The sequence below is a fragment of the Pelecanus crispus genome, chromosome 6 (assembly GCF_030463565.1).
Source record: "Pelecanus crispus isolate bPelCri1 chromosome 6, bPelCri1.pri, whole genome shotgun sequence".
NCBI classification, from domain to species: Eukaryota; Metazoa; Chordata; class Aves; order Pelecaniformes; family Pelecanidae; genus Pelecanus; species Pelecanus crispus.
Window position 1 is genome coordinate 47,831,948 of NC_134648.1, and position 67,475 is coordinate 47,899,422.

At 52.5% G+C, this 67,475-nt stretch overlaps 2 protein-coding genes across 2 annotated transcripts; both read left to right on the top strand.

Moving 5' to 3' along the window:
* Positions 1–31,030: 31,030 nt before the first annotated feature.
* JDP2 (Jun dimerization protein 2) lies at positions 31,031–37,410 on the top strand. The gene is made up of 3 exons (XM_009487471.2): positions 31,031–31,246; positions 36,063–36,167; positions 37,225–37,410. Exons 1-3 carry the CDS (start codon positions 31,046–31,048, stop codon positions 37,408–37,410), a joined length of 492 nt encoding a protein of 163 aa, XP_009485746.2. The 5' UTR covers positions 31,031–31,045.
* Positions 37,411–55,347: 17,937 nt separating this feature from the next.
* BATF (basic leucine zipper ATF-like transcription factor) lies at positions 55,348–60,316 on the top strand. The gene is made up of 3 exons (XM_075713074.1): positions 55,348–55,413; positions 57,243–57,347; positions 60,110–60,316. The coding sequence occupies exons 1-3, from the start codon at positions 55,348–55,350 to the stop codon at positions 60,314–60,316; spliced, it is 378 nt and encodes a 125-aa protein (XP_075569189.1).
* Positions 60,317–67,475: the final 7,159 nt, after the last annotated feature.

Genomic DNA, 67,475 nt, shown 5'->3' on the forward strand with positions numbered 1-67,475 from the left:
TAGGTGCAGCCCACCAGCTCTTGGCAAGTTTCCAAGGTGGCATGGCTTCTTTTCTTGGGACGTTCTCACTGCCTGGTCTATATATGCTGTCCCTTTGCCTCGGGTGTGTGGGACAACAAGGACTAGGGGGGGTGCTACATGGCAGGTGAAGTTTTCCTTGGGTACTGCCTATGCAGAAAGTTCATGGGCCCACAGCTTTACGGGCTTTTTTTGGCATAAACAACCTGATACCCAAACAGGAACCATAGTTTTTGCCTTATGGAGTATCTTACCACAGTACTTTGGAAGGGCTGTAGCTCCGTTTTGCAAGGTGATCTCTGGTTGTACAACTGATGCCAGTGGATCCTCGTGATTAACTGCACACCTTGGGGGTTCGTCTTTCATTTGTGCCGCACTGCAGTGCTTCTCATCTGGGCTGATTTGCTGGGTTGTCTGTGTGCTCTGTGGCTTTGGGGCCACCTTGACCAGCCACCCTCCTCTCTGAATCGGGAGCACATGGCCTCTTGTCTGTGGCTTGAGGGTGCAGCCAGCCCACTATGGTCACCATGCCCCCTGCTTCTGCAAGGTTATACAAGGAAAGCTGAGACTTTCTTGCCAGAGGCGGGGGAACAAATTCAGTCTCCAGCAGACCTGGAACAACGAACAGCTCGGAGAAGGTGTGCTTCCAGGACACGTGCCAGCACTGAACCAGCACCAAGAAACTGCGGCAGGTTTACAGAAATGCCACAGGCAAAACGAGAGCTTTGGTAATTCACAGGCTCCCCAGGTTTGACAGGCAATCATCCAGCCTCACCTCTTGTATAAGACTGGCCCCTTCATTTTATGTAGTTACCCCTGTCCCACACCCAATAATATGCGCTTGCCAGCAGTGCTTTTGGGAAGTTAACCAGCCCTGGTGCAGATTCGAATGGAGACAGGGAATCTACCATGTCCATGGGTTGATCAGCCACACTCTACAAAACAGTGTTTTCTTTCTAATCAGAAATTGTCTGATTATGGCATCCGGCTGTGGTTCCCATTCTTCCTTTCTTTAGGAGATTAAAGACTTCTTGAGTGCTACATGTTTACTCCCTGGGATTACAGTGGGATAAAGGCACTTTCTTTTCAAGAGGGTAAACAGGCTGAGCTTACTATGGGGCAAATAGTGCAGCTGTCAGCCATCGGAGTCTCTCTTCCCCCTCCATCCCCCAGTGGTTAACATCCTTTTAAAGCAGGGAAGTAATGCTTTCGCCGATGCTGTACACTGGTATCAACTACCTTCCTTTACCCCTACCCACCATATCCTTCTCTGAGTGTCCACTGTAAGGACTCAGGCTGGATTTTAACCTGTGTTCCCAAAGGGAAGTGCTTGGAGCCACTTTATGTGATGCAAGGTGCATGTTGAATCAGAGACAGACAAAATCAGCGGTAACAGAAAATCTTTTCTGACTTGTAAGTGCTTTAAAGGGCCAAAAATAATTAATCACTTCAGGGAAATGGGCTCTCTCATCTACACAGAGGGTGGGAGAGAGAGAAAAGAAAGTGCTTTAGAAGGGAGAAAGGAAAGAAAGGTCCTTGCAGTGTCCCTGTCAGTACCAAAATAAATCTCTGAAGAGAGAGAAGGGAAACAATAGCAGCAGAAAGCTGCCAGAGCAATGGCAGAGCAGAGCCTTAGGAGCAGACCTCTTCCTGACTAAAGGCTGCCAGCTCTGGACCTTTGTGATTAGTTTGCTTTGGTGAACCCAGTAACCGCTGGCATGTACTTGTCTTTCTCATCCGTGGACTGCTTGCTAAACAGGCCGAGTGGTGATACAGAGGGCAATATCCTGGCAGGAATGCAGCTGAGCCATTGGATCAAATACCGGATTTGAACCAAACCAGTCCTGTTTTGGAGCAACTAAACTGTCCGGTGGGCTGGAAAAAGCTCTGGGGAACCTTGACCAAGGTTGCTAGAGAGCAAAGTAGCAGAGAATTTCCATCCAAAAAGGATCCAGGCAACATCTCCTTACAGTAAACAGAAGAAAGCCTTGCAGTTCTGTGATCCTTAAGCATAAGCGGGAGTGGATGAGGCTGCCGGGAGCAGGCTGACAGCCCTGGGAGGTTTATACTGACAGAGAACATCTGTAGAGGAGAACTGCCAGGCTGTCATGCAAACCCACTGGGGGACCATCTCACACTTCGAGCACATGCTGTCTGCATCTCCAGGGGCTCCTCACACCTTCCTGGACATGACTCAGGCGGGGAAGCAGGTCAAATCATCGGCATTATGAACAGCAAATCTGACATCTGGGCTGGCCAGTGGAACAGTCCCGGCATTTGCTTTGTTTATTTTTCTTCTGCCTTTGGCACTTTTGCTCTTTACAGAAGAAGGCCTGAGTGCGTTGCTAACACACTGCTCGGGGTAAGCACTAAACGAAACTCCCACTATTTTGAGGAACCCAGCTCAGGCATTTTTTAAATAACTGCTGCTTTTTTGTGATTCTTGGACAAACTGAAACTAAAACCTCTTCCCTGACACACTGTTTTTGTCTGTTGTGGTGGTAGACTGCTCTGTGGTTGCAAATCTCCAACATATCGACGTACCCTGAATTCTGCTCTCACTTGGCCTAACTTGACACTCTGGAGTAATTTCATTAATGTCAGTGGAGACATTTCCTCTTTACGCTGGCGCAGAGCTTGGATGTGAGCCTCCGCCATACACAGAGGATTGCTGCAACTCTCTCCTGCTGCAGCTAGCAAGATCTGTGCAACAGAGGTGAACTTGCTGGAATGCAGAACGTGAGCACGTAACTGCTGGGGACTAGGGAGAGCAGCTCTACTTCCTCCAGCTTTCAAGTGGCTTTGCCAAGAGCACGTTTTCAACTGGGGGCTGTTGATTTCCCCTGTACGTGCTTGACAGCTCAAGAGAAACAGACCTTTGCATTGACCATGGCCTATTTGGAGATGTTCTTCAGAGGTACCCGCTCTCCTCCTTTTTCTCTCCACTTCCAAACCCACCCATCAGCATCTTGGTACCTGGTATCATGAGCTGCTTGCTCTCATGACAACGGGGCTCGGAGTATTAGACTCTTTGGAACAATTAGGGTCTATTTTTAGCTGAGCTGCTTTCAAGAGCAGTTGAGTAGGTGTAGGTACAGTGTCCGGGGATGAGTTCTTGGGGGCTTGTGATTGCTGAGATGCTGAGCAGAGCTCTGGTGAGTCCAGCAGTGGGAGGTTCACTGATCCCTTTGGGGGTGTTGCAGGGAGGGGGCTGGAGTGGGTGTAGCTGGTGGTATGTATAGGCAGCCAAAACCTGGTGTTGTAATGTCTGAGACGGTCTGAGTTTGGAAAAGGCCCCGATGATATCACCCTGCAGAACTGTTAACGGCAGAGTGCAGGAAAGGAAATGTTCACAAGTCCTTTCCAAATCTGTAAAGGAGAGGAATTAATGCTCCCTCTTCCCATCCCCACCGCTCCGCTTGGAAATGGCTTTCATTCACCACCAGGCATCAAAACAGACGGTTCTTTCTCTTTTTTCTTCTCCTTGCTGTTGCCATCTCTCTACCACATGTAGCAAAGAAGAGGGCAGAGAGTGTGAAAGCAGTGGCTCTTCTGCACGAGCTCACTGTGAGGACACTGAACTCTGCATACCATCCTGCAGTTTTGCTTAATCCACTTCGAGAAGAGATAAACAAGCAGTGGTGCTTTCAGTGCTGCCACAGAGCATGCAAAAAAGAGATTAAGTTCTGCAGGAGCTCTCCCATGCTACTTCTCCTTTGTGGCTGCTTGCTCTCTGCAGCTCTCTGTACCCCCCGGCTGCCCTGTGTGACTGCCAGCCCCCATCTGAGCCCCTTCCAAGTCCTGCACTGGAGGCCTGCTTGACTGCAAGACCTTGCCTGTTCATCGTGTCCGTGGCCAGCACAGCGCAGCCCCCCTGCTTAAGAAAGCATCTCTTTTCTGGAGGTGGGGAGCAAGACCATGCAGAGATTGCTTAGTTGCTCTCAGCTCTGCTTTTTTAACGTGATCCACCCACTGTCACAGGATCCTTGGGAGGGTGGGAAGGAGAAGCCTGAAGCTGGAGCCAGTTAATGTGAATTAAGTGAGCAATACCCCACACAGCACAAGGAGTGTGAAGAATGATGTCAACCAGTGACTGCTTGAACTAGGCAATTATCTTTGTGATTTTTCTCAAACCAAAATGTGGAGAACGTATGTGAAATATTTCCCCCTAGAGCTTCATGCAGCAAGACCTGCAGACTGGCAGAGCTGGTGTGTCACACTGAGAACAAATGAGAGTACAGCCTGTTAAGCTGCTTTGAAAGGGGGAGCTTTCTCTTTTAGGCAGTTGCCCATTGCTGATGCACAGTCTTGCTCTCCCCCATCCCCAGCGCTCAGGAGCATGGGCTGGTCTTCCTTCTGCCATCTGTGATGGATGAGATCAGCATGGAGCTCCCACCCTCCTGCTCGCAAAAGAGCCAATGTCATGGGCAATTTGAGGAAGGGGCAAGCCAGTTAACAACCCTTCCTTACAGCTTTCATAAAATCTCATGTCCTGACGTCACCTATTCCAGCATAGACACTTGTCTCCAGATCGGCTGAAAAAGGACTGTGCTAGTTTGTTTATGCTTGTGAGCATCAGCTTGGTAGAAAGCATGGTCCTACCCTTATGGAAACAGACAGATAAGAGATGGAACTGACTTTCCAGTAACTTTCACTGATTTTTGGAGTGCAGCCCAAAGGACAACAGTGGGGAGCAAGTCAGGCAGGGGGTCTGTGTTGCGTTACGGCTGCAGGAAAGGTCAGTGTGATTTTCCTCTCTGAGGAGGGGAGTGAGAGTCTTTCTCTGAACAGTTCTCCAAATATTGTGATCTGAATTGGGGATATTGGAACTGTTGACAGACTGGGGAGATAGATTGAGCATAGTGCTAACCAGTTTAGCCAAAAGATGACTAAGGTGGGGGAAGCATTGTTGTCTCCAAACATCTGTGAAGAGATGGGGATTACATTAACAAAAGAGAAAATTTAGACCGAGCATCAGGAAAGTACTTCCTAGAAGTGAACTGTGTCTCCCCAGGGAGGGGGTGGGAGTCCCATATCTGGTGAGATGGGAACAGCAATAAGTAATAACAAGTCTGATTACTTGCCATGTAATGATAACAAATAATGTAAAAATGAGTCTTGATAAAGAGCTAGAGTTCTCTGATAACAACCAAATGCACAAGCCAGGGGATGAGCAGGGTGGGACTTGGGGGGGTTCTGATGCTGGCAGGGTGCGCCTGGGAGTTCTGCTGACTTTCTTGAGCCATAAAGCCTGTATTTAGGCTTTTGTTCACTCTATACTTTGGAGCAGAGGTAAGTTCAATTCCTGCACCCCTTCTCTGAGGTTTTTCATTTGAAGGCAACCGAGTCTGGCACAGCAATGATCAGTTTGTGCTTTATTTGCTAGCAGTGAGACTCCAGAGACAGCTTTATTTCACTCCCATGCTGCTTGGAGTGGAAGGATCTCCCAGCAAAGAATGCAGAAAGGCAAATGTATGTTTTGCTTGGGGGCTGTTCTGTGATATGAGCCAAGGGCTGGAGTGGGATCTTAAATGAGATGTGGCCAAGACCCTAGATACCCTGGCCAAAGGGAGTCCTGCCTACAGAGCAGGCAGAGCTGTAGATGAGAGGAGCAACTGGGCCTATGGGCCCAAGTGAGCCCCGGACACCCAAATTACAGGGCCAAGCCCCCAGGCTCCTCCGCAGCTAGTTTCTGGGAAGGAGACTAGTAACAATCTCGTATTTATACACCACTCAGAAAGACGGGGTTAAGGCCAGGGCTCTTTAGTGTTTTGGGGCTTTTGATTTTGGTGAATGATGAGTCCTTGATTTGCTTTGGTAACTCTGGAGCAAGATGGCAGCATTTTGTCTTCTTTGCATACTTGAAGCCTTGGTTTTGTTTAGCATGGGCTGTAATGCCAGTCCTGGAGGGTTAAAATGTGAAAGGGGAGCACCTTTTGCTTGCGTCCTTGCCCACTTGGTCTGCCGATGATTTTCTCCTCAATAATTGTCATAAGATAAGAGGGAAAATATGACTGAGAAGGTGCTGGGAGAACTGCGCCAGTCCTGTGCATCACCTGCCCCACCAGTGGAAGAGGAAATGGGTGACTCAGGGCCTGGGAGCACAGCAGGGGCAGGAGGGAGGTGGCAGCTGCCTTAGAGGGTCCTGGCTGACAGTGGCTGAATGCTGTCCATGGGGGCCAGCCTCTGTCCCCCAACAAGCTTTGTGAGGGCTGAAGGAGAGGAGTTTCCAGCCCTGCCTTACAGCAGCCCCACCTCACAAAAATGTCAGACCAGAGGCACTTGACTGCGTGAATGCGAGACATGGACAAATGTGGGAAAGAAAGACAAGAAAGGGGGCAGGTGGTTGAAGTCACTTTTTATCCTGGAGCAGGTTTGTTGGAGTACATCACAGCTGCAGAAGGAGTCCTCTCACAGTCTATAGGAGAGCAAGCACAAAGGGAAAATAAACTATAAGAATCAGGCACACCAACAGCCAGATCAGTAAGACATTGTCCGCAGTTATCCCAAAACAGGCTGCATCATTTCAGAGACACTTCCTCTCCCTGAGTCCGGCTGCCTTCCCCCAGCATGCTCCTGCCAGGCACTTGTTAAACTCCCTTGCAGAGCTTTGGGGAGCTGAGTGCAGAGCAGAAAGGGTGAAGAGTGGGTGCTGGCTTGGATGGGGTGGCCAGCCTGGGCAGGAGGAGCACAGCATGCTTGCTTGGAGATGCAGCTGGAAGCTCATGGAGGCTCCCTGCTCCCCCAGGCTTGTATGGGATGGCTGCAAACTGTGTGTTGCTTAAAGCGGCTTCCAAGGATGCTTCCAACTTGCCCTGATATGCAAACCATACCTCCTCTTCCTCCATAGCCCTTACTCAGCTGAAGGCTCTCTTCCTCTTCTTTGTGCTGTGAAGGGTTCAGCTCCCCGTGTCCTTGAGGCTGAAAGGACAGAAGTAATACCCAGTGTCCTTGGGTCTGTTTTCCATTGTAAGAACCCGCATGGCTCACCCAGAGCCAAGTCAGTACATGGAAATGGATCGAGAAGAGTGTCCCAACGTGGGACAGAGCCAATGGCAACTTACCTCCAGTGGAAAACTGGTGGTCAGCTTGTCTCCCAGGTGCTACAGATAGGTGAAGGGAGCCCCAACCAGCAGCATGCACGCCACACGCAGTATGAAAGGAACCTCAGAGTCATGTGAAACCCATTAGCAATGTCACCTGTCACTTTTGTCTGGCTTGTGGATGGCCTGGCTGAGCACTGACCAGCTGTCCCATTCCCACCAGCCCCACCTCTCTTTTGTGACAGGGGTACCTAAATCAAGCAAGCATGGGTAGCCCTGAGCTCACCTGTACTGAAACGGCTCCCACATCTGGCTGCTGAGCTGGTGTGACACTGCTCAGAAATGTCCCGCAGTAGGAGGCCAAACTGATCTTGCCATAGGAAGAAGAACCACCACAGCCAGCATGGCCCTGCACACCCTGACCCTTCCTACAGAACCAGCCAGCCTAGCTTTGCAGACCACTGATGGGGGCAAGCACTGGGGGACTGATCATTGCTCCACCCTCCCCCAGCTCTGTTGCTAGAGCCTGGCCTAGTTTGGAGGCCTGGTACTAAAATGTCTAAAGAATGAATGGAGAGTCCCATGAGGCCAATGCTGGGGATGATCTGGAGTGCAAATTTCCCCCTGTCACTCCCTAAAGCAGACCTGCCCTGGGCGCCATGAGGGCCATGGAGAAGTTAACTCTGCAGCTGGGGAGACATCTGCGATTTGGCGAGGATAGGTTCTTTCCACAGAGGCTGCTAATTCTGCATGACCTAATCTGGGTTTGCTGCTTCTCTGCGCTGTGAGTCACAGTGCGCACGGTCCTTTGGTCACTGTGGCAGGCTGCAGGACTTCACAGTGGCCTTTTGCTCTTCCTAGAGAGGACGACTCTCTGTGACTTGGCTGCCATGTGCTGTTTGACACTTTCCATTTATGTGTAATAAGATCACCACAATCTGCAGCAACAGCAGGTTGTCATCCTAAGATCTTCTCAGCAACAAGCAATACATTAGCTGGCCAGGAGTCGCACTGGTCCAGAATGACGCCTGCATGAAAAATTTCCCCAAAAAAGCCATTGACAGCCCTTAGGAATTGAAGACGTCGGAGAGATACAGCCATTAGTGTGGGGCAGCCTGTTTTGTCTAAAGGTAAAGCTTTACAGAGTGTGGTGGAAGGGAAAAAAAAACCTGGTATAAAGCAGAAGCTGATCATTCATTGTAAGGCAAGTGCTGCCTTCCTCATCAGCCTGCCCAGCACCCATGGAAAAGCTGTTGCCATCAGTACACCCAGCCCCTTGACCGGAGGACTCTCTACCCTACCCCGCACCTAATGGGGCAGCTGAGCCCTGAGACTCTGCAGATTCCCAAGCTGCAAGCACTGGGCCATGGGTACCAGATTAGCTCTTTTTATTTCCTTTCATTTAGCAGGATCCTGCAGAGCTGGGCAGCTGCCAGTCAGTCTGTCAAGACGCGAACTATTTTGGGAATTTTTATGATGGAACAATATTTTTTCGGTAAACAAACGGAAAGCTGTTAAACAGGGACCTTCACCTCGCAGCTCCCGGTTCAGCTCCCTCACTGCTGCGATGCCACAGTGACTGTACTGTCCGCTCTGCAGAGCTCCCTTCATGGCTCCAGCAGGGGCAAAACAAATAGCAGCTTTTTTCCCCTTTTCATGAACTCCTCAACAAAAAAAAAAAAAAAAGGGGAGAAGAAAAAGAGTAATTTTGGTTTAAGCAGCAGAAGCGTTTTCTTGGTGGACTTAACTCCTCACACGCCTGAGGGCAAGCTGTATATTGGCTCTGTGTGCTGTGTTATCCAACCGTGCAGCATCCAGCCACACCCCAGGCTGGATTTCCTCAGGACTGCTGGAACATGGATCCAACCAGCAGTGACACAGGGCTGACTATGCACAAAAGGAAGACTTCTTTTTCGCAGTGTCTGTTAATAGGAAGCCCTGATGGAGTCATAGAGTGCAGGGAGGAAGATGTTTGTTCAGAAGAATTGAGCAGGGAAAGGACGAGCAGAAACCTTTCCTGCTCTAAAAAGGATCTACTGCATTTCTCAGGGGAAAAACTCATAAGGGGCCAGTGAGTCCTTGTTGCTGCCGTGGGCTAAAATTGGTTTCATGATTCCTATGTATTGGTGGCAGTGGAGAATCCAGTCTCACATGGGATGTATCTGTCCCAGCCTTTGGGGGAACTGATCAATGGCAATCAGTTGGAATGAGCCAAGACGTCTGTCCACTCCACACACACTTCGTCCACATCGTGAAGGCGGTTTGTGGTTTTCCTCAGTTCCTGGAAAGTCCAGTCCGGCTTGTACAACAGTGCTGGCTCACGCAGGCCCTACTGGCAGCCTGTTAACTCCAGAGCATGGAGATCGCTGAAGCGTCTCGAGGGATGGTGTTCTGCTTCTCTCCTCTGCCCCTTGTTCCACTGTCAAACTCATCAAGGAGTTGTAGTTTGCCCCGCTGAAAACTCGCACGATAGGATCTTTTGCTTGCCCCTTCCTGACTCTGCCTTGGGATCTTTCCTGTAATTCATTAACTGTTCTCACTCTGAGACTCTGCTACTAGTGACTTTTTCAGAGGAGCCTTCAGTAAAGTTGCCTGTGAGCAACTGCACCTTCTCCATGGCCTGCTGTCTTCTCTTCTCCGTGGGCAGTTGCAAGCCCCACACTTTTCTCTCTCATCCTCCAGTTTCTTGGGTTTCTTCTGTTTGCTTTTGCAGCCTCAGCTTGTCAGCTCTGGCACCTCTGTCCCTTACCCTTCTCTATTTCACTCTGACACTTCCTGGGATTCCTCCCATGTCCATTTGTATGTGTGACCCTCTTCTCACCTACAGGTCTTCAGCACCTTTCCAGGGCAGCTTCCCCACCCTGCTGTTACTTTTCTTCCTGCCCTCTGCACAGAGTGGGTTTCCTCTGCTCTGTGGTCTGCTCCCTGCTGTGCAGGAGTGGAACTTACTTGGCCCCACCATGGGAGTGCCTGTGCTGTATGTTAGGGATGAGAGTCCCAGGAGTGCTGGGAGGACACGAGATGAGCATCTCAGGAACTGCAGCAGTGGTGCCGTGGGAGAGATGCACACCAGTCCTCTAGCTGGCATTTAAGACACCCCCATTCTGCAGCTGGATGTACGGAGACTGATTTACTCAGGTCTTTTGGATCCAAAGTCTGCATTTTAAACAGACTCTTAAGCTGTCAAAATCCCTGCAGCTCATATCTCCTGTGATTACAGCTTCTGCTGTCTGTTATTGGAGTCCAACTCCTATTTCCTCTTCTTGGCTTGGCTTCCCTCTCTTCACCCACTACCTTCCCCTCTCTCCAGTGCACCCCACATTTTAGCCCCATGAATTGAACTTACATGTGCGTAGCTGGTCCGTCTGCCCCACAGAGAACATACTCCATCCCCAGTAAATAGCCCAGCTCTCCTCCTTTTTATCTTTTTCTCATGAACTGGCTGTGCTCTTCTGCAGGGCGTTATCTCTTTAGCACTCAGTGGCTTACCCAAATCAGTGTCACTTATGCCTATCACTCCTGTTCCTCCTGCTCAGCCTCATTCCTCCCCTAAAGAAGGCTTCTCTTTCTGCTGCAGTTTTATTCCTCCAGCTTTTATCCACCTCAGTCTCCCCCCCAGGTCCAGCTGCACTTTGTCTTCTATGCCAGCCCAGGAGCTATGCTCCAGAAGGGTCACCACACTGGAGGGGGGACAATCCGACAGCAAGTCATGCCAATATAACGTGTTCTCCTTATGTTTACCTTATACCTCTCTGGGCCTTAGCCTATAGTTGTCCAGCTCTGTCTTCTTCATGTCAGGTGGCCAGAGGCAGCTTTATGATCCCCTGCTTGGGTCTGAGCACTTGTCAAACAGAGGTGCAGCAGAATACATGGGTTTTATCCCAGCAACTTCTCTGCTGTGAATTGGCCACAACTGCTTGTAGCTCTAGGCACTGGGCAGCAAAAGGACCCTTTGCATCTATTTTTTTTATGGCTGTTCCTTCAGTCAGGTTGTAGATAAATACACCCGCAAGGCTGGAAGGCAACTTAGCCCCACTGTGGCTGTGACAACACCCAGCTGGACGACGGGGTCACTGGTGGGGGCCCTCCCACAAGGGTGCCTTGTACTTGGGAGGAGCAGGGAAGAGGTCTCAAGCAGTGACTCTGGCAAAACCAGCGCCCTGGGCAAGAGCTCAGACTCCTGCTTCATCTTCACTTGGTCCGCCTGTGCCTTTGCGAAGGACATTCTTTCTCTCAGCTTCCAACCTGCAGGCATCTCCTGGTCCTCCATTGTTTATGACACTGCAATTTGTTGCCTTGGAAATAAGTGCTGTTTTATCCCAAACAGAGCCTACAGTTTCAAAGTGCAATCAAGCGAGAGGAGCAGATGGTTTCCTCCATCCCATTATCCTCATCCACAGTTAGATGACAGGAATCTATGATTCAGTGCAAGTATCTGTGGCCCGGCTGTATCTACCCATGTAAGCTGGGGAGCCATGTTTCTGCTGGGATATGACATGCCTTTGTGTCTAGCATCACCATTTTGGCTTCTTACAAACGGAACTTGACCAAAAGCCTAAAATAAACAACTTCTTGCTGACTTCAGTGGTGTCTATGAGCGGCGGGCAGAAGGAAGGTTCAACACCTGCAGTTTCTGTTTCCCAGGGCTTCGTAGTATCTCTCCTTAAGCTTTCAGCCCTCTGCAAGCTCATTTTACTGTTTTCTATGTTGAACAATGTTGACAATATATGCCTTGTACTCTGCAGACACTGGTATTCTTCTTTCCTGCAGCTCTCCTGGGCTGAAGCTCAGCTGCAGTTTGGCAGCAGCTGTGCTAGGTAGGACTCGGGGAACTGGGTGGGGGCTAGGTCTTCATGCAAATGTCTTTTCCTGGAAGCGGTTTTCAGAAGAGCTGTTGGTACAGGGGCACAGTGGGGTCATGGCTCTAATACGCACTTGGGGAATCAAAGAGGTGTGGGGACTCTATAGGGCTGAGGAGCCTTGGGGATCTGAAATGTCTGGGGGAATCAGCACTTCCAAGCCCGAGATTAAGTGCTTTGCAAACAGTTCTGTTTTCATTCCTCTGCGTCATTCTTTGTGATTCAATCTGATTTGTTTGAATTCTGTTCTGAGGCTTATGTCCTACCCAGCACTTTGCTGCTTGGGTGCTGTCTTTCATTGCCAGAGCAAATGGGAATGAGTAAATTTAGGCTGGAAATTAACAGAATTTTTCTTCCTTTCATAGCAGTAGGATCCTTGAGCAGCTTTCTAGTGGGAACAGGGAGAGCAAAACCCTGATTGGTTTCAAGATTGAGCCTGGTTAGTCTATGAAGGGATTATATAAGTGATCCTGTTAGAGCTTGTGGCTGGATTTAGTGATCCAGTGTCTCTTCCAGTTCTACTTTTAGCTTTTGAGCCAGCTATGTTTAAAATTCATTTGAAGAAGGGAAAATTATCCTCAACATTCAAATGTTCTGAATTAAAAATGGAAAATGGAGCAGAGGCGATTGAAAACTTTGGTTCTTGGTTATCCTTGCTAGCAGCAGGCAGGCTGCATAGCCAGGGCAAGTGAGGAGGTTGCCTTGTGGAAAGAAACAAAATTCCTGTAGTTCCGTGTGGAGATGTGGCTTGGGGAGGGCAAGGCAGAGCCCTGGGGAGGGCGATCATGAGTGACGGGGCCAGGAAGGAGGGCCAAGTGTAGTACTGGGGTAGGGGGTGCAGGCCCATGAGTTATGGGAGGAGGAGAAAGGAAGAGAGTTGCCTTTCCTGTACATACCGTATCTGGCTCTTTTGCTTATCACTGAATTTATCCTTTCTGCAATGAGTAACTGACTAAGGCTCCTTGTGCTGCACCATTAGTCTGTGGCTTTCCATTAACAGGCAGGTGCTTGTACCCGGGGGACCACCATGCTGACTGCCAGAGATTCCTGGCACCGGGTACTACGGAGTTAAGCAGCCAGGCTGGAGTGTGCAAACAAACAGTGAGACCTGTACTAACAGCCCTGCTTTGTGTTAGTGGGAAGCACAGGCTCCAACTTCTTCCGATTTCTCACCTGTCCAGACTGGTACAGAGAGAAAATGCCTCTTGGAGTTGCAGAGAAAACCACACCTATTTACAGTGGATTCCCCAGGGCCCTCCTGTGGGGTATTAACCCTTCAGCCCCGGGCCCACAGTCTCCCTTTGGCATGGAGAATTCCCCACCACCCCTGGAGAAATCAGCCCTTCTCCCTCTGCTGCAGGGGTATCTCCTGTTTGTGGCCCAGAGCATTGGCCCACCCACTCCCTAGAGTAAGTCACTGCTTTCTCTTTCCTCTCCATCTGTACGTTACCTCCGTCCTTTGCACAACTGTGCGCTGGGGCTCTTTCTGTGGGAGCTGGGCTTCCTGACCCAGCTCCTTCCCCCAGAAAGCAGAACTTGCTCTGCTGTGTTTGGGTTGGACCTGTGATCGTGTCTCTGTGTTTGTCTCAGACCCCACCAAGTTTCCCTGAGATACCAGCTCATCCCTCCCCCTCGAAATATCCTTGCTCTCTTCAGACTTCTTCCTGGTCTCACTGTTTGCTTTCCCTCTTTTCCCTGGTTTCTGCGTTTTCTCGGAAGGAATCCCGTGCTCTGGCCTCCTCAGGCTGGAGTGTTGTGTTGTTGTTTTTCCTTTCGTCGCTATGGGCAGGGATTTCGAATACTGAGCCAAGGAGAGGGAGGGAAGAAGGGAGGCAGTGAAAGAAGGAGGGAGTACAAGGGGAGGGATGAAGAAAGTCAGGAAAGTGAGAAAGCAAAGTGTGCAGGGGAGCGGGGTAAGGAAGAGACGGCGGAGAAATGAAATGGGGAAGGAGGATAGAGGGCATTGTGGAGAGCAAGAGTTTCGGATAAATATCAAGGAGAGCTTTTTCATTGGTTCTTTTATTAATAACACTACTGCAGCAGACAGCAATAACCAGAGGAAGGCAAGGAACCCCCCCTCATCTGCCTAGGACCCAAGGCATGAGAGGTTATTCAAGGCAAAGAGATCCTTCAGAAAATGAACATCCAAGCCTAGAGCAGTCAGTAAGAGCACAGGCTGCAGCAGGGAAAATGTTAGATGGGAATTTGACGGTAAGGAGAGAATGTGAAGCACAAAGACCCAGAAAAAAATGTAGGACCTTCTTTCAGTCTGTTGGAAGTAGGAAGCCTGAGAGGAGGGCTGCGAGGTTTTCTGGGAACAGGAAAGTAGAGCAACTAAGGAAGCTTAGGGCACGGTAGAGAAGCTAAGTAATTCCTATAACAAAAAGAAAAAAAAGATAACCCCCACTGACAGTGCAGCTCAGCGGCTACAGACAAGGCACCCTCACGCAGTGCGAACTTCTCAAAGGAAAGGCTGGTGTCTTAGAAAACAACTTAGAAAAACGACTGGGCACAGCACCTGAGGAGCAGAGTGCTAGACACCACCAGCTGTGTGCAGAAATAGGGGAGGGCAGAGAGACCCAAGGAACTGCAGCCACAGGTCTTATTTCGATCCCAGGTAAATTGCTGGGATGCTCATGAAGGATCGGCAGGTCCCCTCCGCACACCCACCTGATCCGCTACATTGCAGTGAGAAATCTGCAACTCGCTTTCCTCTGCAAAGGAAAATCATGCTCCTGGAGCTGGTAGAAGTTATGGAGTGTTTCCTGTTGTAGGAAATAACAGCAGGACGTGGATTTTCAAAAAGCTGGGAACAGTGTCTTTCACAGGAACTTCTCAACGAGGCTAAGCGGCCATGAGGTGATTTGTGCTGGCACTGCTGAAATACTGCAAAGAAGTAGAAACCAATGGCCTTGAAGGCTCAGAGCAGTTCATCTCTGGGAGCCATGCAGGGGTGGCTTTATAGTAGGATGGAAACTAATCCAGAAAATATTGCAATGCCACTGAGTAAGTCTGGGATAGACCTTCAGCTGGAATGCTCTGAGTGCTTCTCATCACCCTTGCTGGGGAAAATAGGGGAGATACAGGCAGATAAAGAACGTTACTACAAAGATGAAGCCCCTTCCACATGAGCAGGGATTGCAAGGAATGCAACATGTCAGTTTACAAAGAATGGGGAAGGGATATGAATTAGATAGGACTATAACTTTTTTAGGAAAGACTACATTTTTCAAAGTCTAAGCCAATGCCTAGCTGACAAAGATAAGAAGGAAATTCCTCTCCGGAGAGGTTATTCCACAACTGTCCAACATAAAGATTATTTAACTTAAGGATGCAGCACTGTCAGAGACAAGCTCTTGCACAGCATTTGCCAGCCCTGGTATCTAATCGGTCCCATTTTTATAAACAAGCAGCCTGGGGATCCATCAGCCTGTGTCCATTTGGGCACTGTCTGATCGCTGTGGCGGTGACTGCTCTGGCCTCAGCGCTGCCCCCCGCCCGGACCCAGCTGCTTTCCCCCAGTGACTTGGGGGCAATTTACCATCCTCTCACTCCTACTGCTTGTCTGATTTGTCTCTTCGCTCGCCAGCGCAATTCTGCAAAATGACTGGAAGTAACTTTTTTAAAAGAAAAATCAGACTAGAAAAGAGGTGGGGTTACATGAAGGGAACAGCTAAATCAGAACTGAGTTGTGGCTGGTGGGGATGGTGTGACGTGCAGTCAGAGGTGGCCAAAGTGCAGCTACATCTCGACTTGCATCACCGCCACCCTTCCCTGCAGGCTGAAGCTCTTTCTTGCTGCAGATAGGTACTGTACTCTGACTTACAGGAGTTTGAACGTGTAAGTCCTAGGTTGCGTCCTTCAGTGGAAGGTTTTCAGTACTGACCATCAGGATTGCAGATAATCCTAATATTAAAGGCAAAGATCAGGGGAAAAGGAAGCAGATTCATGAGGATTTGTGTGATTTCAGTGGATGGGTGACAGATGAAAAGCACTGTTTCATGTAGCAAATGTTAGATGGCAAGTGTGGGCGCAAGGAGCCGGTCTGAGGAATCCCAGTTAAGCAGAGCCGCAGCACAGCTCTCTGAGCCTCAGTGGGTGGGAGGGGAATCATGAATCCTGCCAGCCTGTACAGAGAGGCAATGCAGGAGGGAATTTTACATGTAGGAGGTCATGCAGGAGGCTTTATGTCTGCCAGGCATGTCCTACATGCATGTTGGTGTGCTAGTCAGCCCTGAAGAGGTTACAGAAAGGAGATGAACTGGAGTGGCTAACATCCTGATTAAACCTAGAATATTAATTAACATCAAGCACATAAAACTGTGCTTGGACATGCAAGAGAGATATTTAAGTCTAGTGTATCGTTGACTTTCTTGGCCAGGAATGTCCCAGAGAGGTTACTGTGAGCTCATCTCCACTCATGGTGGCATCAGGAGGGTGCAAAGGGCAAGTGAAGGACTACCATTGCTGGGGTCTTAGACATGCTTTCAGTGCGCTTGGAGGATATGGCACATTAAGTGTCAGGGACCCTCAGGAGCCTTGTCAGCGCTCTGGCTCTCATTGCTGTGCCACGCATGGGGCTGTAACATCAAGAGTGATGCTGAGAAACCTGGCAAGATGGAGCAGTACTGACTGTGCCTCCCCTGCTCACCTTCAGAGGGCACAGGCCTGCCCCAGGAAGCATCCACTCCTGCTGTGAGAGGGGCCACCAGACAATCCAAAAGAGAGGGGTAAGAAGGGCAAGGATGGCTGCAGTGCCATCACATGGCATCCTGGCCTAGGCCTGAATCCAGCTGATGAGGCACACAATTCATCCATGTGGGGAAGGCAGAGAAACACGTGCTGGCAGGCAAAAAGCAAAGACTTTTCCCAAGGACTGAGAGCAACTCCTTTGCTGGTGCAGCTCTGTTTTGCTCTGGAGTTCGCTCTGTTCCTGATAACTTTCTGGCCCTGTGTTGTGTTGCACGGGCTGTGTTTCCACATCCATGAGCCTTCACCTTCCACACACTTTATTTTGGCCAAAAATATGCAAATCATCCTTTTCGTCTGAGGAGAAAGCCATCTTCCAAGCGGCAAGGTACTGACAGCTTTTTCTATTCTGTGAGGTAGAACTTTTCCTTTTTTTTTACCGCTCCTGTCCCCATTGCAGATGCTGCCATTCCCACTTGGTTAATTTGCCTTTGTCAGCACATGTTTCCACAGCAGTGGCAAGACTGACCGGCCCTGCTAGGGCCAGCCGTGTTTACCCGATCACTCCGCATCCTTCAGCGAGCTGCCTGTTGTTGGTGACTTTTCTGTTCACTTTTACCTACTGAAGCCACAAATTCTCAATGAATTCTTATAGCCCGAATGAAACTATCTGAAAAGTAAACATGTTTGGTGTTTATATGAGGCAAGACCCAGCTTGGGAAAAGAACAGTTCAAGTGCAGACGGCTGCAGGAACGAGGAAAATTCCCCTGTGAGACAAGAGTTCCCAAGTCAAGAAAGAATGATGCAAGTTTGTCCCTTAAAACATGTGCGTAAGCACTGTCCCAAACAAGGATGCTTCCTTGGAACTAGCTCTTCAACAGTTAAGTTAAACAAGTCCCAGTTACGACTAACTTGGATTATCATCATAATAGAGGCCCAGCTGCCCCCAGGACCTGCAGAGGGGAAGCAGGGAAGGAAAGGCAGCATAGCCTGAAGGGCAGGATTCAGCTATACCCTCTCCTCCTTGATTCCCGACCTTCTTCAGCACAGTCTTGGGTACACAGCTTTGAAATCGGTGCACTGCAAACATGCTGTGAGTGCTGGTCATATATAGACTGGTAGGTGTGGGGTCCCTCCTCCCATCCCATGGGGGCTGCCAGGGTGGGAAGAGCACCCATGAAGGGGTCAGTCCTCGAGGCTGGGGCTCTAGATGTCTATGTTGCAATGAGATCTCCCAGCTCTGCCCACTAGAGAAAGGGAAATGAAAAAGGGAAAAACAGTGGAAGACAGAGCAGGGAGAGCTCTCTTTCTTCCAGCCCCCAGCGGAGAAGGGGAAATGGCACTTTCGCACCTTCTCCAGGGCAGGAAAGGGCTGCAGGAGGAACCACGGTGCTGGACTGGACCTTGCTCAGCCAGGTCATCAGCCTCCTCTGAAATCCCCTTGGTTTTCCCTCTCCCTTCCCTCAGGATGCAGCAGTTGTGAGGGAGCTGCCATGCCCTGAAGGCAAATTGTGTGAATTGCTAGGGAGAGATATTGTTTGTCAACCACATTGGGATCCCTCCAGCTTAAGGCACTAGAAAAATCTGTCCTATCTGATATAGGAAGGTGAAGGAATGCATATGGGAAAAATACATCTCAGCTCGCACTTCTCCCTTCCCCCCAAGATGAGGTGCCAAGATTAAAGAAATATTGGGGTTATATGCAAAGGTGTACAGAAAGTATTCTGCCTCTCTGAAAACAAAAAGATGAAAGAACAACAGCATGAGGAGAGTAGGAATGGAGGATACATGTGCAGTGTCCTGCTGAGCCAGGCTGTTACCTGTATGCGTAGGACAACTTGGGCAAACTATATCCTGTACTGAACGCAGCATTTCTGGTCCCCTGTTCCTGCTCAGTCGCAGCTCCTCAGCTGAATTCTCTTTCTCTTGCTGAGACAGATGAAGAGAACAAGGCTGGAAGCGCTGGCGGTGAAACCTTGTGGATGATGAATAGCATGAATCGTCAGTGGTGAAAAGAAATGAAATTGGTCAATGCTGAAAAGAAACAATGACTGACAAGCCAGGAGAAGGAAAACAAGGTAGGGTGGCTCGTCGGGAGGATAGGGCAAAGAGATGGTGGTATTGCTCAGCTCCATGAGAGACTCCTCTTGTCTGTAATGACCTGCCCACAGGGCCCGGGGACACGCAAGAAGTCTCAGTAGAGTTTGCTGGTTGTGAGTCCTCGCTGTGGTTCATCCTGTTTGGGAGACAACGTCTCATCTCTTTCCCCATTTACTTTGGGCATAGGCTCGGACAGAGGGAGCTGGGTAGTGCTGCTCAGCCCGGTGGTTTTGCTAACCACTCTAGTATTTTTTCTTTCCAAAGAAAAAGGAGCATTTCTATCCTGAAATGCTTTAGGAGCAACAGCCCTGGAGCATCCAGTACCTGTGGCAGGTCCAGTGTGGCCCTGTGGCTGTGCAGAGCTTTGCTTCCCAGAACGGTTTGGCAGATGCAGGTAGAAGAAGCCAATGTTAGAGAGAAAGAGGAAGGAGACAATTCAAATCCATGCAAATAAGTTATCAGGAAGGCCCCAGTCCACCACCTGCTCCCCCATCTCCACCTGACATCATGGTGCTAGAGCATGGGGCACCATGAGTGTGCCTGTGCCTCAAGCAATGTCCCCGCTGGGATGTCCCAGTGGCGGTAAGGGAAGAAGACCAAAGCAGCTGGGCAGAGGAGCCTCGAACCCCTCTGCTTCCTCCAGGCTCCTCTCCATCCCAGTCAAAGGGCTGGTGGAGCTGGGGCTGACAGCCCCTGACCCGCGTACACCGGAGACAGCATCGTGTGGGGCGTGAGCAGGCCGGGCTGGGGTGGGATGGGATGAGGAGGAGCTCGCTTCGCACCGGGCAGCGGGGTTGCCCCGCAGCCCTCCCTGCCCCTGCGTCTTTGCTGCCCTGGGTGAGGCGGGGTTGGCGCTGGGGGGCCCTGGCCGCTCTCTCCGGTCCTTCGCCTCCTTGTTGCCAGGCGCAGGCCTGCGGAGCGGGGGGCTCCGCGCAGAGCCGGCCCCCGCGGGCTGCCCCGGCCAGGGCTGCGGCGGCACCGGGCCGGGGCGCCGGGGCTCCGGGGCTGCCCGGGCCGGGGTCCTGGCGTGCGCGGCGGAGCGCGGAGCGGAGGGCGGGGGGAGCGCAAGTAGGAGCGGGGAGGGGGGGGCTGCGAGGTGCCGGGGCTGCCGGCTGCGAGGGCACGGGGGTGCCAAGGGGCGGCGGGTGCGCAGTCCCGGGGTGCAGGATCCGGGGATGCCGGGCTGCGGGGTGCCGGGGTGCGGGGTGCCGGTGCCCCGGCTGGTCCCACCCCTGCGCGGCGCTCCCCGCCCCGCGGCCCCGCTCCCCCGCCCTCCCTGACGTGTGGCGCTGGCAGCCCGGCCGGTTCCGCATTCCCGACCCCTCCCCGCAGCCCAGGGGCCGCTATATAACCGGGGCTGATGCAACCCACCCCGCCGCCCGCCACAGCCTGCGGGAGGCGCGCACCGGGGCGGCGGCGGGGGGCGGCGGGCCAAGGCGCCCCGGCAGCGGCATCGGCATCGGCGGGGCCCGGGGGTCGGGGCAGCACCGCGGCGGCGGCGGGGCTGAGCCCGCAGCCCGCGCCCGGCCCCTGCGGGCGGGCGCCCCGGCAGCCCGGTCCCCCTGCACGGTGGGTGCGGGCGCGGGCGGGGGGAGCGCCGGGCGGGCCGGGACTGCGGCGGGGGCGGGGGGCTGCGGGGGCTGGGGCGGGGGGAGGCGGCCGGAGGAGCATCCCGGCACCCCGCGGCGGCGGGCAGGGTGCTGCCCTCCGGGCGGGGAGGGGGGTCCGGCTGCCGGCGGTCGGGCGCAGCGGTGCGGAGAGACCCGGCGGGGGGGCGGGGGGGGGGGGCAGAGCCGCGCAGGCGGCTCAGAGCAGGGCTGCTGCCCCCGCACCCAGCTATGCGCGGGGGCTAGGGCTGCCTTTCGGGGGTGCCTGGCACGGGGCTGCTACCCCCGCACTGATCCGGTGCAGAGGCGGGGGGGACGGGCCTCTCCCCGCTTTTGGGTGCCCTCCTCGCCTCTGCTTCACCTGTCGGCCCCGGCGCACAGGTGAGGGGTCCGGACTCCCTCCGGCCGGCGCGCTGGTGCTGCGGGGAGGGCTGGCGTTGCGGGGAGCCGTGCCCCCAGCCCGCGGGGCCCTGGGAAGGAAAGGGGCCCTGGAGGTTCCCCCGCCGCTGGGTCCCAAGTCTGCATTAGCAGCCAGGCATGGAGTTGAATGGAAGTTGCATTCTTCTGCACGGTCTACTCCAGGAGGCACTTTTCTTTTTCCATAGGAGGGAAATAGGTTTGAGAGCAGATTGGGGGGAAAGGGAGAAATACCAAGAGAGCAAGAGCCACATTATGTTTCCATTTTCCTTTAATGAAGGCCCTGTGGAGGTGTATTTGAAAACACAGGGTCTCCTATGCCTTCAAGGAGGGTGAGAACACTGTGCTGGCTGGTTCCAGGGCCATATGCAGCGTATGGTGGCCAATGAAACGGAGCCTGGCTCGTTCTCTTGCTTGTCTTGGCAGCCTGCTCCATGGCTTGTATTACCAGCCCTGGAACACAACCACTGCCAAACTGTGTGTGTGTGTGCGTGTGTGTGTGTTTGGACTCTGAGAGCTCAGCAGAAACAAATGCTTCTGCAGCTCAGACCAGGATTTTTTAGCTGGTTTTAAGAAAACTTGCGTGAAAAACTCTCTCTGGAGGCTGTTGCCAGAGTCTGCACTGGGAATTTGCTGGTGAGTGCTTGTGTGGGGACATCTGGGAATGCCAGTCGTTGGAGTTCAGATTCTTAGTATGACTCCTAGCGATTTAAAAAAGCAAAAACCTGCCCATCTGGGGCATGAGTGGGTGGGTGCAGGAGTCGCCGTCCAAATCGTCCCTGTGTCAAGCAGCGATTGGTTGTCCCAGGTTCCTGGGGCTTATGGTATTAACAAGATCTGTGGAGAGTTAACATGCAGGTTGGTGCCTCTGTCTCCTTGCTGAGACACCTGTGGATGCTTCTCCCTCCTCTTCATGGCTGAGTGTTGAGCATTTCCCTCCTTACAGGATGCAAAGGTCTCTGTGCTGCGGTCCTTGCCAAGGAAGAGTAGATGTTCCCTCTTGCCTCCTCCTGCCCTCTCCAGCTGAGCAATATGTCCATCTAGGCTACTCAAGCGCAGGCAGCGCTGAGCATCTGCTCTGCGGTCTCCTTCCCCGTGCTAGTGTTTGCTACTTCAGCTGCATTGCCTGGGCCAGGTACTTGGCACCACGCAGTGTCTTGAGTGTGAAGCTGTTGAGAGGCTCTTTTCACTGCAGTAGGCTGTTACCGGTGGACCTGGCCCCAAGAGCAAGGGAGGCAGAACCATGGTGTGTGGCCTGGACCCCCTGCCAACCTGCATGTGTCCTGCACTGCCAGTGCAGCACGGAGAGGGCATGGCAAACCTGATGCCGTCTGTCTTTGGCTGCTTGTGTGGATTTCTCAGTTGCTTGGACTGTCCAGAGTATCAATTCAAACATTACAGGCTATTTTAACATGCAGCCAGGGAGCTGAAGGTCCATACGGGCCTCTCAGCTGAGCGGAGCTGTTGCAAACTAGGCAGAGCTGGTCTTTATATGGACTAGAGGTCTTTGTGGATGACTCTGGCATTCAGGGCATAATTTTGAGGAGTTTGGGAGGGGGCTCTCATCTCTGAGGCCATCCTTGGCCCCTGAGGGCAGAGCTCTGTGCTGGAGGAGGGTTGTCTTCTTTAAGAAGATTCCAGCCCTGACCACATGTGGTCATGGAAGGTCCTGGGGGATTTCAACGAGTCAGTCATTAACCTCAGTGTCTGAGCTGCAGCCTGGCTCAGGCCAGGATATTCCTTCCTCCCCAAATCCCTTTGAACTGCTTCAGGCAGAAATAGGATAGCTTTTAACCTCCTGCTCTGGACTGCCGTCCAGTGGGTGGTACAGCGTTATTAAATGTCTGCCACAGATAATTAATTGCAATCTCTAATAATAATACTGTGATCATGAATTGCAATTTTTTGCAATTGTTGCGATTAATTATTGCAGTAGAGGAGCCTTACTATGCTAGGTGCTGTACAAAACCCTGTTGTCACAGGTTGCTTACAAGTCAGTCACTGCATTGCAGTGGTGGGGGCAGTGTAATGCTAAGAGCTTTTTACTACCCTGTGAAGGTATGAAGGAAAATGCTCGGGGAACAAGAAGGACTGTGAGCTGACTGCTTTGCCAATGGCAAAGAGGGGTTTATTTCTAAAGCTGAGGACTGGAGGACCGTTATCCCCCCTCCTCATAATGGGGCTAAGGAGTCAAAGCATCGGACAGGCAGGTGTGGGGCCTGGTGGGGGGACTCAGCTGGGTGGGGACTGCAAAGCTGCACTTCTGCCAAGGAGAGGCTGTCTGCTCCGGGCTGCCCGTGAGTGCAGTGGAGGGAGCTGCGTGCCTCCCTGATGGAGAGGAGGAGGGAGGCAGCAAGGCTTTCTGCATTCCTGTTTTCGGAAAACTTTTCACAACCTTCTGTCTGTGAATGACTCGGACGTTGCTCCTGCCATCTGTGTGAAACTAGACATGCAGGGCTGAGCCAGACCATTCCCACTCAGCGAATAGGTTTAGACTTCCATCTCCTGAGGAACTGTCGCCCTTCACAGCTCCTTTCTCTCTTTAGCATTGTGGCCATGCAGTCCACTCGCTGGAGCTCAGGAGTTTGCAATGGGACATTATATGTAAGGGTATTCACAAACCCTGCAGCTTTTCTCCTACCACGTGGGGTTGCCTGTGGGAGGAAGGGAACAGCAAGGGCAGCAGCTGGAGGTCTCTGTGGGAAGGGCACAGATGCTTCTTTGGTGCTGCAAACCCAGGACCTGCTTGTAGGAGCTGTCTCTCCCTCTTGGGATGGAAGTGGAGTGTGGAGGTAGTGAGGTACTATGGTGTCTAACATACAGAGGTGGCATGCTGCAGCTCAGCGAACCTGGTAAGCCATGCTGTGATCGTGCCTTAAACCGGCCTTTAAATAAAGGGGAATCTCTCTTGAGTGCTCTGTAACACTAAGTAATGTTAGGTCCTTGGTAAAGAGGGGGCATGCACAGTTTTATCCCAGTGGGTGTCACTGCAGCTCTTCAGTACACTGCAGGTGGTGGGTTCCTCTATGTCAACAGGTTCAGCAGATGAATGAATGCACAGTGGCTGTTGTTAAAGTCTATGTTTACCAGCACTACTGCATGGGTATCTGAAAAGACCAGTTACAACCAAAGGGCTTAGCCGCTGCTGTGTTCTGATGGCTGGCAAATATTTTGATCAGTGTGGCCTTTGGCACTGGCACTGCAAGTTACTGCTTTTAACAGTACAGACCAGAAGCAGCTAGACAGGAGATGGGGTGACTTGCCGTAAGGTACTACTTGAAACTAGATGCATCTGGAGCAGATAACAGTTGCCTGGGAATGGGAGAGTAGCACATTTGGGTCAACAGAAGAAAACTGTAATTGCATGGCTAGGTACTTGTGGCACTGGGAACATGGGGCGGTGGCTTTCTGCCTTCGGCTTCATTGTGTTTAACTTGGCACTCACTGGGGGCTGAACCTTGAAGTGAAGAAGGTCTGTAGGCTCCTGTGACCGTCAGCACTGTGTCGTCTCCCCAGCCAGAAGAGTCCAGATAGAAAAAAAGCAAGTGGATGTGTGCTTCAGAGAACGAGTGATAGCCAACTGCCCTGTCTTTGTTTAGGAAGTTACGTTCTGGGGGCATGAGAAGTTTGGCATGTCAGGAAAGGACTTTCATATAAATCATCCTGCCAACAGAAGGGACTAGAAAGATGCAATGTAGGACATACAGGCTGAGCAAGCTTGATAGCCAGGAGCTAAAAAAAGTTTTAAAAAAAAAAAAAAAGAGAGAGACAATAAAGCCACAGTAAAATCTAAGGAACCAGAAGTTGCTTCTCATGGATGGTAACACTACTTCTGATCTCCAAAGCAGAACTATTGCCTGTTGGCCAGGAGCAGATGAAAGGCTGACTGCTGTGACTTAGGTGCTCCAAGACGGTACGTACAAATGGCAATAGTATGTTAAGTGCTAACACACTGATGAAGAGATCAAAGATCGCTTGTATGGTGGCTTGCAGACTTTGGCAGTGCTCCGATGCATGGCAGCTGACAAGTAATGGCAGGCACCCAGGTTGAGCCTGGAGTGAGAGAACAACAGGCAAGCACGGCCTTGGTTCTGCAGGCAGCATGGAGAAGGGCTGGTAGTACAGACTTTGCCTTAGCACAGTGCTTAACACCGGCAAAAGAGAAACATGTTGGTATTTACAGAGTGTCAGAATCTGCTGGCTGGCAATATTAGGTGCTAGACTGGCTCTCTGAGCATCAGAAGGGTACTTAGATCAACCATTGCAGATGTCGGAGCATGTAAAATAGCTTATGTTGGAAGAAACTGGATTTATGGACAGCAAAATCGAAAATAAGGTTGCAAACAGCCCTCACTCTTGCCAAGGAAGCTGACAGCAGAGATAAGACAGTAATCACAATTTAAATTAAAGTGTGACTGTCAAAGCCTGCTTTGGGATGTTGTGGTCCTCTCTGCACGATGATACTGTTGACGCAGCAACTGCATTGGATTTATAAAGAAGCAAACAGCACCTCTGGATAAGCGAGGATGCATAGGATGGTCCTGGGGGAACAGTGGGTACAAACTAAGGCAGTTTCTGCACAGGGAAATGAATGTATGATTTCAATGCAGGCAGGCATTCCTGTGCCGGTTTTAGTCTGTGGGTGAGAACAGTACTGAAGAGGTGGCAGGAGGGCAGTCAATACGGGCTAGCAACCGGAGTACAAGCCCCCGAGGACACTGGGTTACGTGGATTATGCCTACACATGTTAGATTTATGCTATAACTGCTGTGCGAACATCTCCTTCAAAAAAACAAAAAAAGGGTCCCCAGAAAAAGCAGTAGCAACATCAGTATGGGAAGGGGAAAAAAAAAACCAAACCACCAAAGCAAATGAAGATTAGAACTGCAGGAGAAAGAATAGGAAGGTACGCAGGGACAGTGTCACAGAGGAAGCTGAGCAACTCAGGGACAGTAACAATGTGGTAAAGCTTCTTCCTACTAGGTTGCCAGCTCCAGAAGATAACAGACCCCGGCAGAGAAGAAAAATTATGGGTAATGGGCACTACCTTTAAGAAATATTAAATCAACCAGTGTCACAGACTGTTGACCATAAGGATGTAATTGGGGGACAAAGCACAGAAACACTTGTCACTGAGGGGAAGGATGCAGCAAAACCAAGGTGAGCAAAGGAAGCTGTAGTGTCGTCAGCTTTTTGGGGATGAGACTGCTGATAAAATAACTGAGTTTGACCTCAGGTTGACCGAGACCACAAGAACAGTGCCAAAGCAAGGATGCAAAAGTGACTGCAATAATTAGGAGGGTTTACAGACATTTCGGCAAGAGGTCAAGTCTTGTGTTACAGCATTTTAACCAGAACAAGGGGAGTGTAGAGGCAAAGCTAAGGAAATACAAACTGAATTTTGACCCATGAAATCACGTGTTGACCAGATTTTTGCTGTAAGGATAGTTGCTGAAGAGAGCATTGAATGACACAAGCTGCTCATTGCTGAACTGAAGTTTTAAGAAAGCCTCCTCTGTCTCCTAATTCACTCTGGAGCATCTTGTTGTCGTGACACAAAATGATGAATAGCATCAATGCAGAAGGCACAGCTATGGTGAATGTAAACTTGAGCAGCTGGCGTCACGTAGATCCCAGTGTCAGATGTAAGACTGCACATTCTCTTTCCCCTTGCTGCTTTGCTTTGCTGTTGGCTTCATTATGTGAAAAAGCATAGCTGATACAATGCAGGAATTGTGTGGTTCAGCCGTAGGACACCAGAAAGCTAGGTTTTACTGAAGATACAACGTTTCTCAGCTCGTGTAAGGAGACATTGAAAGACTCCTTGGCATTGAGGGGAAAAAGAAGACTGTGTTAATAATCAGTTATGAAAAGAAAAAATCTAATAAGAATCCTAGCTAAAGCACTGTGTTAGAAAGTGAAGGAATACAGAGGTGAGTTGGTTCGTGTGCCTCAGAAATAACAAACACTGCAAGGGAATATCCAGAAAGGAATTAAGTATTGGCAAGGCACCAGCTGTATTCACCCCATCCAGCAAGATGTGGCTATTGAAAAAGTGCAACTTAAAGGTCAAACTCAAATCTTGAACTTCAAAGCTATTTCTGCCCTACCGTGCAAACGTGGTAGAAATATGCTGGAGCTGTAGCAGGCATGTCAATGTCTTCCAGGGTAACAGTCTCAGGAAGAAGACCAAAGTATTAAATAGAATTACATGCCTTGACTTTTTTGACACGAAGTACAACTTCTTACCTCTAGCTTTAACCAGAAAAGAAGGTAGAAGTATCTGGGACTTGGGATGAAAGGGAAGCCTCTCACAGGAGGAAGAGGCAAAAGGAGTGGAACAAGAGTCCCTCTGATCCGGAGGGAGTGACAGTGTCTGGGGCTGAGGGGCATCGAGGGCTGGGCGGGATGATCTGTCACTGCACCCCTGCTCTGCAGAGAGGGACGGCATTGCTCCTCATTCCCTTCTTATTTCCATGGTTATAGCCCTGCTGGGAATGGTTTTACGTTCCTCTCCAAGGTCTAACTCAGCTTGACTCTTGGCGGTTCCCAATGTACTCCTAAGCTTCCTGACCCTTGAGCAAGATCTTGCTTGTAGAAGTCACTTTCCCCCTTCCCACCTAGTTCTCAGCTCATCTTAATGTGCAGGTTTATGTTCTTCCAGGTGGCTCCTGGTGCTTTGATTTGAACAGCTTTAGATTTAGTTTACAGTGATGCAGGTGTGATGCGGGCTTTGGCAGTGCGGTCCCTGGATCCAGGATAAGTCCTTAGAGCATGTTAGGTATTCGGCCAGCTCCTTCACTTTGAGCTGTGCCTGATGTCATGCTAGTACAGAGGCTATTTCAAGGCGTAGTAAGCTAGCGGATCAAAGAGGCAGAGGGAAAAGGTGGGCCAGAGAAAACAGTGTTTTCTCAAATCTTTAGCCAGTTGTCCTCAGGGAGCTGCCTCAGGCTCAGAAATGCAGGGGTGTGCTCGGTGGCCAGGTAGTCCCACAGTCTAGAGAACAGATTTCTCCTCCCTCCTTATTTCATAAATTGCAGTGGCATTGAATTCAGGCTGAGGATCTGGACTGTCCAGCCCAGTGCCTGGGTGCTGTCAGCTGCATGTCGTGATGGAAGACAACAAATTAAAACCAGGTCCCCCGACTCCGGAATGGATTTAGGTATCCAGTGCTGGGCTCAAGTCAGTTCCCAGCCTGAAGCCTGTGAAAGGGTGGGTCAGGGCCCCAAACTGGTGTGTGCCATAGCAGCTCACAGATGGTATTTGCAGGAGGGAGGCTTCAAGAGGGTGTTCATATACTTGAGCTACTGATTTTTTTTTTTCTTTTGTACTTAAGCCCAAACTGTTCAAGCTGGGGATGGACATCAATGGGATTGCTGGTGAGGGGGCATGCAGCAGCTGGCCCAGGGTGTGCTGCTGTTGGCAGGCTTCTTCCCCAATGCCACAGCATGTCGCCTTAGTGGCAACGGCTGGAAAAGAGCTAGCTCTGCAGTGTGTGCAGCTATCCCAAAATGATAGACTGAATTTAACTCTGTGCAGCTGAGTCCTGTGGCAGTATGTCCTGAGAACAGCCTCTGGAGTCACCTCCCCTTTGCTGTGCCACCCCACTGACCTGGTACTTTCCTACTGGAGAGGGGCAGTCTCTGAGGAAGATGGTAGGGATTTAGGCACAGTCCCCAAATAACTTGTTGCATTTTTCTGTCAGAGTGCAGCCTAGGGTAGGATGGTGCCTGGTTTCTGGAGGAGGGAAGCATCTTAGCTTTGTGTAGGCCTGAAAGGAAGGGGAGGGACATAGCGTGCAGCTTCAGAGCCCTGCTGTGAGTGGGCATCTCCTGATGCCATACAAGGCAACTACTGCAGATGTGGAATTACAGCTGTCTGGTTTAGAGATCGCTATGGAAGAATGAATACTTTGGATCAGTTTAGGTCCTTGCAATCTCAACGAGTTGAATTGTAGTCTTTTCTGAGGTCAAGTATCATTACCAAGTATTTTCTCTTTTTCTTCTGTCATGAAATGGGCAGGAGTCCATTCCATCAGGTAGTATCACTTTGCTTCAGAAGTTACTCATCTCTCCTATCTTTCCCATCTTTTCCTTGTCAGGCTTTAATGTCCTTGTGGAGATTTTCTCCCCTGGGCCCAGCTTCCTCCCCCTGCATACCAGCACTGCTGAGTACTGGCCTGCTCTCCCCTTTCTGGTCTCTCCTCCTGAAGGATGACTGGAGCAAAGGGCTTGATTCCTCTTTACATCATGGTTTTGCTGCATTTGCATTTGCTTTCCACGCTCTTTCTCAAGTCCCGTTGGTCACCGCTGCTGTCTGCTGAGCAAACTCTGTCAGGGGACATGTCATGCTGACACCTGGACCTCTTTGGTGGCAGATTAGAGTGCATGACAGCTCACAGCACATTGCAACTTGTAGGCGCTCTCTGATGCAAATCCCCTTGTCTGTCACACCAGTACAGCTTGCACAGCACTTGTGCTGGGACCTATGGAGCCTGCATTAGCCTCTCTACCCTTGACTAACCTGTACGATTGGCCTTCCTTCCCTTCTGCTGCTCATCTCCTGTTCCTTCACATTAACAAATATACCAAATAATCTCCTGGGTAAAGAGGTGTGCGAGTGCCAAGAAATCCTTAACTTCTCTGCTTGTCATGATTAACCCTATTCAACCTGCTCCCACTGATGCTGCTTGAGCAGGGGGTTGAACCAGGTGATTTCCAGAGGTCTCTCCCCACTTCAACTGTTCTGTAACGCTGTGATCCAACAGTCCTGTCTCACATGCAGCTTTACTCAAGTTTTCACCCTAGTACTAACACAGATTTGTCACCCCAGGAGGGCAAGTGCTGAGCGACTGTGGCAGCTGGCTTGACAAGGTGTGTGCCTCAGCTCAGCACAGCTGTACTGCCTGGACCAAAAGTCTGCGTCGCCCGTTACCTGGTCTCTCAGCAGCTGAGAGTGGATGCTTTGGAAAGAGCAGGGCAAGTGCATGTTATCCCTTGCTTAACACACCTCCTCGCTCTGGCAGTTGGTGCTGTCAGAGCTTCCAGGAGTTTGTGCAGACGGATGTGACTGGTTGTCCTTCGTGGACCTGTCTTCCATGAGTTTGTCCAACTGCTCATTGAACCCTGCCTTGTGACTGGCTCTAGTGGTTGCGGGAAGCTGCTCAGTGAGATTTTGGGTCCACTCCATTAGCTTGTTTCTCTCTCCTGACATCACTGGTTCCTCTCCCTGCTGCATGGCTGCCTCCTGGCACAGGGGCAGGATGGGGTGGATGCCTGGGGACTCCCAGGGTGTGCTGAGACCGGTCCAGCTGGGCAGAGCAAGGAGGGCAGTGCACAAGCACTGGGACACGTGGTTGAGTTGAGGAGAGGGAAAAATGGTTGCTGTGTGGACAGAAGTTGACTCTGCATGTTGTAACTGGGTCACTTGTGAGTGTCCCAGGCCAGTTACGCAAGCAGGGATGTACTTGCGCTGTAGCCAACAACCACCTGCTCCCTTTATTTTTTGGCTGATATAACAGCCCCAGCTCTATGGGCTTCCAATTTTAGGTATAATTTTATTTCTTTATCTCTTAGCTGCTTGTTCTTCACGTTTCCTGGTAACTCCCTTTCTTCTGCCTATAAGTGACTTGCCAAAGCTTGTCCCAATCCTATTCTCACTTGTGCTGCAATTTTTTTTTCTTTCCTGATAGAAGAAGCCTTTCTCACCTTGCTCCATTTCCCCTCCTCTCCAGCCTTTGCTTCCTCATGTCTGCGCTGGGAGATGTTTGTTCAGTGGCTGGTTTTTCTCTTGCGGTTTTATCCCTGGTCCCTGTGTGCCATGTTCCAGCCCTGACCAGCGGGCTGAGCCTGCCCAGAAGAAATCCAGCCTAAGGCATATTATGGTCCTCTCTGTGCCATTTTCTTCTTCTCCCAATAACCTGCACATTAATAAAAACTCAGTTAAGAGCAAACCTTGACCTTCTTCACACCAGAGAAAGGCGTGCCAAAACCATGGGACCACATCACTGTCATTGCAGCCGGCTGCTGTTCTTCTGGTGCTTTGCCTCTCAGGTGTCTCCCCTTCCTGATCTACACACCAGTAGCATATCCTTCCTAGCAGGATTCATATATTTTGGTTTCTGTCACCCAGGTTCTGCTCAGTCCTTGCCTTTGCCGTCCCTGGGGAAGAGCAGCTGCTCTCCCTGGTTCGCACCTCGTTAGGTGATGGGACTGTAGAATAAATTTGGCTTGTGCCATGTCGTGAGGCACTGTAGCTGGGTTGTAACGGACCGTGTCTCTCCTTCCAGCCTACGAAGCTGTTTCCCCTGCTATGATGCCAGGGCAGATCCCTGACCCGTCCCTGACGGCCGGCGCACTGCCTGGGCTTGGCCCCTTGACGGGACTGCCTGGCACAGCCCTGACCGCCGAGGAGCTGAAGTACGCTGACATCCGCAACATCGGGGCCATGATCTCACCACTCCAGTTCCTGGAGGTGAAGCTTGGGAAGAGACCCCAGCCCGTGAAAAGTGAGGTGAGTCTTGGGGGCTGCTGGCTGCAAATGGCCCTGCAGGGTCGTTGCCTGCACCTGCCTGGGTTTCTCTCCTGCCTGTGCTTGGGTTTCCTGCCAGGGTGGCCAGCAATGTGTTTTATAAGCATGTCATGCTGCCTGTTTGGTGATGTGCATGCATGTTGGCAGCTGCTCCACTGGCTGACTCTTCCCTGTGCCTGAATTTCTCTCCCTGCAGCATGGGCTGGGAGTGGTGGACTCCGTGTCCCAGACCTGACCGGTCCCACGCAGCCATTGGCAGCCAGCTGAACTCAAACCCTGTCTGCAGAGCAGGGTCTGGTGCAGCCAACATGTCCCTAGGTTGGGGGCACGCTCCTAAAGGAGAAGCCGTGCAGCCCGTCAGAGGGCTTGCGCGATGCTTTCATCCTGTCTCCGATGCCCATGAGCCCTTGGTGCTGCTGGCGTTGGCGTTCCCCTTTCCCATGGGGATGAGGTGTGTGGGTGAGCGGTGCTGAGTGGCGGCAGCAGTGACTCAGCTTGCGCCGCAGGCGCTGCTGGCTGGGGCTGCCCCTGCACTGCTGCTCGGGGCGGGGCCTGGCTTCACCTTGGGGCTCCTGGGACGGGGAAAGTAGGCGGCTTCTGCTCAGTACTGCAGGCTGGCATGTCAGAACCAGGCTGCAGAGACTTGGGAGACACTTGCACAGTGTTTTCCTTGAGTGGTTGTCTCATGTGTTGGTTGTCCAGTCTTTGAATCCTTGACACTTGCTGTACTGCTTGTGAGTGTTTGCACCTCCCACTGCCTGCAGACAGAGCTGGGAACCCATCAATTCAGAGGCCCCATGTTGGTGATGGTGGTGGCTGCTGTCAGAAGGTCCAATAAACAACCCTTCTGAACAGTGCATTTGCTCCTGCGTGAGGGTACCTCAGATGATGCTGTGTGAGGATGGGGTGAAGTGCATTCTCTGGAGACATCAGCAAGGAGGTTCTAGGTGATGTGAAAAGCTGCCCGTGATGAGCTGTGAGCTGAAGGGGATAAAACATCCCTGTTCCAGGGAGCAGCCCACTCTCCAAATGGTGCTGACACTTGGTTTGGCCCAACTCTTACGGCAAAAGCTCAGCAGCACCCAGGTCCACCTGCGGGGAGGGTGCCTGTTTCCTCCCTGCAGTGCCTTGCAGTGGACTCCTGTGGGGACAACCAGTACGATGGAGTGCCCAGGGGGCTGTCTAATCAGCTGTGCAGCATCCCATGGAGCTCACCTGGGGAAGGACTGGGCAGCTCCACAATGGCAGGAGCTGAGGCTAGGATGCTGCGGGAGGCCATCAGAAGGGTCTGGGGGATGCTGATGGCTTTGGTCCCTCTGTGGGCAAAGCACTCATGGGTTGGCAGCTGAAGCCAAATGCTGTCCCAAGCTCTTGGCCTGGGTATCATGCAGCAGATGGGGTGCAATGCCTGCCTTGCTTCATGGGTTGGGGAAGAAGGAGGGAGTCTGTGGCTGTGTTGTCTTCCTGGACACAGCTCCTTTCCTGGGGCATCTTGGGCACCTCTGAGTTGGCCCTGCAACAGCTGCTTTTGCTCGGTGGGCATGGGGATGTGGGCTCACCAGCCTCTGCGTAACAGGGACAGGGCAGCTCTGCTCTGCAGCAGGTACTGGAAGTGCTGAGTGTCCTCTGAGCCAGTCGTTGAGACACCATGTGGAGGAAAGATAAGCGGAAATCCATTGGCAGCCCCTGCATGGCCGCCTTCCCTGCAGCCAGTTCCTCCCCTGCATGGCCTGTGAAGCTGAGGAGTTGAGGACAACAAATGGGAGCTGCCCCTCGCACAGGCTTTGCAGCAAAAGCTTGGGGGAGCTGAAACAGTAGCTGCTTATCCCATGAGTAGCCAAGAAGCTGCCCACGCATAATTTTGCAATGCAGCCTGCAGCTGCTTTCCTCTCGCAGGGAGCCGGAGCCCGGGGACGCTGGGTACTGGCATGCCGTGCTCTGCGCAGCACCTGGGAGGGCAGGCTGCTTCCCACAAGCTGGGGCACAGGCAGCTTTCTCTGCTGTGCTGGGGGGACCAGCATCTCCTGGCACTGGGGTGTTTGTCCCTTGGAATGTGCACAAAACCCACCCAGTAGGTGCTGGGTGCTGGCTTCCCCGCAGGGTGGTGGACAGCCCTGCTGGGCAGTCCACCCTCCTCTTGGGGCAGCTGGAGCCAGGTGCTGCCAGGCTCCTCCACCATCGAAACCTGCCTGGGGTGCTCCCTCTGGGACAGAGCCCTGCCCCTCGGGCTGACGATCACCTCCGTCCCTGATGCTGATGACTGAAGCAATTCAGGAGGCGACCCCAGGCCTTTTACCCACAGGGCTCCCCTGGAGATTGGCTACTGAAACGTGCTATGGGGTGAGGCACCATCACTGTCCACCCTGCCTCTGAGTAGAGTCCTAACCCGCAGCACCAGGGTCATGTCACCTTTTTGAACTGAAATCGAGCAGAAGCGGAGAGGGGGAAACCTGCTTTCTTGAAGTTACAGGAGCTGTGGTCAAAAAGCAGAGTCAAGAGTTCAAGCTGCCGCTGTCTGCTGAGACACCCTCCTTGAGCATCTGTACCCCATCTAAAGGACACGACCCTTTGCTGGGCCCTGTGTGGGGTGGAGGGGAAGCTGAAGGGGACAGGGACAGGTCACTTATTCTTTGATTCTCACTGAATGGAGCAACAGCACATGGAAATACATCAGGCAGTTCCCAGGGATACTGTGAGGCTTGTGCGGTTGCTGTTTGCTCTTCCAGTTCCTGTTACAACCCAAGATGTACTTTGCAGGAAAGTTTGGGGTGTGTTTCTTGAGCTTTGGAGCTGTGAGCACATGTCCCCTCTCTGCACCCTCCTAATAATCCTTGAACTAAAAGGCCAAGAAGCTATCTAAGGGGTAGATGAGTGGTTGGTGAATGTGTGGAGGGGAATGGTGGTTACCCTGATGTCCACCTCCTCTTAAACTCTGTGTGGAAATTTTGTAAGAGCTGCTTCTGCCCTTGCTGTGGGGTATCATGGTCCTGCCAGGAGGAGAAGGCAGCAGAGCGTGGAGTTAGAGCCTTCCCGGTCACTTCTGCTAATGCCTGCCATGTCTGAGTTACATGGGTGTAGTGAGAGCTGGTCATTTCTGACTGGATGTGTGGTCATCAGTGCAGTTCCTGTCCTGGTTCTCCCACATATGGTGCATGATGCCCCATGGCATTGCCTTGGCAAAGGAATAGTGGCAGCCCGGCATTATGGAAATCTGTGCATAGCTTGTGCTGAGCTTGCTTAATATTTTAGCCCCAGCTAAAACAGCAGCTTTGGTATAATGCTTAGGAAGTAAGGTAGAGAAAATGCAAAAGCTATTAGTGCTATAAAACTTGGACATTGTCTTCTAAAGCATGCTACGTGCTGCATATTGGACATGCAGCTTACTTAAGGTACCCCTTCACCTTAACTTTGCTGAGTCAATGTTTCATCCTGTCCTTGCATATCACATTGAGATGTTTTGATTAGTGGGCTTTGGACTCAGTGAATGTTAGCAGCGTGCACAGTTTGCCATGGACGATGGCATCTGCAGCTTTTGTTTCCTGCAGGCACCACCAGTGTACTTAGGTGTGGTGTAATCTGGTGGGCCCCCACTCCCACCACCACTTTGTGGCCTTGGCCTTGGGAATCTCTGACTTTCCTTTTGAGGTGACTAAGCCCAGGCACTAGAGCAACATGGCTGTTCAGATGGTGTGTACTGCAAGAGGCTCATCTGGGAGATGTGTCCCTCAGCCACACTGACTTGGGAGATACGAAGGGAAGGATGCAGCTGCCTTCTCAGACTGGAGCTGCCCTTAGAGAAGGTGCAAATAGGCTGTGGAAGTGCTCATAAAGCAAATGTTGCTGCCACTGCATTTGAAAAGACGTGTACTGTCAGGTATCAGTTGATAGGAATGAGGCAGTTCAGTCTGACACCTCGAATTTCGGAGTCCCAGGCCAAATGCGGATAAAGGCACTGGGGACCTTTCCTTCTCTAGCCATGCTACAAAGTGTAACCTGGATGCTGACTTTGCAGGGCTTTCCAGCACTTGGATTTTCCTTGAAGCAGCTGTTTTGGTTCTTGGATGTAAGCATGCCATAGGCCACTTACACAGGCTTTGTAGTAAATATCCCTAAATACTTTGATTATGGGTTTCCAACCCATAGGGCTTATTGGCCTGGCCTGCGTGGTTTGAGTCAGACAGCACAGAGCAACTGAGTCATGGCGAATGGTGCAGGCACTGCAGTGCCCTGCTTCTTTACAGGGGATGTGGGACCTGTCCCTGCCTTACCGTGGTGGCCCTGGGACTCAGGCGGCGCTGAAGCTGCAGCAGACAGTCCCACGTACTGGAAGGGGAGGAACAGCCAGGCCCAGCCAGGAGGTCTTTCAGGTTTCTCAGCCTCTCGCCCTTGGCTGCTTGTGTGATGCTTTGACTGTTCTCACAGAGCTGTGCCTGTAGATGTCTGTGACAAACTGTGTCCATCTTTGCAGGATGGGGCTCTACTCCCCTTGTCTCTGTCCTGTCTCAGGGAGGGAGCAGCCCTGCAAAGAGTTGTCTGTCCCCTGCCAGCCAGGTCCCCAGCTGTGGGTACTGCACTGGTCTCCCTCCCTGTGTCCCCACAGAGTGGAGTTAGAGGCCCTGGCAGCAGCATGCCTGGTTCCTGGTGAGGCTTAGAGCATGTTGGTGGTGGCCACTGGCACGGGTGGCTGCCAGCCCCTCTCCTTGCCCTGCCACCGGTGGGGCTGCGGGGTGCTCACCCCTATCTCCTGCCCTGCCCCACACTTGCTGGCTCTGACCTGGGCTTCTTCATATCGTTGCAGCTGGACGAGGAAGAGGAGAGGAGGAAAAGGCGCCGAGAGAAAAACAAAGTAGCAGCAGCGCGATGTCGTAACAAGAAGAAGGAGAGGACGGAGTTCCTGCAGCGGGTGGGTGCCCTGACCTGTCCCAGGGTGCAGTGGGGACCTCAGTGGGGGCACCTCATAGAATCATAGAATCGTTTAGGTTGGAAAAGACCTTTAAGATCATCCAGTCCAACCATTAACCTAACACTACCAAGTCCACCACTAAACCAATTAAGGGTAGAGTAGCAATATCCTGCTTCCTGGCTTGGTGGCTGGATTATTTTTTAATGAAAGTAAAAACTAGGAATCATTAAGGTTGGAAAGGATCTCTAAGATCATCAGTCCATCACTCTCCCTCCTGAACTGCCCCTCTGCCTTCCCTTGCTCCTGTGCCCTTATCTGGGAAAAGACAGGCTCATTGTCCCTCTTTCCATGGGGCTATGAAGGCGGTGGCTGTGTGCATGCCCATGCAGAGCTCATGGGCATCCCTGTGCCCATGGTACCAGGGATGGAGAGGGCTGGAGGTGGGCTCTGGGCTTGGGGGGAGAGGACTGATAGTGTCCCTGCCTCAGTGCTGGAGCAGGAACACCCGTGGGAGTGTGGCACAGGACAGGGGCCGACAGCATGCTGGCCTCTTGCCCAAATTCCTGAAGGTTTACCTGTTCAGAGGCCAGATGCACTCTCACCTGTGACCCCAAGGCAGAAAAACGCACAGCACCTTGCTGCTTTTCTGCAAGGGGCGGTGGGACATGGGCAAATGACACAGCGGGGGACAAGGAGCCATTTCACAGGGACAGATCCTTGCAGATGGGGGGTGAAAACTTAAACACTGGTTTGTTTCCAAACGCCCCTCCAGACCATGGAAAGCAGCCAGGCAGCGGTTTTGCTGTGGTGCAGGAGAGACCCATCCTAGGAGGTGGCTGTGTATTTTCTTGCGGTGGCACTAGGTAACGCAAGGCAGCAGGGCTGGGGATGAACTGCCTGGAGAGACCTGGTGCCTTGGCAGGTCTTCAGGCTGCTCCTGTGCTGCAGGGGCTGAGGGGCAGCATGGAGCGGAGATGGCTTGTTGGCCAAATTGTTTCTCTTTGTATCTTGTCTTGTTGGAGTAAAGTCACATATGGTTGTATTTCTGTCCTGCTAGGAGTCTGAGCGTCTAGAGCTCATGAACGCTGAGCTGAAGGCCCAGATAGAAGAGCTGAAACAGGAGAGGCAGCAGCTGATCCTGATGCTGAACCGGCACCGTCCCACCTGCATCGTGCGGACAGACAGCATCAAGACGCCCGAGAGCGAAGCCAACCCGCTGCTGGAGCAGCTAGAGAAGAAATGAAGGTGGCACTGGGCCACGAGGAGGAGACAGTGGCGCAGGGTCTTCCAGGGTCTTTAATGTATGTACTGTATGAAGAACTGTGCACCCAGGCCTGGTGCAGCCAGGACCCAGTGGGCTTCCTTGGGAACTATGGACCAAACAAATATGGGGACAGAGAAAATCAGCAACCTGTCAACCATGTACTCTGAGGCTGAACCCAGGAACAGGGCTAGCGGCGCCGGTGAGGGCAACCTCCCTGTGATACCTCATCATGGCCCTTCAGCCTGCTCGCGGCCCCGGGGACCCACGACGCCGCAGCACGTCCCGCAAGGACCGCGTGCCCCGTGGGGAGCAGGGGAGGAGCGGCAGCCGAGCGGTGCCCACTGGCGCCCTGCCCAGAGGCTGCCGCCGCTCCTGGCGCACGCTGCAGAGGGAAACCCGAACGCAAGAACCGTAAACACTTGATGCAGCCCCGTCTGGTGGGCAGGCCTGTCGGGGCTCGGTGGCGCAGGCGCCCCCCGCAAGCACACTCTCAGTATAATGTTTACAGCCCAGCTGTCCGTGTTGGCCGTGCTTTTGAATGCACATTTTTACACTTTTTTTAAAGTATTTTTTACAAAGTTTTTATACAGCGATCTCTATATGGATTTATATAATCACTAGATGTGATCCCATAGAAATGTATGTTACGATGGTCTGTTTGTTACAAATGCATATGCCACAGTTATCTCCATTGTGTTACTTGTCTGGTAGCATCTGGCTCCTTCCCCGGCGTGCTGGGAAGGGGGGGTCCAAACCACCCTCCGCAGTGGTGTCGCTACCCTCTCCATCCATGTATGTCCTTCATAATACTCAGTTCTGTATCTCTCAGTAAATGTTACCTTTATGTACGCCGTCCTCCTGTGCTCTGTCGGGGTCAGGCCACAGTGGGCTCTGGCCAGAGCTTGGCACCTTGGCAGCATGTGCCAGGTCTGACCATGCTGGGTGCGTTCCTGGCCGAGTGGGATGGCGCAGCTGATCCCAGAGTCTTTTTTGGTGGTTCTCTGTGTTAGCAGCTGTGGGCCAGGGGAATTCACCCTGGGGAAGCTGGGAACCTTGGAGGCAGCTCTGACCATTGTCAGGCAAGAAGTAGCTCAGTGCTGCACTGAAGAGGGCAGGCAGGGCCTGGCTTGCCGGCTGGAAAGGCAGAGGTGTGAGATAGGGAGACCATCTCATCCTTACCTGGTCCTTCTTGTTTCAGGCCTGAATATAGCAGCTTGAACTCATTTTGGGGATGAGATGGGGGAGCTGTCACAGTGTCCTTGTGGTGATCCCTTCATGGAAGGAGGTGGAGAACAGTTCCTTTGGGTCTCTGCTGGGTCCTAGCCTTGCCCCTGATGGATGTGCTGGGAAACCTCCTAAAGTTTGCCCTGGGCTGAGCACAGAGGTGTGGAGGTAGAAAAGATAATCAGCCACGTGTGCTTCAGGTGCTAGGACTGAAAGAGTTACCATCTCCCTATGAATAACCAAGCCCTGACACCATTGCTGTGTTCCTGACTCTTGGATACGAAGGCAGTGGGAAGGTGCCTTGGTTTGGACTGGGGCAGACCCCATCTCACCTGTGGGCACCACTGAGGGTTGTCTCAGAGGAGCAGTGGTGCACCCAGTCTTCTCCCAGTTGGTGTCCTACCCATTAGGAGTGTGGATGAGGCTACTTTGATGCAAACTGCAAGTGAAAGCAGCTTTCAGCACCTGGTACAGATGCACGCTCCACCCAGGAGCACTGAAGCAGTGTTAGGCAGAAGATGAGCTTGACCTAAAAGTGACAACGGCATGGGAGGAGGTCTTCTCCGAGCACAACTGCTTCTCTAGTGCATGCTTCTCTCTCTGTAGCCTCCTTTTCCAACCCTTAACCTCCAGGGATATCTGACATTAATCCCTTCCCTGTTTCATACTTTCTTCCTGGATTTCCCCTCCTTTTCCATAACTTCTGTCTTTGGGGCCTCCCAAACTGCTGCCAGCTGCCTTATTTAGTGTGAAGCATGTTGGATCTGTTACAGGCAGTTTTTGCCCTGGGTGGACTTGTTGGCTGAGGTGCTCTAGAGGGATGTGCAAGGACAGGCCCTGAAAAAAAGCTGGTGGAGAAAAGCAGTGTCTGGCCTGGCTCCCATTGCCTGCCATGCAGCCCTTGAAGCTGGGCAGCTGTGTCTCTGTGCTTCCTTCTGCCCAGACCCTGCAGTGGTGGCTCAGACATGGCCCGTTTCTCAGCTGCCGTCAGGAGCCAATCTTCCTATTTTGAGGAACACGATGCCTCTCATTGAGCTCTGATGAAAGGACGCAGAGCACTTGCTGGGCCTGCTTCTCTCCTCAGGACTTTACTGCCCTCTGCAAAGTGCAGGTGGTAATGAATTTCCAGGCTCCTGCAAGTATTGGTTTCCTCTTTGGTGGTCAGCAGGAGCTCCCCGTGGGACATCAGATGGTCCAGCCAAGGCATCTCATGCTTTTTGCTCACCTGGAGAACCTGTGCGCTCCTCTCCATGTGAGGGGACTCTCACCCACCTTCCAGCAGCACTGGCAGTGCTGCGGAGGCAGGCTATAGCCCTTCTCTGGCAAACGGCCTCACTACAGTAAAACTTCCGGCTACTGAAAACAGCTGGCTTGAAAGAGAAATTTAAGGTGGCCTTTGAAACCGAGCATGCTAGAAGCAGCTAGCAAAGGCAGCAGCAGAAGAGTGATGGATTTACACCAGTTTAATGCTCAGCTACTCCAGCCAAGGCTCAGGCAGGAGCTATCTGAGCCCTGGCAGTGCCCAGATAGGTTTTTGCCCAGTCTCCTGTATATCTTCCAAACAGCCTTTTGCTGCATTCTAGTCACTACCAAGGGGTTTGCCGCTCAGTTTAGGGCATTTCTTTTCAGGGGACTTGGTTAGGCTATGACCCAATGAAATTAAAGCAGAGGGTTTGGCCATCTACCCTGTAAGCCACAGCCTGCAAGTGTTGAATGGAAAAGGCTCCATCTCTGCGCAGCCCTGGGCTGAAAACCCCTCCTGGTCCCTGTAGGAGATGGGCTACTTGATGTTCCTGACTCTGGTAGCGTGTGTCCTCTCCAACTCCCCCTTAGCAGAGGTACAAATATTGCCACGGCACAGGCAGTCCCGCTGGACATCTCAGGCTGATGCATTACAGTGACATCTCCTGGGCATGGGCAGAAGCAGCGGGCACATGCCAGGCACAGGCCATGTTGCTCCATGCCAGAACGATGCTCCCAAACCCAAAGAGCAATGGTTGTACCTGTGTCAATGTCCTCCCACCTGGGTCTCTGTCATGCAAGGGCTGGTAATGTGTATTTGCGTGGAAAACATGAGGGACACTTCTCAAAGGTCAGGCAGCCACCTCCTGGCTATCCCACACCCACGCATCCTGTGCTGCGTGCGCTGCAGGCCACTACGAGAGCAGAGCTGATGGTATCGTGCACTTCTGGGACAGGGCTTGGTGCCAGTGGTGCCGGAGCTGATAGCCTGATAGATATAAGGTTGCTGACAGCCCCATATCCCCCGGTCCAACCAGTCCTCAGGCTGAACCGCAGGTCCTGATGGATGGGCACGCGCACGCACAGAGACCTGTGGATCCCTCCCGCAGCTGGTTTTAGGTGGTCTCCGCAGTTGCTGGCACTGGAGGACCACAGCCCCGCTGCAGCTGCCGGCACGCAGACCTCTTGTCTTACTCGAGCCTGACGTTCACTTGTGCTCACCTAAACCTGCACACGAGATGGCTGGAAATAGGTTTTCATGAGACCATCGGCAGGCTGCTGCAGCGCTCACGTACCGGGGACCGGAGAAGCGCACGGAGCAGCCAGCCCCCCGCGGCCGACCTCTCCCCTCCCTCTTCCCTCTGCTCTCCAGCGCCGGTCCCTCTCGGAGCCACCGTGGCCTCGCCATTTCGTGCTTGCGTGCATCCCCTTAAACCACCCCACGGTCGGTGTTGTGTCCCCCCCCCCCGGCCCGCTCCTCCCTCCGGGCCCGGGCAGGGCGGCCACGGGGCAGGAGGAGGCGGCGGGGGGGCGCGGCGGGAGCCCAGCCCGCCGGCAGGAGGAGCTGCGCGGCCGCGGGAGCGCCGGGGCCGGGGCCGGGGCCGGGGCCGGGGCCGGGGCCGGGGCCGGGGCCGGGGCCGGGGCCGGGGCCGGTGGATGCTCCTCGCTGCTGAGCAGCGGCCAGGCTGCCCCCCCGGCCCTTCTCCGGCTCAGCCATCGCCAGCCCGGGGCAGCAGCCCGGGTGCCCGTCCCGCAGCGCCGGCTTTGTGCGCGCCGCTGCTTGGTGGGAGCCCCCCCGAGCCCCCCCGGAGCGGTGCCGCCAGCTCTGGGACCCCAGCACAGGGCACGGACCCGTTAGAGCGGGTGCAGGGGAGGCCCGCGGGAACGGGCAGCGGGCTGGAGCACCTCTGCTCTGAAGAAAGGCTGGGAGCGCTGGACTTGTTCAGCCTGGAGAAGAGAAGGCCCTGAGGAGACCTGACTGCAAGCTTGCAATATTAAAAGGGGGCTTACAAGAAAGCTGGAGAAGGGACTTTTACCAGGGCCTGTAGTGACAGGACAAGGGACAACAGTTTTAAACTGAAAAAAGGGTAGGTTTAGATTGGATATAAGGAAGAAACTTTTTACGATGAGGTCGTGAAACACTGGAACAGGTTGTCCAGAGAACTTGTGGATGCCCCGTCCGTGGAGGTGTTCGAAGTCGGGTTGGATCGGGCTTTGAGCAGCCTGGTCTAGTGGAAGATGACTCTGCCAATGGCAGGGGGGTTGGACTAGATGATCTTTAAAGGGCCCATCCAACCCAAACCTTTCTGTGGTTCTATGGTTGGTGGTGCTGTCCCATGGTGTCAGATGGTTCTTCTCAGAGATGTGAGCCAGCTCGGCGTTGCTCGTGCTTCCTGGCCACTTCACTTGCAGGCCCTTCTGCTTGCAAGACACCTGAGGTGGCTCAACAACTGGGACCACCAGCAGTAACTCCCAGGGTGGCAGCAGCCGCCTCCAGCACATGCCCATCTCCTGTTTTGTGAGAGCCACATTCAGGTCATAACCCTTGTGCTCCTTCCCACACTCACCAATTCAGGCAGGAGCTTTCCCCTGGCACGACACCACATTTTCCCTGAAGCCCAGGTAGATGAGCCCCATCACATTTCCATTGCTTAGATGCCTGTCTCAGCTCGCTGGTGTCCTTCACATACTACCCCCATTTCCCTCTGCAAAGCCACTCTCACCTCCCCCAGGGAAATGTAGGTGCCACTTTGTCCCAAAGCACCAGGCCTGAGGCAGTGCTGGGGTGATGGGCTGAGGGTCCAGCTACTGTAGGCTGGTGTGAGCGCTCCACACTCCACGCCTGACTCCCTTCTTTTTTGCCGGCCCCCTGGCAAGTGGCAGGGCCCATGGGCAGCAGGAACCCGGTTTCCCCACAAGGGTGCCTGGTCTTGCCAGCCCCTCACTGTGCTCTCTTGCAGCCAGCTCATCCTGCAGAGGTCGAGCAGCCCATTGTGCTCCCCAAAGCTTCATTGTGGCTCCCTTCCTTTCCTCCTCCCCTCACCCTCTCCCCACCTGTTGCCCCCATCCCCCCGCAGGTGCCAGACCCTGTCTGCTGCCCTGGGGGCAAGGGCATTTGGCCCCCCCAAGGCCCACAGCTGGTCATGGGCAAAGGATGCTTGGAGGCCGTTACTTTGCAGTTTTTCATAGTATCATTCTCACTTTGTGTTTGAAAAACTGCCTCCTCTGCCCTTCTTGGCAGGGGCTGAGGGTGACTCTGTGACACTGTGGTAAGTGGTATTAACTAACCTTTGCCAGTGACCTGCCTCTCTTGTTTCATTTTGAGCCAGGGGCAGCAGGTATTAATTTATCTTTGTCCTTATTGGTTCTTCTACTCAACTTGCTGGAAAACAAGCCCCAAAAATCCCCAGCCTTGATATTTACCAAGAGGCACGGAAACTGCTTTGATTACCATGGGTGCTAGACTGCGCTGAGCAGCACTGGCACCAGCGCGGCCCATGGCTGGGCAGCAGGACCGGAGCCAGGGAAAACTCTTGTGCTGCCAGGGTGATTGGAGAGACATGAGAAAATCCGACCGCTGGTTCCATCAGCCTGGAAATATCACCTGGCTCCCCGTGCCTTTGTGCCTTTTTTGCTTATGTGTGATCACTGGTTGCTGGCAACTGGAGTGTGGGGGCGAGCCAGTGGGAGGCAGGCACCAGCTGTGGGAATGGGACCATGGGCATCCCCTGCCCCCCATGGAGGCACCGTGTTCCTGCTGGGCTCAGGAAACTGCCCCAGAGGGCAGAGCCGGGTGGATCACTTGTCACTGGTTAAGGGCATGAGCCTCCCCGCACCATGCTGCTGGTGGGGTGGCCGGGGGCATCTCCCAACTGGGACGTAGGGGCAGGCAGCGTGAGTGCTGTCAGGTGTAGCCAGCCCCGCCAGCAAGGAGCTCGCTGGCAGCGGCTCTGCCACCAACCCTTTCTGTCTGAGGAAAAAAACCCTCCCTGCAGCCGGGAGGTCTCCCTGGCTCTTGCTGCGCAGGGCTGCCAGGAAGGGTTGGCACCCATGACAGCATGGCTGGGGTTTGCCTTTTCTCTGTGGCTGAACCCCCTGGAGCAGAGGCCCTGGGAGGAGCTGCCAGCTTGGGCTGGCTCCCCCACTGCAACCGGGTTTTAATTCCAGACGCAGCTGGTGCCTGCAACGCTTCCCCAAGCCTCAGCGCCCACGGCAGCCTTGGTGGCTCTGCCTGCACACAGCTGGGTCTCCCGCTCAGCGCAGGCATGTTTCAGCTCCTCACCGCACACGTGGGGAGAAGGCGGAGGATCTGCTGGGGCTGGAGCTGGGGCTGGGGCTGGCAGGGAGGCACAGAGCAGATCGCACAGGCCAAAACGAGGTTCTGCAGCCCAGGCATCACCTGGGGCTCAGTTTGGGTGGGAGCTTGGCTGCAGATGCAGCATGTGGTTGTGGGATGAGGGAGCTTAACGTCACTGAGCCTTTGGGTTTGTCTGTCAAGGTGCGCAAGAAGTTAATCCAAATTAGCTAAAGCAGTGGGCTAGTGTGGTGGTGTAAAACCCTCCACCAGATGCCCTGCTGCTGAATTAAAGTGGGTTTAGTTTGGTTTGGCTTTTTTAAGTAGAGTGACTGACTCAAGTGGACTCTAGCCTGGGGGATGCATTTGGCAGAGCAGGCAGCAGGCACGACTGCCCATGGTGATAAGCTCTTTGTGAGCAAAGCCCGCCCAGGGGGGAGGGAGTGGGCCCAGTTGTATCAAGACTGCTTTAATTCTGAATAAGATCATCTGCCAAGGGATTTATTGCACTTCAGTCACTTCCAAATTTAATATAGCTTAGCCATTCTGAATGTTTTTGCGCAGACTCTCAGTTCCCCATTGATAAAGGAATGGCTTTCCTCTCTCCAGCCCTGTGTCCAGCTGTCCATACACAGAGTGTGAGTGGGGTGCCATGGGGTTTGGGGAAAGCTTAGCCCCTGGGGAGGAGGAAAAAGTTGTCACTCAAGGCAGGAGGTGGGTCACTGTGGATGGTAGGACTGACAGCTCCACATCCCTGTCCAGCTCCAGGGACTCTGCTAGACAAAAAGGCCCCGTGTTAGCAAGCTGATGGCCTTTTCCAGCCCTGGCTCCCAGCACCGCGAGCTGGAGCTCCTAGGAAATACCATCAAGAAGCTACTTCCAGAAGCCTGCATGGGTCTCAGCAAAAGCAGAGTTTGGGTCTGTGTGACAGCGAGGTTTCACTGCAGCGTGTCACGTCTCAGATGAAGCTTCAGGAACAGGATCCTTTGCCAGTAACCACCACCTTGTGCTGATGTTATCTAGTTTCTGCAGAATGAACTTGCTGAGTTGTCATCTGTGGCGCCGTCAGGGGAAGTCCTGACTCCTGACACTGCAGTTCCTGCCACTGCTTTGCCATGGCCCCAATTCCAGCAGTGTCATCCAGGCTGGTTGGATTTGTTGGACACCTGCTTGTGCTGAAATGGCACGGGGTCCTCAGGAGGAAGTGGGCAGCAAGGCTTTGCCACAGGCCCATGGGCTCCCAAATCCAGTGGAGCCTTTAGGCAGGCTAACACGTAGTTTCTGGTTGAGGATAAAATGGCTACTGACAGCTCATTGCCAGGTGATGCTGAACGCCCGGTGATCAGTTAGCAAGAGGGGGTTTGCCCTAGAGCTAATGTGTGGGTATCGGCAAGTGCCTCTCAGTATGTGAGCTACCGGCGTCTGTGACAGAGGGAATCTCCGTGGGTGCCAGGCAGAGTCACTGCTGCATTATGTAGACATTTGCCAAGTGAGGGATCCCTTTTCTTCTGTGCAGACCTTCCCTGTAAGCAAAGTGACCTGATTCATTCACCAGCTCCAGCCAGCGATGATGGATGAATGGCTAAGCTAGTCAAGGTGCTCATGCGTGCTGACACTGCTGTGTGACCAGGCAGGAGAATGGCACCCCATGCTGCCAGTGTTATAGGCTGGCAAAACCAAACTCAGTGGTTCAGACAAACTCCCCTGGGTGCAGGCGCAAGGTGTTCACTGTGTCTGCAAGGAAGAGGTGCAGAGCTGACTTAAATGTGGCTGCAGGCACCTGCTCCACTGCCCGTAGGACACCTGCAGGTCGTTGGCTCATGTGCACAAGTTTTAGGAGCAATGCAAGCTGCCAGTGTACCCTGCTGGGCTGCCCTGCGTGTGACATGGAGCCTCATTCAAGCAGGGCTTTGGGGCACATTTCTTCACCTGATAGCAACCATCCACCGGAGCTGCAAGGGCCGGGGCTGCTTGGTGGCTGGGTTCATATGCTGGGGTAGCAGCACTTCAGCATTTCTCCCAGCCACACTCTGGAACACACCCAGGCGCTAGCTGGCACCTAGGTGGTTTAGATGAGAGTGCCAGTGGATTCAAGGCTGTTCTCCAAATTCAGGGTGGAGCTACCCGGTGGGTCCTGCTCACTGTGCAGCAGTGGGGAAAGGAGGAAGGCTGCATGAGGAACGGGATGAAGAAGAGTATATCCATCCTTTATAACCACAATGCCATCATAGATGGCTGTGGGGCAGCTTTCCTGGGGTGCTGTGTTTGCTTCTGGTTGCTCTGCTGTGAAAACAGGAGACATCCAAAGATGGGTGCTGACCTAAATTAGGGCTGCAGGAAAATTTCCCTATGCAGAGACTAAAAGTCCCACTAGTTTAGAGCGGAAACTAGTGAAATGCCGCGTGATAGAGATGTGCAGAGCAATGCCTAGCTTAGAGATAAGTCTGTTCCTCTGCTCACCCCCTCACAAGATGTTCAAAGAAATGGAAAGACAACTCATTTCAAACTGGTAAATTGACACACTTCTCACAGAGCCAGCAAACTGGTTTGTGCAGGTGGACAAGATGCCCTCTCGGCCAACAGTTTCAGAGGGCTCACAAGGGATCAGGTATTGATATGAAAAACAAGGATACCCAAAACTCAAGTCAAAAAGTTTGGCTTCAAAAAGATAGAAGATGGCATGGTTCTTGGAAACATACTTTGGGGTTCAGGTAAAGAAGGGTGGGAAGGAGTTTCTGTCTTTTTTCTGTCCTCTCCTTGAAGCCAGTGTTGGCAGTTGTTAGTGATGGCAGGAGGACCTGCTCTTCAAGCCAGGGCCTTGCAGCAGCACTGCTGGCATGGCTTAGGCTGCAGCACTTCTCCCTTGTCTCACCTCCAAAGCACCATCAGGGATGAGCACTGAGAGCCTGCAGGTCAGCTGTGTCTGGGCACTGGCGCTGGTAGCCACTGCCAAAGCTGTAGCAAAAGCAGCCATGCCCTGGAAGGCTGGTTAAGGAGCACCTCTGTCATGCTGGGGCACTGAAATGCAAGGGTAGAAAGCACAGGATTGGGGGGTCATCTGAAAGTGCCCCTTCTCCCTCCTTCCTTCCCTCCCTCTGTCTGCTGCTCTGAGCCCCTGGGAAGCTTGTGGGGGTTCGCAAGCCCTCTGAAATAGCCAGCACTAAGCAGGTCCTCCCTTGTGTCCGGGCAGTGGACCATGAGCCTCCCTCCTTGTGTTTCTCTCAAAAAGGCGTTGAGGAGCCCTGAGCCAGCTGAGGGCTCTGGGGGATGGGCCAGGCAGGGGGCAGGGGCTCAGCTCTGCCTCTGCCTCCCCCAGCAGCCTTCTCTGGGACGGGGTCTCTCCCGGAGAGCTGCCAGCACACGAGAGCTGTGCATGACAGTGGGCAGGTGCGCCCGCATGTGCCAATGCAGTGCCCAGGCAGATGGGGCTTATACACATTTGTGTGTGTTTTGATAACTCTGCCAGTGTGGTACTGCCAATCAGCGCTACTTGCATGGGTGCCAAGTGTACCTTCTGCACAGCTCCCCTGCCCTCTCCTGCTCCACACTGCCTGTCCTCCCCCGTGCTGCCTCCAACGCGCTGTGCTCCAGCATCGCTTGTATGAGCACCACACACGCCCTGGGCGCAAGCTCACTGCACGTGCGCCCATCAGCGCAGCTACTTGTGCTGAATACCTCCTCCAACCATGCTGTATGAGCCAAAGGGTTTGGGAAGCACTTGTTCCCACCAAACGGGGTGCAGGGAAGTGTATACACCCCTCTAAGCCAAAAGTGAAGCAGATCCCATTAGGGTGGGAGTACAGTACTAGCATGAGTGCTGTTCACAGTCATCTCCTGCTGAGATGGGTGTCTCTGCAAGAACATGCCCTAAATAAGCTGTACTCAGTCCTTGGGAGGCTTGAACATGTCTTACGGTGATGGGTGGTGTTGAAGAACATTTTCCTCTGAACAGAGTCATGGAGCAGCTATATAATACAGTCAAGAGTCATGTATTAATTTAAGAGACAAGTAATGCGTTCACCTTCCACCCCCATGCAATGGGGCATGGCTGCAGCCAATGCCCAGTGAACATCAAATGCCTCATCAGGCTGTGGTCATCCCCTGGGAGCAAAATTTTTGCTGCTTGGTTGGATTCGCTGCAGCACTAGTAGAGGCCCAAGGTTGGATCCTGCTGCCACAGTGGCAGGGCTAGACAGTCATGCATCTCCTGCTCTTGTGTAGTCTGGAAATACGCATGCTGGGCAGCGCAAAGGAAGCTGGGGCTATAGCCCCTTACCAGCACCGGTAAGTCTACCCCTGGGTGGATCAGCCCTTCTGGTTAAACGGGTCACTGCCCTTCCTCTTTGGGCCTTCCCCATCATCACTGAACGAGACTGCCACCGAGATGAGTCAAACCGTCAGACAACATCTGCACTCTCCACACACCCCGTCCATGCGCTTGGATAGTTCAACCGGTGGGCTCAGCCCCAGGCAGCGGAAGCAAAGAAGCCCTAGTTGACTGGGGGGGGGGGGCGTCTGGCAGACAAGCCTTTTCGGTGCCCCAAGCGTGTACGTATCCAGTGTGGCTGGGTGGTCTGGTCCGTTTGTAGCCAGATCCCAGAAGCTAGACAGGGCCTGTGAAGACAGCAGTGAGAGAAAGTTTGGCCTTAAATGGATGTACTCTACCAGGATTTGGGATCTACTGAGCTGGACAGTCATGTAAGTGCACATCTGAGTACTTCCTCATGAGATGCTAAGTCCTTGCCAGAAACAGATTAGACATTGCCCAACTAATTACCCAACCAGTCAACATATACAGGACAGGAGAAGGAGACTGTGGTTCATCCTTTCAACAGCCTGGGGTGAATTATCTGTGTCTTGAGACAGAAACTCCCGTATGTGTTGGAGGTCAGACTCCAATAACCTTCTGCCAACCCTTCAGCTGGGAGGCTCTGGCCAGGCTTGGTCTTCCCCTCCAGCCCGGTCAGATGGACCCCAGCTACCTGGAGCTCTATGTCTCTATCTGGAAAGCTAACATATTTGGTATTTCCTTTCTGTAGTTTTCTTCTTTTAAAACACAGACATAAAAAGCATTACTAATGACATTAAAAAAAAAAAAAAAGTGGCAAAGCCAAGTACTGAAGAGCTAAAAATTGCCAGAAGTGGGTTTGCCTGGGCAATCTAGCTTCAGCTGACTTGTGCATATGATCACCTCCTGCATTTTGCCCTGGATTACCATCTCTTCAGCACCCAAGCTGGACCTTGGCCAGCAGGAATGATGAGCTGGTCAGCTAGGCTGTCTCTTTTGTGAGCAGGGCTGGGAAACTCCTATCCAGTTGGTGAAGCAAGGGACTGCAGAAAGGATGGACAGTCTCCTGGCTAGACACTTTGTGTCTCTCTGGAGAGCTGGGTCTGTGTCTGCCCCTGCCTCGAAGTTACTCTGTGAGTCGGTGAGCCGCATAAGCAAGAGCTTTCACAGGAGCAGCCACGTGTTCCTCATTTGCTGGGCCTGATTTACAGAAGTGCTAAAAGTTTGCAGCTGCAGTCACAGACATCAGGAGCTGGGGTTTGGTTAAATAAAGTGCTACATAGAGCCAAAACCACTGAAAAATTAGATCCTAGTTGGTTCAAACTGTGTGTCCAAAATGCATGAGTACTTATGACCTAAATTTCTCTTTGTCTCTTGTTTTGCCACTGTTAAATAGGGATAACTCCACCCCTGCACCTGAAAAGGTGCATCATTAATAGCCCTGAAGCACTCACTCAGTGCTGAAGTGATGAGCACTAGAAAGAGTCTGTGAAGAAATGGGAAAGCAGGATGTTGGAGCAGGCTCTGACCACAGGACTGTGATGAAGGTAATGCAGCCATCCCAGGGAAGAAACCTTTGTGGATCACGCAGTTATAGAGCACAGCATGTTACAGGGCATGAGGGTGTAAATGCAACATGCTTAAGGGAGCTAATTCTGGGATTTCTGTACTTTTGTGTGCTTGACTTATAGCCCTTGTCATTTATCAGCCATTTGGGGTGTAAAGTACCTGTTTCCTGTACGTTGGCAGATTGCGCCCAGTAAGGACTGAAAGTGTTCGTGTGATGGGTGTTTGCCCTCTGCTCAGTGGGATGAATTTGGTGGGACTATGCTTGAGCTTTCCTGCCACAACCTCACTCTCATACTTAGCTCAGCCAAGATGAAATAGTCCTGGTGATGGAGACAAGCCATTCTGCCAGCTGGGGAAGCTGCCCACATTGCAGACCGGACCAACATATGCTGACAGTGGGACATGGCAGAAGCTTGTCTAGTAGAGAGCAAGGACTTTGTTCAACATCACCATTCACTTAACATCTCTTATCAACACTGAATCCCACATAAAAGCCTTCAAACTCATGTGGGGAATGATAAGCAAATTGTTGCAATTGTCCAAATATTGTAAGAAATTATTTGCATAAAATGCTACATGTGAAGCAGAAACAACCTCGGTGGTTTACAGGAGGCTGAAGTTGGTAGCTGCTCTAGGTTGGATTTTTAAATAGCACTATGCATTGAATGGTCATGCAAACAAGATGGGTGAGATGGATGAGGTGAGATGCAGTTTTGAATGTTGCTGCTGTAAGCCTGCAGCAGGTGAAAGGGCTGGAGCAGCAGGTTTACAAGGAAACTCCAGCAACTGCTGGTGCTGAGGAAGCTGTTTGCACAGGTGGGATGTAGGGACCTTTCTGGGCTTTGGAGGGAAAGGGACTGGTAGCAGATAAGGCTGAGAAATGCCCCATGTGCTCTCTGGGCTCTGAAGAGCCCATCTTAGTAGCTTTTTTCCTTTTTTAATTTTCTTTTTTTAAAATTTTTCCTTATTTAAACCCTGGGAACATAACTCTAACCCATCTGACAGAGGCAGGATTCAACCTGGATCCCTTCCGACAGAGGTTTGTTCCCAGCCACTTTGTATGAAGGGGCTTGAAAAACTTTCCTGAGCTGCCCATCCCAAAGTCTTCCTAACCTCATCTTGCTTCTAACCTCAGACCTGAACCTTTCCTGCTGCAGTTGGAGCCTGGTGCTTCTTACCCTGTGTTACACAGAAAACAGCTGACCACCCTTTCCATTACAACATATCAAAGACTGCTCCTTCCTCCCCGCCCACTTCCCGCCCCCATGACTTCTCTTTTCTAGGCTAAATGGACCCAACTTCTTCACGCCTTTCTCTTAGCGCAAGATTTCTGTGTATTTATCCTTTGTATTGTTTTCTTCTGGACTCTTCTACTTCTGGCCCTGGGAGGGTCCTGGCCCTGCACAGGCAGCGTGGGGCACTCATGTCTCCTCTGCCTTGCATCCAGCACCCCAGGCCAACACCCGCCCCTTTGCAACACCTCCGTGCTGCTAGCGAAGCTTCAGTTTACAATGCTCTGCAACCCTCAGATTTTTCCCTGCCATTCTGCTGCCCAGGCGGTTATTCCCCAGTTCTTCTACCTACATCTCACTTTGCTTTACATTTGCATTTGTTCTTGCTGAACTGCATCTTGCTGCTTTCAAACCATTTCTCTGGCAGTTGAGATCACACTACTAAGCCCAACCTCCAGAGTCCCTGCAGCCATTCTGTCCTGGAGAGAACAGGACTCCATTCAGCGGTGCCCACTGTTATTCAGAATGGACAAATGCGGAACTGGATGGCCCCATTCTTCCCCTAAAAACTTCTGGAAATATCCCTGCTCTGTCAAGCTGCCAGTATGGCAGTAGCCTAACACTTGTGAGTTCATCCAATGCCACTGACAGCGATTTCACAGCTACTGTGATTAAGATCAAGAAACCTAAATAATCGATCTCATAGAGAAAGTCAGGGGATGTTATTCACAGTGTAAATTTAATCACCTAAATCAAGCACAGAGATTAGGAGACTGGCTCCTGAGGATCCCCCTGATAGCAGGGGAGAGGGAGAGCCTGGGGAGGGACAGCAGGATATCAGCTCCCCAAGTGTGCCTGCAGCAGGTGCCCAGGGCAGCACCTGGAGAGCCGTGAGCAGATGCTGGTGGAGCCACACTGGTGGTCTCTGCTGCTCTGGGTCAGGGGATCGCAGCTCTCTGGAGGAACAGCACAGGGCACTGCCTGTGAGGAAAGATGGGTCCTGCCCAGCCCAGGGGAGCTGGAGGGCTCTGCACACCTTCCCACCATTTACAGCACACTTCTTCATTGCTCACAAGTGACAGGAATTCATTAGCATCGTAGTCAGCCTGAGGGTGAGGAGTGTGTTCGAGCAAGGAGGGAAGAGGGATGCTTTCTTACTCCCGCTCAGCAAGAGCAAGTGTCCAAACCCTCATCTGCAATGTCGTGCTCTCCTGAGATTTCTCCATGAGCTGTAAATAAAAGCCAAGCTCTGGGCAAACCAGGGTGCAGCTCAAAACTCTCCTGTGGATCAAAGAATAGCTTTTGCCATGGCCACGTTCTGGCCAGTTTTGCACTGACCGTCCAGCTTCTGCTGGGATGCCCAGCTTTCCTGCACCACCTCCTGCCAATGCACCCTCTGCCTTCCTGATCGCCTCCCTTCAGCTGCTGGCCTCACTAGACACAAAAGGAGGGAATTCAGCTTATTTGCCCAATAATGGAACAAGGATATTTTTCCCTGAGGAAGGAGTTCCCTCCATCCTGCCCTGAGCAACAGCAGCCTGTAGAGCAGGGCAGGCCAGGTGGTGCCTGAGACCTGCTTGCTGGCAGAGGAGTATGGGTTTCCTCAGGAGAGCAGGAATCCAGTGATGTGCTTCCTGGAAAGGAAGTGCCCCACGGGGTTGCAGAGTTCAGAGGAAGTGTACCGATGCAGCGAGCAAATGGATGCTTCAATGGTTGTGCTGCTAGCTGGTGCCTTGGGAGGCCTGAACTCAATGCCACACGAGCCCCTCATCTCACCGGTACCTTCGGCTCCTCCATTCCTGGAGCTGGCCGCTCCAGAGGAGCCCTGCCTGCTACAGGGGGACTGCACTGCCAGGAGATGGGGTGCCTCAGGGTGGCTCATGCTGAGCAAGCAAATCCTCACAGCCATGTTCGAAAGTGTGGAGGATCCTAGCATTTCCCTACAGCACACCAGAAGAGAAAATACACTCAAGGCTGTGAAATCTTCAGATAATAGGGACAAGGGTAGGGCACCGGTGCCACAGGATGTTTCTAAAGAGGGAAATGGGCCAAAGTGGAGCAGTTTTGCTGCTGGAGTGAGGCCAGGAGATTTCCTTGAGCCACCCAGCCCATAGCCAGCCCCATGCAGTTCTTGCTTTTGGCCATGTTTGCCCCTGTGTTGGCTACATGAGCGTTGGGGCTGGAAGAAATGCCAGCAATGCCCATGCAAGTCTGCATTGTGCTCCAAGTGTGTGCTCCTTTGTGTGTGTGCTTTCTGTGCTGCAGTAAGGCTGCAAATCCAAAGCTGCCAATACTTTTGCCCTAATGACATCTGCATCTCCAGTGCCCTTGCTGATGCCCTGCTGCTGAGACTTGCTTGCTGCTCCTGCTTGAGGCAGGAGAAACTCAGCCAAAACACCAATATGCAATGAAAATCAGTAAGTGAGAACTGGGAATTGCTGCTTTCCACAGGAGTGGGTTACCGTGGATGGGTTCATGCCTGTTTCTGTATCTGCTCCTCACGGTACATGCAAGAACTTAGCTGCTCCAAAGACGTGTGCTCCTGTCTGTGGATGGAGACCCTGTTGGCACATGGCCCTGGTTCATCCTGCTGGCTCTGGTGACATGAACAGATCAGAAAGCAAATGGCTCCTGCTTTAGCACTCCCTGCTCCTGCACTGTCACCTCCAGAGCTGCTAGCATGGGGTACCCTGAGGGCACTCCTGAAGCACTGCTGTCCCCAGGGCTGCTTGCACATCTTCAGTCTACTGAGGCTCGTACTAAGGATGGAAGTAGTTCCACACAGCACAGACCAGAGGACAAACAAGGGGATGCAAAGCAGCTTCTCTTTGCTGCCATCTGCATGGGCCATGACCAAGTTGGGTGCTGACAGAGGGAGAATAGCAAGGTAACAACCTCCAAAGTGCCATAATGCTCCTGTCTCCCCATAGTCCTGATCCACATCTTCTACTGCCAGCTGTGGTGAGAGGAGGCTAGAGGGGAGCAGGCAGGGAGTCAGAACTCCTGCATGACAGTCTCACATCCCCTGGTGTGTAGCCAAGCTCATACCGTGGCATGGGAGGTGAATTAGGTCTCAGGTTTAGCTTCTGGGTCCACAGACCATTATGTTTACAGCACTTTAATTTGTGTGCCAGGGTTGATATTCCCCTTACAGGACAGTGGTGAGGAACTAATGAATGTTTTAAAAGTGCTAAAGAGCTTTGCCTTATAGAAAATGCCAGTCCTACCCAAACCAGTCCAAATGTTCTACAATCCCGAGCCTTTCTTCTTAGGTGGGACTGGTGCTTCATCGTACACATGCGAGCCATCTGCACAAACAGCGTTTACGTGACACCTGCTGAAGTTACCCGTCCCCTCCCCAGGACCCACGTCAATGGTGTCGGGGGCGGCAAGAGGGGGTGGGTGGGTTGTGGGGAGGTGGGTGGCTGCCTGGGAATTTCCCTGGCTAACTGGGGTGGTGGAGCCTGCCCAGGGGTGGACTGACCTCCTGCCCGCACAGGGCTGGCATGGCACATGGTGCCCCTGGAATTTCTGGGGCTCCCAGCAGCACCTCCTCCGCACTGCCCTCCTTTGAGGGTCCAGGTTTCGCAGCCGGAGCTGGGGCTTTTCTTCCTTTCCATCTCTGCTGTTTGTCTCAGAGAAAACCCATCTCGCTGTTTTTCAACTGCCTGAAGGTGTTTTTCGGGGGTTTTTCAGGCTATTTTGAAGCTCATTTTTCCCAGATGTGCTTTTTTCTTCTTGGTTTTTTTTTTTTTCTTTTTTCTTCTGCTGTAACTTTTCTTCTTCGCCTTAAAGTTTCCGGCCACGTGACTTTCAGCTTACATCCCCAAGGTTCTGAGAAACCTAAAGGGAAGGTGCAGAGGCTCCAAGAGGAGAGGCAGAGAAAGTGGCAGAGCGCGGGGCAGGAGGACAGTGTGCCTCCAGGACGGGCGAGAGCCAGGAAGCCAAGGGTCATCTCAGGGAGGACAGAGGAGGACAGGGGAGAAGGAAGGGAAGCAAGACAGAAGGCAGGCACACCAACAGCACAAAGGAAGCTGAAGAGGCCCTGGGAGCCAGAGACGGGAGCCATGCCCCACAGCTCCGACAGCAGCGACTCCAGCAGCTTCAGCCAGTCTCCCCCTCCCAGCAAGCAGGTAAAGCAGGGACCCTTCCCCAGCTCTCCCCGGCTGGAGAGTCCTCTGCGGTGGGCTGTGGGTGGGCCGGAGGAAGGGTGGCACCCACCGCTGGCATTTTCATAGTGCAGCATGGCGGGGCTTTCTAGGAACTGCTGTGGGGAGAAGGACGCAGGGCTGAGCCGAGAGCCCTGGCAGGAGCCCTGGCCACCAAACTGGGTACAGGTGGAGAGAGGAGGGCCAGTTACCTGGGGCTATGCCAGGGGCAACTGGGGGGCTGGGACCCCCAGGCATGGTGGGTGCTGTGATACATGCTGGGCAGGCAGCAGGCAGGAATCTTCAGCATGAGAGTCGGTGCTCCGGCAAGGAGCCCGAGCATGCACGTCCTCGCCATGGACCGGGACGGCTCAGGGGCAGCCTGCCTGCTTTCCGCTGCCATGGACAGCACTTGGTATCCAGAAAAGTCCTGCCACCTTGGGTCTGCTTTCTTTTCTGTTCAGCCTCAGAGGTTTTTTGTCTCAGTAATGCTTGACAGAGGGATTTTGTTTTGTTGCACGGAGTGCCTTAATGGTAGGTCTTTTGCTGGCAGATACTGACAGAATTCCGAGGTGTTTCCATTGCCTTTTCTGGCTAAGCTTTATTAAATCTCTCATTTGCAATTTCTCTAGGGCTGGCAACAATGGCAAGTACCAAAGACTTTGCTCAGAAATCTTGAGGACGATCAGGGCAGATGACTTAGGGCTTGCAAACAGGGGTGGGGAGGTATCCTGGTAGAGAAGGGGATAAAGCACAGGGGTTGCCAAAGGATAGGGACTGGACTTGGTGCAGGACAAGGGAGCTGCCGTATCTGAGACATTTGTAGGGTACTGAAGGCAAGGATAAAACAGCGAAGTTCAAAGAAAAGAAAAGATCTTGGGCGGGGTGGAGGGGGGGAGAGGATGTGGACAGACTGATGGGCTGGGAAGATAACTTTTGCGGCTGAGTTTGTAGTCCTGTGGAGAAGTGGTAGTGTGAATGTTAGAGAGTCCACAAAAGAAGCAGTGCAATATGAAAATAGAAGATGAAAGAGACTGTGTGACGGTTTCAACTGTCAGAAGACAGCAGCAGGACCAGATCTCAGCAGAGAATGGCTGCTGCATGAAGCTCGTGACCTGGAGCCTGGAGACCTGTGTTGTCCCCTGCCCAAGGGGCTTGGGAGTGTTGCAGTCAGTATTGCAGGCATTGCTACCAAGGGACTCCAGAAAAGAGCAAGCACAGAGATCGGAGAGCAGGAGCAAATGAGATCGGGGGAAAACCCAAAAGCTCTGAGTCTGTCTAGTTAAACAAAGCAGGGGCCACATTAGATTGTAAGGGTCTGCAACAAATAAAGCCTGATGGAGCAGGGTGATGGAAAGGGGGTGGGACCTACAGGGATGAAAGGAAGAAAACACAGGCTGAATCTCTGGAGAGATGGTTTAGCCAAGGAGCTGGAATGTCTGCAGTGCTGTATCCCCGCAGAGAGACAGGGAAAGGAAGGGTTTTCTGTATGAGGAATTCAAATTGTCTCTGTTCTGGAGAGAGGTCCTTACTCTGGTCTCTCAAGCCATATCCCAGGCCTGTGTCTTGATGAATGTAGAGTTTCCCAGCTGTGCCAGGATGCCCAAGGGTATCAGACTTGCCCCTCCTGGCAACGGAGATGCCAAAATCATCACACATCCCTGGGGTATGGCTTTATCCTGGTGCTGAGAGTGTGTATCCCATGTCCTCTGCTTCAATGATGTTACCTGCTGTGTCCCCTTCCCACCTGCTGCCCTGCAGAAGCAGGGCGAGGGAGGGGATGCTCCAGTCATTTCCATGCCTTGTTTCCCTAGGACTCTTCTGATGACATGAGGAAAGTCCAAAGGAGGGAGAAGAATCGCATCGCTGCACAGAAGAGCCGCCTGAGGCAGACCCAGAAAGCAGACACGCTGCACTTGGTGAGCACTCCCACCCTTCCCCGTCCCTGGTGCTGAGGGCTCACATAGGGGACAACGTGCCTCTCCCCTGGGGACTCCGAGAGGAGATGCTCAGTTGAGGCAGGACAGGAAAAGCGAGGCGAGGGCATGATACAGGAGTCAGCACTCGCAGTGAGATCATACAGCCCAGGATGACTGCCACTGAAGCATTTAGTTTTGCAGCTAGCTTTGAATCCATCTTTATCTCTCAGTCTGACATTACCAATTTCCTTTCCTAACCTCTTTTGACTGGCTCAGTCAGAAGCCCTTTGAAAGCACAGGCTCTCTCGGGCTGGCTCTCCCTGGGTTTGTGCTTCGTGCCATCACTTACACAGTGGTGCGACAGCGTACAAGGATGCTTTTCTGAGATGGCAGCGGTTCGTATTCATTGGTATGGATGATGGTGCAATGTGGAGCTGAATGGGCCATCTCCTCTGGTTTGTTCCCTGAGATGCTATACAGCGTAGATAAATAAATATTAATAATTTTCTAATACTTTTAAACGTCTCCATGGTAGCACTTGTATCCCTTTCTACATCTGAACACTGTACAGTATCTGAAGGCTTCTCCTGTTGTTTAGCATGGATTTTCCCTCTTTTGCTTCACCCTGCTTTCCCACTCTCATTCTGTGGCACCATGGGCACCCCTGCAGCTCTTCCCAGTGTTTAGCATTAGGCATCTGCTTTTCAGGAGGGATGGTCACTTCTGTGTGTATTTGGGCAGGAATGTGTGGTCAGTGTCGGAGCACAGGGGCTGGGCTCCTCTGTATTTTGCAAGTTGGTAAGTGCAGTGCCATGTGTTTTGGGCCACTGGTGGGCAGGACACAGAACAGGCAGCCTGCAGTGGGCAGAGACCACCTTTATCCCTGCGCTGGGCTTGGCTGCCCTTTGAAAAGTGGTAGTCGGGCTCATGTTCAAAAAACCATCCTTTGACTTAGTGGTCTTCATATTCCCCCAGATCCCCATTTTTGGGAAGAATTCTTGAGAAGCTGGTCCTGAACTTCCCTCCTTACATAGTGCCCTCAGTCCATGGTTGGAGCTGTGTTTAAGATAGAGATTTCACTCTTTTCCCAGTAGCTGATGATCCTTCTAGAGCTGATATGGCTCTAGGCTGATTGCATTACATCTGTCAGCAGCAATGGCTCTGGGCAACTGTGCCTGAGAGGGGTGAAGAGACACCCTTTCCTTGGGGTCAGTGCCCTCTCCAAGGTAATCCTAGAGGTGGATATGGGCTCTGATCCTCCCCTGGGAAAATCCTGCCTAGCTGTGCACCAGGAAGAATTGGGCTGCTCCTCTTAGAGCAGATGACAAACCACTTGCTTATGAGATTACTACTGCTCAGCTAGCATTGATAGCACACACTCCTTGCCTTGGGGACGGCAGCAGAGGGGGCTAAGCTCAGTTTCATTCAGACAGAGAGGTTCCTGGCAGGCAGCTGGAGAAATGCAGGGAGGCAAGTAGAGGATGGATGGTGAATTTTTGCTAAAGTTTTTCCAATTCCTGGTAGACAGTGACTGCCTGCTGCTCTTGGGTTCATTCCCTGAGTGCTCTTTGCTTTTGGTCAGCTCTGCATCTGGACTTTGCTTCTCTGATGTGGTTCTGCCCAGAAGAGCATGGCTCAGCTTGAGCTATGGTGGTATGAAAGGAGCCAGCAGCTCCATCTGCCCCAGGGCTTTGTAGCTTGTGTTTTGAGGGGAATGAGTCACGGGGAGGCTGGGGCTCCCGGCCCCTGGGTGATTCCCGTCAGCTCCCAAGTTCGACGTCAGTCATGATTTCCAAAGCATTTAGTCACATCTGAGAGATGCTCTCGTTTGCTGTGCAAGCTCCTCCTGTGACGGCCGCTATAACTGCTGAGTGTGTTTCAACCTGTGCGCAGAGAGCGGGCACCATCAGAAGTCAGCACGGCAGCGGAAAAGTGAGCGGAGGGGTGACAGGTTCGCTTCGCCGAGGTGGTGGTGCAGCTTTCCAGGGCCTCAGAGCACTGGGTCCCGCTTTAGCTGTCTCAGCTGAGTTTGCAGAGCCTGCCACCAGGTCCTCCCTCCCTCCTCTGGTCCTGCCCAGGCTGCTGGCTCCATGGTCGGTCGGTGCCTGGGGTGCTCCAGCCTGGAGCTGGCTGCACTTCAGCAGCAGCAGAGGTGACAAAGGCCGCTCTCAGGATCGTTGAGACTAGGCTGAGCATCATTATTAGCCCCTTCGTTGTTATTCTCATTAATAACAGTATTAATGCAGTTCTTCTGAGGCCTTGGTTTCTCTTTTCTTCTGACACAAGCTTCTCCCCCTCCTCCCCACCATGCCACTGGTTTCCCCGGCTGCTAGCAGGAAGCAGTGAGTCTTTTCTTTCCAGGGCAATGACAGGTTTCCTGTGGCAGGTGGTTTTCTGGTTAAAGACGGCGGTTATTCAGCACGCCCTCCCCCCGGCCGGTCGGCCCCGGGAAGCGGCCGGGCGGCGTGCGTCTGCGTGAGAAGGAGCGAGAAAGCCTGGGCGGGAGCCCGCCGCAGTCACTTCTCGTAAGCCGGGGCTGGGGAGCGTGGCTGGGGCCGCCAGCATCGCGTCCGCACCCGCGCCCGGCCCGGCCGGCTGGGGGAGTGGGGTTTGCCCAGGCGCAGCTCTGTGCCGAATTTACCGGAAACATGTCATTCTGGAAACTCTGCGGGGCAGAGAGGCGCGGGACTGCGACCCCCGTGTCCCCAGCTCATCCCTGCAGCTCCAGCACTGAGGAAGCCCCTGTGGTTTTGTCTCCTCAGGAGAGCGAAGACCTGGAGAGGCAGAACGCTGCCCTGCGCCGGGAGATCAAGCAGCTGACAGAGGAGATGAAGCACTTTGCCTCGATGCTGAGCTCCCACGAACCGCTCTGCTCCATCCTGACATCCCCTCCTCCGCCTCCAGAAGTGCTTTACGCCACACACTCCTTCCACCAGCCCCACATCAGCTCCCCACGCTTCCAGCACTGAGCCAGCCAGCAGGATGGCAGCCTGCCGGCTCCACCAACAGCAAGCAGCAACTTCGTGGGGCTCGCTTTTCCATCCAAGGGAGAGGGGCGGACGGACAGACACCCCTTCTCAAAGTGCGTACTCTGAGTGACTTGCCTAAGACTTGCTCCCTGTGCAGAAATGGCAGAGCCACCAGGAGGCATCTTCGGGCAGTTTCCAGCTTGGATCCTGGGAAGAGGAGGCGTTTGCAAATGGGCACCAACCCCCTTCCCGGGTGCTTGCTTGGGGACGCTCGCAGGAGCATGTGGCACTGGCAGCCTCCGTGCAAGCGGCTGGCTGCAGCGCACAACAGCCAGAGCTCCAGGGAGAGGAACAGAAGCAGGGGCGGAAGGGAAGGTTGGGGGCCACAGAGTACCAGGGCAAAACTGGTTTATTTTTGTAAAATAAAGATTGAAAATGCTTAACTTTTTGTTTCCAAAATAGGACCTGAGCCACTCCTAAGGCCCAGCATGACACAGTGAGGACGCAGGCAGCAGGAGGGGAGAGCCTGGAGTCCAGGGAACAGCCCTGTGTGTGCTGGTGTCTAATCCACGGCCAGCAGCTGGCATTCCACATTTAGAAGGGGGGCCCATGTGCATGGGTTGGGCAGACTGGGAAGCAATGGTTCATGGGGTGATGGGGTCCCTGTGGGAGATGGGTCCCTCCTTGCTGCAGGGCTGGACCTGGCTAATGAGTCTGATGTGCCACACAGCATCCCAGGTCTCTTCCCTGCTGACCCCCTCAGCTCCCTGCTGCCGATGGCTAGACCTCCATGTGCTCCCCTTGCATGTGTGGAGGTGTACTGCCATATCGCATCATCTCACATACTGGTCTTGGTGGGCTGGTGGAGCCTTCAGCTTGACCAGCAGCGCAGCTGGGAAGGAGCATCACAGCGTGGAGGGGGGTGGTGATGCTGTGCAGGAGTGCAGAGGGGGAGCAGGACCTAGCAGGACCCTTGCTCCAAGGCACCCTGCTGTAAGGCATGTAGCAGCAGCCTACGCTGTTTCCCCTTCCTCACCAGTTACAGCTCCACAAAAGACTGCTGCACTACCTCATCCATCGAAGCAGATGAAACCTGAAAGTTCAGTGAAGAGTAGATTCGTTCTGCTGGGTCTGATCTAGTGGAAACACAAGCTGGTCTATACAGACGGTCTCTGCACCTAACACCCCACCAGCCAGCAGTCCGCCTATCAGCCCCACTCTATACACAAGGCTGAAGCCCACCTGCCAGTGCAGGACCTGTTGCTAATGCTGGCTCAGGACTGCTGCCATCTCCAAGGAGCATCAGCTGCAATTTTTTTCAGCATAGGGTACCACAAGCAGTGCTGCTGACACAGGCTTTTAACTGAGCTAAATGGACCCAATTTGCAGATACCCAGCATATTTCCAGATGGGTTTTGGCCCATCACGATAGCCCTGAAGAGCAGTTGGGAAAAGTCTGTAATGTGCTGTGCTGTGCCCATTTTCTCTCTCTGGTTTGCACTAGTGGGATGATAACCAAACACTGCCATGCCTCAGCAAGCTGTCCTCAGAAGAGGCGCAGGTAGCATCATGATTTCTCCTGCCACAGCCTCTTAAGAGGCTTGTGAACCTCCTGACTCCAAGCTTCTGTGCCAGCATGGGAAGCACCGTGGCCAGGGATGCCTGGTGTCACCATGTTGGCCTGCCTCACCACGCTACAAAAGTAGTGCTGAGGCAATGGGCGATTGCACCATCCCTTGTCTGTGCAGCTCTGCCCCCCCACCCTGAGGTGGATGCTCACACATAGGGGAGGATGGTGGTTATTCCAGCTGGGCAGCTGCGTTTCTGCATACAGGACATGAAGAATACATCTACAGGCAGCAAAAAGGTTCTAACCACATTCACAGAAAAGTAGCAGGAGCAATTGCAGTGTGTCTTACACCACCCCCCTCCGCTAGATCTCACACCATTAGGCTTCACTCCATCCACTGGTACACCAACCAGAGCTGCTGATCCTCTGCACAGGCCATGCTTTGAGCCACCCAGGCTACAAAGGCCCCTCCCAAACTGCATCTCTCTGGGATTTGGCTCTTTAAGCCTCGGAGAGACAACTGGCTGCAGCTCTATAGAGGAGCTTGTTTTCACAGGCTCCACTTCTGCTCCTTCAGCTTCTGGTGGATTTGCTCCCGGATTTTTCACTTGCTGTTCCTTAGGGCTCTGATGCTCCCATGCTTCCTGGGTTCTGCAGAATCAGAGAAAAAAGCTGCTGCTACCTTGCTTGGGGTTTGCTGTGCAGGGCACCGCAGGCTCATGCTCCTCACTGGAGGATGCAACAGAGCCCCAGCAAAGCTTGCACTGACTTAAAACACAGTATTGCCTACAATAATGAGGAATCTCCATCCTTGCTACAAGGCTTTGTGTCTTCTCATGGCTATAAAATGCTAAGCTTGGGTTTAGCTGCAGATGGAGAAGGTCCTACCCTGATGTATATGTATCACCTATGCCCACGCAGACATGAAGCCAATATTTTTGTTGCAGAACTGTCGAAGTCTGAGATCCTGCAGGCTGGGTGGGGTTCTGTGTAATGCCCACAGAATTGCTAGACTACTCACTGGTAACGTCTCAGACTTACTACTGCAACTCAGAACGAAAATAAGTGGTAAGTGGTGAGACTGGGAGACGGGTTTGCAACAACATCCTCTCCAGAACCTAAACAATAGTCTTGGCATCATCAGTTTAAGTCCCCTTCCTCTGCATGGCTGGCTGTGAGCTGGAAGGCCTCCAAGCAGCATTGTGCTCAGCCGTTTTGGCCAAATGCTGGGTGTATGTTGGTGCTAAGAGACGCATCTTCCAATCTGACTTCTCTTTGCCCCAGTCCTGCCCTCAAAAACCTGATCACTGAGGATGATTTGCATGGTTCAAGTGGGTTTTGAACTCTCGGTTGCTTCTGGTGATTGTTAGGTGTCTCGGATGCAGTTTCTGTTACAAAGATTGATGAGACTATCCTTAGCCCTAACGCAACAAGGGACAACATATCCTTTCAGGGCCACCAGCCCTTTCAACCAGTCGCTAAGAAAAATGTCTTTTCCTGAGGCTATTTGAAGAGCTGCACAAGCTGCTTGTTCAGGCTATGTGAGGAGATTCCTTCACTTCTGTACCGATGGTGTCTCTTGCTTCCCTTTCCCAGGCTCCTGGCCCCTACGCAAACCTCCTCACACAACTAGTTTTCATTTCTAGGTAGCCAAGTGCCTGTCCTCTGGTGTGGCCCTCACTGTTGTCAGCAAATGAACTGTTAATGAGCTCAAATGAGGAGCAAAGGGCAGGGCGGTGCCCAGGGCAATCATCCTTGATTGCTTTCGATGGCTGCTCCTACCCACGATGCAATTCCTTTTGAACTTCATTTTCATGGCATCTGGCATTTCTAAAAGTGTTGCGTGAGTATTATCTGGCCATGCCCGGCCTCCAGGAGCACCGTGCTGTTTGCTGCTCCAAGGTAAGGGGCTGCTTCTGGGCACACAAGTGGAGAAATTGGGTGATGGCTGGGCCTGTGGCAGTTTGTCCCTACACACGTAGGATGTCAGTGCCTTTCTGTCGCGCTACATGGTCCTTCACTGAAAAGCTCTCTCAAAGCAGCAAAGAGATGAGGGCTCACAGGAGGCTGAGAGACTCTTTTCGAGCCGGGGAGGCCAGGTAGAGAGACAACTCTTCCCTGCAAGCACAGCCTGCTGAAATACTGCGTTTGTGCTGGCCTCTGCTGGGCAAAGGCTGAGCTCTCCCAGCTTGCAGTCGCGCTTCTCAGCAACCTCCTCCTTGCACTCCCCTACGGCAGAGCTGGCTTGAAGGTTAGCCTGGCTGTTGCCAGAGACTAGGGAAAGAACTGGGAGGCTCAAGGTTAATGTGTGCGAAGGCAAGGGTTGGGTAAGGCTGTCTGAAGGCAGATGTCCAGGTCCAAGTGAAAACGCAGGGCTGTGGTCTCCCTTGGCCAGGGATCTCGTTCGTAGCTTGGGCCAGGGGCCAGTTCTGCTTTGTGGTCCCAGCGTGTTTCCATTGCTGCGTGAGGGTGTGGGGAGCTTGGCTTGGTGTCCCCCGCCTTCCCGAGCTCCCACGGGGCTTGCAGAGCTGTGTGCAGGCAGTGCTGGGCTGGATGTGGGGCCTGAGCACTGGGAAGCATCACAGGTGGAGGGGCTGTTTAAGCTGCTTGCTTAAATAAACATAGACCTGGCTGCAGCCCTGATGAACTGTAATCACCTTCACCGAGTCCTGAGATGAGAATGGTGGGTTTCAGTGTTTTGATACCCAGGACAGCTTTTGTAGAAGCACTTGGGCTGCGTTTCTGCCCAGCAGCCTTGTCCTGGGGGCTCTGCTGTGGATGCATACTGGGCAAAGCCAGCTGAAAGCCCAATGGTTTGGGGCTGGGAGAGCAGCGAGGGCAGGTGGAAGGTGGCATGGGGAGGCAGCTGCTGTGGGTGCTTTTCAAGTGACCATTGCCTCCACGCTTACTTGCTGGCTGATGTCTTCTCTGCAGACAAAACAGAGGTGTGTGGCAAACATCTGTTGAACAATCAGAAGGTGGAGATGGGAACCGGGGGATATGAGTTACATTTTCCTTTATGGCCTTCACTGAATCTCAGTACCTCCTATGGATCAAGGCATCCTGGCAACTCTGTGCAGAAGGACAGCAAGTCACAAACCATGGAGGGTGCAGTACTTTTCTCCCTTTCCATCCACCTAAAAGCACAGGCTCAGCACTTTACAAGCACTCATTATCAGCATTTCAGGGCTGCTTCTATGGTAAGATAAATAAAGATATGACATTCAGTGCTGACTTAAGCTTAATGTATCTCCCCAGATGGGAAGCCCAGGGCAATCTTTTATGCCTGGTATTCCCTTCCTGCTTCATCCTCCTCAGCTCAGCTGCAGGCTCCCAATGTGCCAGGTGCCAAGGTGGGGAGATGGAGCCAGCCAGTCCAGGGGAAGGTGCATTCATCCTCCTGTATGGGGCTGTTATGATCCCAGCTGTCATCACTATGATGTGTTCCCTCTAAATTGATTCACATGTGAATTTTCTCATTTGAGGGACAGAAGAAGGGGTAATACCCAAGCACAGTATACATGAAGTCAGAAGAGAAGTAGAGGCACATCTTCAGTTTGGCAAAGGACAGACTAAGCAGCTCTGTTGCCCACTTTGCTGTGGCTCCAAAGTATTTATGCACTTGTTTTGCAAATCCCATCTCAGAATTCACTTATGTTTGTGCTGCCAGCCTGCATCAGCAAGAGAATAATCTCCTGCATACTGAACCAAAGCAGCAGCTCACAAAACAGACCGTCTCTCTGCCTCTTACAATGATCGTAGTGTCCAAAGCAGTGCCTGTCATACAAGAATACTGTCTGGATGCTAGTATTTCAGCGCACAGAGGTCAAAGATCAGGAGTCGCTGCTAAGAGACAAAGTATTTTTATGAATCAAAAGCTGGCGCGAAGAGAAAAAGCAAAGCATGGCATGAAATGGTGAGACTTTCTCCTAGCAAACAGCACTGTGCTTGCTTTGTCTGGCGGCTTCTGCTGTGTTGTTGCCACCTTATTAATTAATAATCTGGAGGGGATTTGAGCAGTGAGGCAGCAACATGTGTATACATAAAGTTTTTTAGGTTAATCAGAAATCTACCCAACTAAACAGTAGGGAATGTATATTCATTTCTTGCAAGGGCAGTGTTACATTGTGTTAAGGTTACTACATAAAACCGTAATTTTTCCTGCAGCTGAGGTTGCAGATGCCAGCTGCTGAGAGTCCTGCTGCTTCAGAGACATCCATGCAGAGAGAGCACACAGTCCTCCCAACTCCTGCACCAGTTCTGTACTCTTTCCTAAGACGCAATCAACTTTTCTCCCCCCACAACAGTGATGGTATGGTGCCCTGGTCCCCAGGACTGGTCCCCAGGTTTGTCTTTCTTTCTGCACTGCGAGTGGGAGGAAGCAGAGGAACATGCCTGAGTTCAGCGGTGAGCTGTGCACATTTCCAGCACTCTTTAATTATTAATTAATGCCAGCTGCAAGCATTAGGAGATGAAAACCTTTTTTGTGTCATTGGCATGAACTGGTATGACTCACTGAGATGGAGGCTGCTGAGTAAGAAGGGTTTATATACTTCGAGATTTTGGTATTTGGGGTTAATCTGTGACCCTGATCTGGATGGGGGATGTAAATCTAGACTGTGGCTGAGTTTTGAGTCTAGCTAGCTCTTTTTTCATCTTTTATTCTGAGCTGAGAGAAGAGATCTTCATGTCCCACATGTGTGCCTGGTACACAGCAGAGGAGTAAGGTGGGTTTGCTCCAATAACACGGCAAATGGAGCCTATGCATGGCCCTCCTCACAACTATCTGTATCTCCACAGCTTTTCGCAAGCAAAGGTTGAGAGCTGGGCTTAGATGCTCGAGCAGCGCAGCGGGCTAACCACAGTTACACAGCTTTTGGATTAGAGCTGGTTTTCATCTGGCCAGATCAGAGCATGGGGCAGACCAAGTTGGTATCTGTTTGCAGAAGGCCATGCAGAGTTAGCATAGTAACCACCCTGTGTCTTGAGGGGTGTGCACTAACCAAAACCCGGCACATCTGAGGTACCATGCGTGCAAGTGCTGTTCCATGCTGCGCACTCCTTCTTCGGCCCTTTTCTTGCTGCAAGAAGGCAGCTGTGAATATTAACACTTCAGCTATGCTCTCCCTTGTACTCTTTGCAGTTCAGACCTGTATGATTCATCCATACAAATATCACACCTGAACTGGACAGGGTTAAATTAAAGCCATTGCTGTGTTAAAGCCAGGCTTTGAACAGGGAGACTAGATCTGTAAAGAGGTGGTAGTTAAAGCTGCTGTTGGGCAAGCCCTTGCAGCCAGGGTTGGAAGGTGTCAGACGGGCAGTCAGGAGCAACAGCCCTGTCCCTGGCAGGAAACACGGGTAAATCACCTTAACTCTTTGTGCTCCACCCCCATTTCCCCTCTAAAATAGATGTAGGTGATGCAATCCCAGTGAAGTTCTCCAAGAGCTACAGATGAGATGTGCTGAAGGGGAGCAAACTGTTACTTCCTTTCCTTGAGTTACACTTTTGAACGGCCTTAAACCTTGAAGAGGATAGGTTTGGTGCTCAAAGTTATCCCCTGCACAGCTTTGGTGGTTCTGAGGTCT

Coding starts and splice junctions, on each gene's coding strand:
- JDP2 (XM_009487471.2), top strand. CDS start 31,046: ATGATGCCAGGGCAGATCCCTGACCCGTCCCTGACGGCCGGCGCACTG. Junction 31,247..36,062: donor CCCAGCCCGTGAAAAGTGAG/GTGAGTCTTGGG, acceptor ATATCGTTGCAG/CTGGACGAGGAAGAGGAGAG. Junction 36,168..37,224: donor GGACGGAGTTCCTGCAGCGG/GTGGGTGCCCTG, acceptor CTGTCCTGCTAG/GAGTCTGAGCGTCTAGAGCT.
- BATF (XM_075713074.1), top strand. CDS start 55,348: ATGCCCCACAGCTCCGACAGCAGCGACTCCAGCAGCTTCAGCCAGTCT. Junction 55,414..57,242: donor CTCCCCCTCCCAGCAAGCAG/GTAAAGCAGGGA, acceptor TTGTTTCCCTAG/GACTCTTCTGATGACATGAG. Junction 57,348..60,109: donor AAGCAGACACGCTGCACTTG/GTGAGCACTCCC, acceptor TTGTCTCCTCAG/GAGAGCGAAGACCTGGAGAG.